This window comes from Primulina eburnea, chromosome 4 (assembly GCF_022965805.1).
Source record: "Primulina eburnea isolate SZY01 chromosome 4, ASM2296580v1, whole genome shotgun sequence".
Taxonomy (NCBI): domain Eukaryota; kingdom Viridiplantae; phylum Streptophyta; class Magnoliopsida; order Lamiales; family Gesneriaceae; genus Primulina; species Primulina eburnea.
In genome coordinates, this window is record NC_133104.1 from 29754803 (window position 1) to 29826891 (window position 72089).

General features: G+C 37.8%; 1 protein-coding gene and 1 non-coding gene across 2 annotated transcripts; one reads left to right on the forward strand and one right to left on the reverse strand.

Annotated features, from left to right (window-relative positions):
* The first annotated feature begins 27932 nt into the window (after positions 1-27932).
* On the forward strand, positions 27933-28038 carry LOC140831250 (small nucleolar RNA R71). Its single transcript, XR_012117826.1, has one exon. It is a non-coding gene; the product is annotated as a small nucleolar RNA R71 (small nucleolar RNA).
* Positions 28039-30952: 2914 nt separating this feature from the next.
* LOC140830943 (ABC transporter G family member 3-like) lies at positions 30953-42463 on the reverse strand. The gene is given in 13 exon segments (XM_073194532.1): positions 30953-31305; positions 31579-31686; positions 31891-32163; positions 32629-32715; positions 33251-33442; positions 33959-34087; positions 34259-34312; positions 34315-34374; positions 39566-39737; positions 40374-40654; positions 41327-41406; positions 41511-42137; positions 42292-42463. Coding segments are annotated over 12 exon segments (2178 nt in total). The 5' UTR covers positions 41995-42137; positions 42292-42463; the 3' UTR covers positions 30953-31047.
* Positions 42464-72089: the final 29626 nt, after the last annotated feature.

Sequence of the window (72089 nt, forward strand, 5' to 3'; positions counted from 1 at the left end):
ATGTGTTCTTCAAATACCAAAATATTGTACACCAAGTGTTTGATAAAATGCTTCAACTGAATATTTTAACTCATTCAACGTGCATATATTTTAAATGGTTTACAAAATATTTATTCGGTTTCTACGAAGGATTATTTTGAGTATTTTCCGCTTGGTTTGAACACCAAACTCGATTTAATTCATCGGTGTTCAATATTTCAAGAACCGAGCTATTGTAGCTCAACGATTACCCCCCCTAATCGATCCTATCATAATCTTTTTTAGTCGGATTCCCAAGACTATGACACTCATCTTGAAATTGTTTCCATAAACGGAGAAGTTCAATATACACATGTCCACTAGAATGTGTCTCAAGAGTCAATAAGATGTTATCTAAAAACTCCTTAATCAGTCCATTCTTAATGAAATCAATTTTATCTTCTCTGTTATCGAAAACACATCCCAAAGATCTGTATCGTTTGTCACAAGTCCATCTTGCACACTTATGACAAACCCCTAACCTTTTGGCCCTTCGTTTTTTCGCATAAGTGCTTTTTCCTAATCCAGGCAAATACCGAATGAGCAATGATTGTGGAACTTCTCCTCCTAATCGGGTCTTAGCTTCTATTACAAGACAAATATCTTCTGGAATTCCTTTTTGCATTAACAATCTCATTCTTTCACACCTACCTGCATAAATTTTTCTTAGAACATTTTCAGAAACAGAAGGAAAATATTTACAAATTTTTAAGAGATTTTCATCCATTTTGAAAAGAAAAGAAATGATTTTTTTTTTATTTTTGTATCAGCAATTGTGGGAAACTGATTTAACCAATTATGAGAGTCACGGAGTACCGTTATCCGCCATTTAGCCGGGAAAATAAAAAGATTAAGGAAATCTGGAATAAAAACAAACAAAATTTAATGCAACATAAAAATTTAAGGATCAGAAAGGGAAATAAACTCTTCTTGAAAGATTTCATTTTCCAAAAATGGTTTAAGCCTTGTCCATTCACTTTAAAAACATCACCATTTTTAGGATTTTCAATATCTACAGCTCCATAAGGATACACATGCTTTACAACATGTGGGCATGTCCATCTTGATCGTAATTTTCATGGGAATATGTGAAGTCGAGAATTATAAAGCAAAACTTTTTTACCAATTTCAAAAGATTTTCTAAGAATTGTTTTATCATGAAATGATTTGATTTTTGCTTTATAAATCGTTGAATTCTCATACGCATCATTTCTGAGTTCATCAAGTTCATTAAGTTGCAATTTGCGCAATTTGTTGCAATCATCCATGCTTGAATTAAAAGTTTTGATCGCCCAATAAGCTTTATGTTCCAATTCCACAGGCAAATGGTAATGTTTTCCGTAAACCAACCTATAGGGAGACATATTCAATGATGTTTTAAAAGTTGTTCGATATGCCCAAAGTGCATCATTAAGTCGCAGAGACCAATCTTTTCTATTTGAGTTAACAGTTTTTTCCAAAATTTTCTTTATCTCCCTATTAGCTAATTCAACTTGTCCCTTTGTTTGAGGATGATAAAGAGTAGTTACTTTGTGAGTAATACCATATTTTTTCATTAATGAAGCAAATGGTTTATTAACAAAGTGAGTTCCCCCATCACTTATCATGGCTCGAGCAATTCCAAATCTACTAAAAATATTTTCTTTCAAAAATTTGATGACGATTTTATGATCATTTTTTCGACATGGAATTGCCTCTATCCATTTGGAAACATAATCAACTGCAACTAAAATATACAAGTATCCAAACAACGGTGAAAAAGGTCCCATAAAATCAATTCTCCAACAGTCAAAGATTTCAATTTCAATGATAGGATTCAAAGGCATCATGTTTCTTTTTGAAATCGCACCCAATTTTTGACAAATTTCACAGATCTTGCAGATTTCATGGGTGTCTTTAAACAAAGTGGGCCAATAAAATCCACACTGCATGATTTTTGCAGCCGTTTTCTTTGAAGAAAAATGTCCTCCGCATGCTTCTGAATGACAAAATTTAATGACACTACTTACCTCATTGTCGGGTATGCAACGTCGAAAAATTTGATCTGGACAATACTTGAACAGATACGGATCATCCCAATAAAAGTTTTTTACCTCATTCAAAAAAATTCTTTTATCTTGGGAACTCCATTGCGGTGGCATTTTTCCTGTTATAAGAAAAACTACTATGTTAGCAAACCAAGGTGTAGTCGTAACTGAAAATAGATGTTTATCAGGAAAATTATCGTTAATTGGTGTCATTTCAAAAGATGATCATGTTACTAATCTCGATAAATGATCGGCTAAGACATTCTCGGTTCCTTTTTTATCTTTGATCACAATGTCAAATTCTTGGAGCAACAAAATCCATCGTATCAGTCGTGGCTTTGCATCCTGTTTGCTCAACAAATATCTAATAGCATAATGAACAGTAAACACAATAGTCGTTGATCCAATCAAATAAGAACGAAATTTATCTAATGAAAATATTACAACAAGTAGTTCTTTTTCAGTTGTGGAGTAATTCATTTGAGCATTGTTTAAAGTTCTACTTGCATAATATATCACGTAAGGCTTACCGTTTCTTCTTTGACCCAGTACTGCACCGACTGCATAATCACTCGCATCGCACATGATTTCAAATGGTAAAGACCAATCAGGAGGTTGCATGATAGGATCTGATGTTAAATGTCGAATGATTTTATCAAAAGATTTTGACATTCTTGAGTCCACTCAAATGCATTGTCTTTTGTTAAGAGGTTACAAATGGATTTAGAGATTGAACTAAAGTCCTTTACAAACCCCCTATAAAATCCAGCATGTCCCAAAAATGAGCGAATTTCTTTAATGGTTTTTGTAGGGGATAAATTGGCAATGACATCAACTTTGGCTTTATCAACTTCAATTCAATGAGATGACAAGACATGTCCCAGAACAATCCCAGAAGTAATCATGTAATGACATTTTCCCAATTTAAAATAAGACCTTTTTCCTCGTATCTTTTTAAAACTTTTTCCAAATTTTCAAGAAAGTTATCAAATGTATTCCCAAAAACAGTTAAATCATCCATGAAAATTTCCAAACAATTTTCAACCATGTCGCTAAAAATGCTTAGCACGCATCTTTGAAATGTTGCTGGAGCATTGCATAATCCAAATGGCATCCTTCTAAATGCAAATGTTCCAAAAGGACATGTGAATGTAGTTTTATCTTGATCTTCGAGTGCAATGGGAATTTGATAATAACCTGAATATTCAGCAAGAAAACAGTAGTATGGATGACCTGCTACTCTTTCTAAAATATTAACCAAAAATGGTAATGGAAAATGATCTTTTCTAGTGGCGTCATTTAATTTTCTATAATCAATACACATCCGTCAACTAGATGAGACTCGACTTGTTAACAATTCACCTTTTTCATTTTTATCATTGTGATGCCAGATTTTTTTGAAACTACTTGTGTTAGGCTTACCCACTTACTATCAGATATATGGTAGATAATCCCAACATCAAGAGTTTGAGAACTTCAATTTTCACAACATCTTTCATGTGTGGATTTAATCACCTTTGTGGTTGTTGAGATGTTTTTGCATTTTCTTCTAAGTGAATTTTGTTAGTGCAAATTAGTGGATTAATGCCCTTGAGATCTTTTAGTGTCCAAACAATTGCATTTTTATGTCTTTTAAGCATATCAATTAATTTACCTTCTTGATCACTTGCTAGTTTGGAAGAAATTACCACCGGATATGTTTCATCTTCTCCAAGAAATTCATACTTTGTGAGGCCCGGGGCCGAAGAGGGCGGGGGGTGATCGCCGGTGCCATCAGTTGCACGGACAATGAGCGGCTCCTGGCAGGCTTCTAGGTGGAGGGAACATGAATGAACCGACCCACATGGGAATGAGAGGGATTCCGAGACTGTTCAATGTAATGGACTGTACAGTTGAAGAGGGCTTACAAGATTTGATTGGTACTACTCATATCATGAAGGTGCATCTTCTTTTCGGTAGCTCATCACATAAGAACTCTAAAGTTAAGCGTGCTTGACTTGGGGCAATTTTGGGATGAGTGACCTCCTGGGAAGTTTCCCAAGGTGCGTGTCAGTGAGGACATAAGCACGCTGGAAAGACCCGTCTTGATACAGTGAGGACAGTCGTCGAATCTGGGGCATTACAAGTGGTATTAGAGCCGACCTCTCTTAGTACGGTGTGGTTCGGGGACGAACCAAGCGGAAGCTGGTGGGCATGTGAGGCCCGGGGCCGAAGAGGGCGGGGGGTGATCGCCGGTGCCATCAGTTGCACGGACAATGAGCGGCTCCTGGCAGGCTTCTAGGTGGAGGAAACATGAATGAACCGACCCACATGGGAATGAGAGGGATTCCGAGACTGTTCAATGTAATGGACTGTACAGTTGAAGAGGGCTTACAAGATTTGATTGGTACTACTCATATCACGAAGGTGCATCTTCTTTTCGGTAGCTCATCACATAAGAACTCTAAAGTTAAGCGTGCTTGACTTGGGGCAATTTTGGGATGAGTGAACTCCTGGGAAGTTTCCCAGGGTGCGTGTGAGTGAGGACATAAGCACGCTGGAAAGACCCGTCTTGATACAGTGAGGACAGTCGTCGAATCTGGGGCATTACATACTTCAATTCTTCTGGCAAGGGTTTTAACTCCAATATGGGTGGTTCGTCTTTGTCATCATAATTTGCATCAAATTCTGTCTCTGATCCTGGTAACAAATGATACCTGATAAAATCATCAAGATCAATTTCAATATTTTCTTTAACAGTTTCAATTGAACAAATATCTAATTGATCATGAGTACTCCTTTCTTGAATGTTTTCTTCCACAAGAGTTTCAATAAGATTTTCATCTTCACTTTCATCTCCTTTGTGATGTGGTTGCTTACAAAGATTAAAAACATTGAGCTCCAAGGTCATGTTACCAAATGACAACTTCATTATTTCATTCCTGCAATTTATAAGAGCATTAGAAGTTGCTAAAAATGGATGACCCAAAATTACAGGAATTGCATTACAAGCTTCGATAGGTTGTGTATCTAAAACTATGAAATCGACAGGATATACAAATTTATCAACTTGGATCAACACATCTTCTACCATACCTCTTGGCACTTTAACAGATCTATCGACAAGTAAAATTGTTACCGAAGTAGATTTTAACTCGCCTAGATTGAGTTCTTGATAAACTGAATATGGAAGTAAATTCACACTAGCTCCAAGATCAAGCAAGGCTTTTTTAATCTTTTGTTCTCCAATAATACATGAAATAGTAGGACAACCAGGGTCTTTGTATTTCAAAGTATTATTATTTTGAATGATTGCACTTACTTGTTCGGCTAAAAATGCTTTCCTTTTCACATTCAATTTTCTTTTCACAGTGCACAAGTCTTTCAAAAATTTGGCATATGATGGTACCTGTTTTATTGCATCTAATAAAGGAATATTAACTTTTACTTGTTTAAAAATATCATATATATCAGAATTCAAATTTGATTTTTTTGTATTTTCAATGCATGAGGGAATGGTGGTGACACTGTCTGTTGAACCTCCTCTTCGCAAGTTATGAGTTCCACATCCTTACCTTTTGGAGTTGATTTATCATCATCTTCACAAGGTTCAGAAATGGATTTTTCCACAACCTTACCACTTCGAAGGGTAATAACAGATTTTACCTGATCCATTGGTTGAGTTCCAGAAGTTCCAGTTTGTGAATGATGATCCTTGGGATTAGGCTGTGGTTGTGAAGGAAATTTACTTTTTTCATGAATATTAAGTGCAGATGCAAATTTAGCAAGATTATGTTTCAAATCTGTCATGGTTTGAGCAGTTTGAGTATTGATAGACTCTTGCTTTACAATGAAAGAATTCAATAAATCTTCCAAATTACTTTTCGGTTGAGGAACACAAGGTGCATAATTTTGAAAATTTTGTTGATTTTGAAAATATGGTTGCGGAAATTGTGCAGCATTATCATTCCTCCAACTAAAATTTGGATGATTTCTCCAACCTGGACTGTAATTTTGAGAAAATTGTTCAAAATATGGCCTTTTGAAATTGTTCAAAACATTGACTTGTTCATGGAGACTTCTTTAAAAGAGGGCAAAGTGGGACAATCTTTTGTAGAATTATCACTTGTATCACAGATGTGACATGCAATTTCATGAATAGCTTTTAATTGACCATTTTTTTTCAATTCAAGTGCCTCAACTTTTCTTGCCAAAGAGGTAAATCTAGCTTGGAGATCATGTTCATCTTTGAGGGTGTAAATACCTCCACCAGATGTAGGAGATTGAATCTTGTTTGATGGTTCGATTGTACCTATAGTGTCCCAATTTGAGCATTTTCAGCTAATGAATCGAGATACTCAATTGCCTCATTTGGATCTTTATCTTCAAATGTTCCATTACACATAAATTCAACCATTTGCCTATCTTTAGGTGTTAAGCCTTCATAAAATTGAGAAACAACTCTCCAAATTTCAAAACCATGATGTGGACAAAGATTAAGAAATTCTTTGTATCCATCCCGACACTGATAAAAAGTTTCTCCTTGTTTTTGAGTGAAAGTGATGATTTTCCTTTTGAAAGAATTTGTTCTATGAGATGGAAAAAACTTTTCCAAAAATTGTTGTTGCAATTCATCCCAAGTTCGAATGGATCCCGATCTAAGATTTTGTAGCCAAGTTTTAGCTTTATCTTTTAAAGAAAAAGGAAAAAACTTAAGTCGAATGGTTTTCATGCTACAATTTAGATTATTATATGTGTTGCACACTTCTTCAAACTCTCGTAAATGCATGTATGGATTTTCAGAATCTAAGCCATGAAAATTGGGTAAAAGTTGGATAATACCAGGCTTAAAATTGAAATGAGATGAATCAGGGGGAAAAACTAGACATGAAGGTGCACTAGTACGTGTAGGATTCATGTGATCTCTAAGTGTTCTTCGTCTATCATGATCATGTTGAGATTGAATTTCATCTTCATTTTCTTGGATGGGTTCTTCCGTCATGTTTTGTAAAAATAAAGGATTATTTCGAATGAGTCGACCACTAAGTGTACGTGACCAAATGCTCATGCAAAGGAATAAAAACACACAAAGCAATAAAAATTCAAATAAACTATAAACGAAATTAAATAGACTTGAAATTAAATTATACTTCCCCGGCAACAGCGCCAAAAACTTGTTGCGACTTTGATTATTGCACTCCCAAGAGCAGGTTGTCCACAAGTATAATTCGGTGAGTCCGAATATCGTATCCACGGGGAAGCTAAGGTAATTACAAGTCCATTACAATGTCTTTTTGTTTTTGTTTTTGTTTTTTTCTTTTAATAGTTTGAATTTTTAATTGGTAATTTTTAATTGTTCAAATTTTAATTTAAGTAAATGAGATTAAAGGATCCACTCTTGGTATTTTAATAAAGTTAACATTAATGAACATTATTGAAATCCACTTAATAAAATGGTTCCAATATATATTAAATAATCATATTTTTATTATGTTATATATTATTATCTTATAAGTATATAATATATACCAAAACTTATAAATGTTGTCGAGTATTTATTGTGCAATATATATATTTGTAAACACTAAATCAAGGTTCCCACTTTAAATGGTTGGTAAAACCAAACAAACATTTAAATGGTACCAAGAAATTAATATTATGATATTTTCATATATAATAAATCAAGGCATCCACTTTAAATGGTTGGTAAAACCAAACAAACGTTTAAATGGTACCAAGAAATTAATATTTGATATATTCATATATAATAAATTAAGGCATCCACTTTAAATGGTTGGTAATACCAAACTAACATTTAAATGGTTCCAAGAAATTAATATTATGATATAATCATATAATAAATCAAGGCATCCACTTTAATGGTTGGTAATACCAAACTAACATTTAAATGGTTCCAAGAATTTAGTGTAACATATAGCAACAATAAATCAAAACTCCCACTTATAAGTAGGGTATAATAATACTTAAAGAAATAAATATAACATATACAATAATTAATGATTAAATAATATAAAACATAGATTCTTACCTTTTATTTTCCTTATTATCATGTCAAGTGTTTCACATTTTCTTCTCAACTTTGGAAAGTTAGCTACTCATTATTCAAAGTGTAAAACTTTGAATATGAATTTAACATGCTAATTATATTTAAATGAAGAAATAAAGGAAAAACAAAGAGAGAAATATTATGAACTCAAAGGTTTGTTCATAAAATGATGGATATCTCAATACATTACAATGCACCCCTATTTATAGCCAAATTTGGGGAGACAACCACAAATAAAAATTATTTTTTACACATAAGTCTTCATTGGTGTTCCAAGTAATTAATATTTTAATACACATCACTTTTGAAAATCTTCCCATCTGAATTTTCTTCTCCACATAAAAACAAACATGTAGATATCTGATTTGTTTGAATTGTGGTATTTTTTTTTAACCATTTGACCAAGTAATTTGAGAGATATGGTCAAAATACTAGAGCATGGTAAAACTGCCACTTTTTTGGTAACTTTTATTGTTGCTTAATTTGATCCACTTGTGAGAACATTTTTATGTCATGCTTGCCACCAATATTGTAGATAAGAATCATCTTAATCTCATTTGCAACGCCAAGTTTATTCTTGTTTTATCGAACCTGTAAAAAATAGTAAAAACTTATAATTACACAACAACTTATATTTTATACAATTTATTATAAAACATATAATATTTAAACATTTAATAAAACAAAAACTATATATTTATATTATAAAACATTTAATTAATATACAATTTTTTATCTTTATCAACAGGGCTGGATCGAAAGTTTTACATGCATAAATACATATACATCAATAATATAACGTGAATGATGCGAGAAAGATGTTACAAAGCGTGCCTGAATGATGTTTGATGAACAAAAACGAGACGAGGGAGACCTGGATGAATTCCTTTCGCAAGAACAAGAGCAAACCGAAGCTTCCTCAGCTGGAGAATGCTGAAGCCGAGAGGAAAAGGAGCTGAAGGGAGGTGTCGGCTATGTGAAAATGATTAGGTTTAGGTTAAAGGATAAATATATACTAATTAAATGGTTAACAATTAACTTAATGGGCCTTAATTTTATTAATTAAAATCTTAAAATAGTTTTAGGCCCATAAGATTAAAATTAGGCCTATTAAATCCAAACACACTCTCGAAAAATATTTCGTGTTGGGAAGTTTTTGAAAATATTAGCCGAATCTTCAAAAACCAATTCGATAAAATTTGTGTATCGTTAAAAATAAAATCATGCGGTAAAAATACCCAGTAAAATCCCCTTTTTGAAAAATGCACTTAAAAACACCTTACATTAATTAATAAAAATTAATCATGTAATTAAAATTATTTTCCTGAAAATTCTCCGGTCTCCGTTCCTAGTTCGAGCGTGAAATGCAACTAGAAACCCTAATGCACGAACTTTTAAAATTTCGTGAATTAAATCCTATCATGCATGAATTATGCATAAATGCATAAAAATAATTAAACACATAATTAAAAATAAAAATCTTATATTGCATGCATTCAGGTTACGTGAAATAAATTCATGGACCTTACATTGCTGCTAGGAGACTTCGTGTGTTTTGTGAGGGAAGCCTAGGCCCATTAGCATGGTACAATAGGCCCGTTAAACCCATTAGTGCATATTTAAAATATTTTGTTTAGGAAAATTCGTGAAAATATTAGCCGAGTTCTTGAAAAATTCATATTTTGTCGAAAATCGAATATCGTTAAAAGTTATTCTTGGCTTATAAAATCACCTCAAAACTCCTTATTCTTAAAAATATCATAAAGCATCAACCTTATTTTAAATAATTAAAAACAATTATTTAATAAAAATATTTTCCATTTTTCATCCATTGATCTCCGTTCCTCAATCACATCTTGAATAACCTTTAGAAATATAGTTTTGTGCATTCTAGTAATAAAATCCTATTTTTAACATGGAATCATGTATGTCACAATTAATTCATGTCATTAAAGTCATTTAATTGGTCATTTTCCTAGATTCCCATGCAGTTGGATTACGTTTTTTTTATTTTTAGACCTTATAGCATTCCTCTACTACGAACTATCAAGGACCCAGACCATGTCCAATATGCCATTAAAAACATACTGGAGAGTTCCGAAGAGCTAGCGGCAATGCTTCGGATTTGGGAATCCGGGGCACCAAATTGTGGAGTGTTTAAATGCTAACAACAAAGCAATTGGACCCAACAAGGGAACTGGGCCAAATGTGGGAGCAAGCAGAAGGAAAACAAACTGAATGTCAGGATCTTTGCTATGACTCAAGAGGAGGCAGATGACGCCAACGATTTTATGCCAGGTACAATCCTAATTCAAAAGTGAATGGTGCTACACATTCTTTTATGTCTAAGAGTTTTGCTAATTAATTAGGATGTAAACCCGAGAAACTAATCGAGCCTTTTCTGATAGCCACACCTACAAGAAGAACCATTGAAACTTGTGAAATTTACAGTGACAGTAGAATCAGTATAAGTAATCTGACTTTCATGCTAACCCGATACATCCAGTTATGGTCGATTTCGACATCATTCTAGGGATGGATTGATTGGCAAGAAACAACGCAATGGTCAACTGTAAGGGAAAGAGCATTAGACTCCGAACCCCAACTCAGGAAGAGGTCGTGTATCAAGGTAAATCCAAGGAACGGACATCACTCCTTTCTGCTTCCGAAGCATGGAAAGCCATGAAATATGGAGAGGATATCTACCTGGCAATGGTTAGCAAAACGAAGGAGGAAGTCGAACTCAAACTAGAATACATCCCATTAGTATGAGAGTTCCTGAATGTTTTTCCAGAAGAACTCTCTCGAGCAGTCCCGGACCACGAGGTTGAGTTCGAAATCAATTTGGTCACCGGTGCTGCACCAATTTCTAAGGCACCAGTTGAACTTAAGGAGCTAAAAGAACAACTCCAATAATTGTTAGACAAAAAGAAAATTTGACTGAGTGTGTCCCATCGGGAGCTCCAATACTCTTTGTAAAGAAAAAGGACTAGAGTATGAGATTGTGCATTAATTATAGAGAATTAAACAAGATCACAATCAAGAACAATTACCCTCTACCGAGGATAGACAACCTGTTTGATCAGCTTAAGGGAGTCGCGGTATTTTCGAAACTGGATCTAAGGACATGATATTTGACGAATCGTGTCTTAAAATTCTAGTACTTTAATATTTGCCAAAAAATTTAAAATATTCTTATTAAATAATTTTTTTTAAATATAGCTCGTAAAATAAATCACGGTCACCAGTCGTACTAAAAATAAAATATAAAATCTCCATCATTTTAAATTCCACAACCATAAATCCCAAGTTAAGACATCCACCATGATTTGAAAAATCCAACATAATATAAAAGGTTCAGCATACTAGTCACCAAAACTAGTGCAATAAAAACAGATTAAATAGTTTTAAAATGTGCATAGTAAAAACTCGTGAACTACAAAGCCCTCGAGTTTGCACTGCCTCTGGCCTGAGCCTACTCACTAGTCACCGCCTCTCGTCTCCTCAACTACATCATCTGCATCGATCAAGTTTAGTGAGCCTAATAATTCAACATACATAAACCGTGAATAACAAGTAATACGTAATAAAAATTCATGCAATTTTAAACACAGATAGTACATAGCATAATAAAAACATAAAACTCATTATTGTTTAAGATTATTTTTAAATATTGAGGGGGAGAAATTTTTTTGCTTAAAATGTTTTGAAAATATGACTTTTTGATTCACACATAAAAGGGGAGTAATATGTTAGATGGATCGATTTTTTATCCAAGTTTTGTGATCATCAAAAAAGATGAGATTGTTGGAATATTTCATGTTCGCAATCTTGATTTTGATATTAACAAAACTCTTTATTGTATTCCTAACATATTTACTCACGTATGAAGTTGCAAACACAAGAAGGAAACTGAAATTAGCCAAACTGAATTTATGGCTAGCTTCGGTGGTTTGATGATATCTCTTTGGAACTGTCTAGCAAGGCGAATTTGACCGTTGCATTTTCAGAAACAATACAGAAACTTTCCAAACGGTCATACTCTTGTGTCTAATGTATATATCAGTGTTGTGGCCTATAAATACAACATTTTGAAGATCAAACAAGAGCTTTTGAATAGGATTAAAAGCATGGCCAGTTAGCATGAAAAAATCTGCTATTTGAGAGCACAAGCCCTTATGAGAGGTTACATTTAAGATGTACAATATAAAGGATAAATTCCTCACACACAAGTACTCACACATATACAAGAAAGTTGAACTTCAAATGTTAAGTTGAAATGGATTCGTACAAAGAGTTGTATAAATCGAAGTCTTCTAGTTAATCCTTCCCAAGGAGAAAAAGGAGTGAGTAGGAGCATTTGAAGTCTCCGAACATCCATAAAAAAATCGTGACTATTTAGTTCTTGTATTTACTTATCATTTCCATTGTTTTAAAGATGCATTTTTGAAGCATTTTATGTGTTCTTCAAATAGCAAAATATTGCATACCAAATGTTTGATAAAATGCTTCAACCAAAATATTTTTACTCACTCAACTTGCATATATTTTAAATTCTTTACAAAATATTTAATCGGTTTTTACGAAGTTATTTTGAGTGTCTTCCACTTGGTTTGAAAACCAAACTTGATTTAATTCATTGGTGTTCAATATAACAAAAATCGAGCTATTGTAGCTCAACGATTTTCTCTCAAACAGATCCTATCAATTAGTATTAGAGCCAAGATCACGGGTTCGATTCTTGTTGATTGCAATAGTGCAATTATTGGGATGAAGATTGTTGTATGCAATAATTGTCCCTGTTTGGTAGAGCGATCGAACCGTATTGCTTGAGCTGTTGTGCGGTTCAAAATATTTGAGTTGCACAATTACAAACAGATATAGCTTCTGGTAAAGCGACAAGCGCTCGGTCCTACATATGTATAACGTGACTTTCTTTCATAAACATTTTAATAAAATCGTATTTTCATACTCGTCATAATAATCGTAATCGTAAATCATTTTGCGTAGAGTTATGCTCAATACAAGTGGCCCATAACATAAATCGTTTGATCAAACTAAACCTGTAGTGACCCGTTCCAGAATCACCTACTAGTTGAGAACTAAACATGCAATTAACTTAATTAATAATAATCAGAGATAACAGCGGAAAATACCAACAAATGATAGTTATACAACCCAATCGAAATCAGAACAACTCAAAATATATTCGGTACAACCATAACGAAATAGAATAGTACTGAAAACTAAACCAACCAGATACTCACTGTCCTCCTCCTGCTCTACCCGAGCTGTCCAACCTGAGGCCTGCCCCGAGGGAATGGGGTGTCCAAGATAAACAAAAACCGAGGACGTGAGCGATAAGAACGCCCAGTACAAAAGCATGAGTATACAAACCTATATGAAATGCACATGCTATGATATGATACCAGGGTAGTCAAGAAACAGGAGTCACAAAAGATCTCAAAATGCTCAGTCTAGAGGCGCCAAGTGGATAGTGCCGCGCGGTCCAACCTCTGGGTCACTGCATCCACTGCAAGAACAGACGTGGACCTAAAATGTCCCGGATCACCGAAGCCCTCCCGACCCGTCGGCCACTGTGTACTCTCGGTGTCCATGCGTCCACAAGACAAGACAGGGCTGAGCGGCCCCACAAGATATAGCTTATCTCGAAAGAGATACAGCTCAACAGTAAAGGCTATCTCGAAGAAGATACGGCTCAACATGAAATGCAACGTGCAGTAATAAACGTGACATAATAGCATACATCATATGACATATATCAATGCACCACAAAATCATGCAACACATATAAGAATGTATACTCAACCAGGATATCTCGGATAGTACTTTCGTACCTCTATCACAGCAAGCCTAGCCTTACGCAACACCGCTAATCAGGTCTAGAACAAGCCTATGCATCAAAAGCACCCAATGAACAATACTACCATGCTCAACTAGCAAAACCAGTACTCCCTAGTACTACCAAAGGTTTAGGGTTTACCTTCGTCCGTCGACAGTCCTTTGATGTCGATTGCCTCGTAACTCAGGCGTCGCTACACTACCAATCCTGGCAGCTCTTGGCTATCGCTCGACCGGCAACTAACCCTAGAAACCTTCCAAATCTCTCAAATATGAGACACAACTCAAGGATTGTCAATACAAAAATGAGGAAATCCGAGCACTATTTATAGGCTATGTTCGGATCCACTGAACCTACTTCGGAACGTCCGAACTCTTACGTGTCCATCAGCTCTTGACACCTCACGATCGGATCCACCGAACCTACACTTCGGAACGTCCGAACTCCCACGTGTCCATCAGCTCTTGACACCTCACGATCGGATCCACCGAACCTACACTTCGGAACGTCCGAACTCCCACGTGTCGATCGGCTCTTGACACCTCATGATCGGATCCACTGAACCCACTTCGGATCGTCCGAACTCTTCGGTGCTACCGAACCATCTTCGGTCCGTCCGATCATGACCACGGTCAAAATTACACATTAAACTTTCTTAATCACCATTAATCCGTTAATTACCCAATTTGGAATTCGGGCTACTACATTTTCCCCCCCTTAAAACGATTTCGTCCTCGAAATCAAGCTTAGAGGATGAACAAAACGAAATAACAACATCGTTACCCTCAAAATCTAAGGGACAACCCATCACTAGACGCTTGGCTAAAACCGAATGACCCATCGGAGTAGAAACGGAAAGAATGACATCAAGAGAAACATACAGTAACTTATGACGCTTAACAAATCGTGCAGAAATGAATGAATGCGATGCTCCGGTAACGCCTACGATCGTCCTGATTACCCCAACGACCTACACTCCCCTGACTACTCTCATCACCAAAGTGGTCAGCCATCGCTACAAGATAGAATAGGGAAAACTAGTAAATTGGTCAACGGAAATCCTAAAACAGAAATCTATATCCCAAAATCGTAAGCATGCTCTGATACCATAAATGTAGTGACCCGTTCCAGAATCACCTACTAGTTGAGAACTAAACATGCAATTAACTTAATTAATAATAATCAGAGATAACAGCGGAAAATACCAACAAATGATAGTTATACAACCCAATCGAAATCAGAACAACTCAAAATATATTCGGTACAACCATAACGAAATAGAATAGTACTGAAAACTAAACCAACCAGATACTCACTGTCCTCCTCCTGCTCTACCCGAGCTGTCCAACCTGAGGCCTGCCCCGAGGGAATGGGGTGTCCAAGATAAACAAAAACCGAGGACGTGAGCGATAAGAACGCCCAGTACAAAAGCATGAGTATACAAACCTATATGAAATGCACATGCTATGATATGATACCAGGGTAGTCAAGAAACAGGAGTCACAAAAGATCTCAAAATGCTCAGTCTAGAGGCGCCAAGTGGATAGTGCCGCGCGGTCCAACCTCTGGGTCACTGCATCCACTGCAAGAACAGACGTGGACCTAAAATGTCCCGGATCACCGAAGCCCTCCCGACCCGTCGGCCACTGTGTACTCTCGGTGTCCATGCGTCCACAAGACAAGACAGGGCTGAGCGGCCCCACAAGATATAGCTTATCTCGAAAGAGATACAGCTCAACAGTAAAGGTTATCTCGAAGAAGATACGGCTCAACATGAAATGCAACGTGCAGTAATAAACGTGACATAATAGCATACATCATATGACATATATCAATGCACCACAAAATCATGCAACACATATAAGAATGTATACTCAACCAGGATATCTCGGATAGTACTTTCGTACCTCTATCACAGCAAGCCTAGCCTTACGCAACACCGCTAATCAGGTCTAGAACAAGCCTATGCATCAAAAGCACCCAATGAACAATACTACCATGCTCAACTAGCAAAACCAGTACTCCCTAGTACTACCAAAGGTTTAGGGTTTACCTTCGTCCGTCGACAGTCCTTTGATGTCGATTGCCTCGTAACTCAGGCGTCGCTACACTACCAATCCTGGCAGCTCTTGGCTATCGCTCGACCGGCAACTAACCCTAGAAACCTTCCAAATCTCTCAAATATGAGACACAACTCAAGGATTGTCAATACAAAAATGAGGAAATCCGAGCACTATTTATAGGCTATGTTCGGATCCACTGAACCTACTTCGGAACGTCCGAACTCTTACGTGTCCATCAGCTCTTGACACCTCACGATCGGATCCACCGAACCTACACTTCGGAACGTCCGAACTCCCACGTGTCCATCAGCTCTTGACACCTCACGATCGGATCCACCGAACCTACACTTCGGAACGTCCGAACTCCCACGTGTCGATCGGCTCTTGACACCTCATGATCGGATCCACCGAACCCACTTCGGATCGTCCGAACTCTTCGGTGCTACCGAACCATCTTCGGTCCGTCCGATCATGACCACGGTCAAAATTACACATTAAACTTTCTTAATCACCATTAATCCGTTAATTACCCAATTTGGAATTCGGGCTACTACAAAACCGCAGCACTGGGTCGGTAGAGATTACCACATCCCTTGGACTAGATGTCTGCTCCATAACATAACTCCTCCGAAGAGGTTGGAGAGGTACCCGAACACGTTCTGCGGCTTCCAAACTCGTAACATAATTTGGCCACAATACAAATCTCATACCTCAAAACAATTATTTCTCGTGTCATACATACTTATGAACATCGTGAATCTCGTTGGATCGTCCTTGAACTTGCTGTCCTAACATACTAAAATTTATACCCAAAATAGCCCCTAAGGTGCATTCGAACACGTACGACTTCCCAAATTAAATAGAACCACTTAGGACATACCAATCGAGTCGGGACTCAATCCATACATATAATACATCCTAACCTACCGCCCAAGCCCTAAACCAGCCCCGAACTATGTACGAACCATGTATCATGCACAACGAACAATCTAGACACAAGCTGCCCAAAAAATGATGTTATAGAACTTATGTGTTCCATACGAATTCCTATCGATTTTAACTCAAACCAAGCCCTAGACTCGACCTTTAGACATAATTTACGACCCTAGTCCAGCCCATACACACGCACAAGCCCTTAAACAAACGAAAACAGCAGCCCTAAGTCGCGAACAACACCCATACGTGCAAGCTTGTAACTTACGGCTCCAATAACTATTTCTACCCAACCTAACCCTAACCAGCCATTACCAGACCTACCTAGGGATCCTAAGATCCCCTCCTAGACCCTAGCCTCACACCCTAGTCCAGCCTACAAGCCACAACCCCACGGCCGCACGCGATCCCCCTCCTTGGTGTGACCACGCGCTTATCTCGCCTTCTGTTGTACCAGCAGCCCTTTGCCCCTTCATGGACCACCTAATGACATCTAAACACAACCCTTAACATGATCATACATATTAGCAAGCCATATGATCAATCCAGCGAAGACGGCAATTAAACACTCAATAAAATGAATAAGTTCAAGCATGTACCAAAACGAGTTTTAATCAAGTTCTAGCATACTTATAATTAAACCAATGATTTTTCTTGCATATTTTATATCAAAATACAGTATATAATATGATCAATACATAAAAGAAAGGTTTAGACATGCCTTTGTGTTAAAACACACGAAATATCGATAAACGAACGCGTGGGAGAACGGAGATGGTTTGCTACATTTTATGGCTCAAAAAGTGGATAAATTTATCAATTATGGTGGTGGGAGTATTCGGCTGAAGCTTCTGATGGAAGAAGATCAAAAAAACTTGACCCTTGCGTGAAAGATTTTGGGCCGAGAGTTGAGTTGCTTGTGTGTGTTGGTGTGTGTTTTGTTGTGTGTGTGCGTGAGTTGTGAGGTAGAGTTAGGTAGGATTCTTCCTCATCTATATAATAGAATATTAGCTAGGTGTTTAGGTTATTTAATCAATATTTAAATTAATAATTAAATCCTCAAATTATAAATTACTAATTAAGACTTCCAATTTTAAATTAAGAGCCCTACAATTTTAAAATTCCACCTATAATTAAATACTACCTAATTTAATTAATTAAGTCATAAAAATAATTATTAAAATATTTTATTTCTAGTGCACGTTGATGATAAGATATTTTATATCCCCATACAGCTTTTTGAACAAGGTATAGACATTTTGAATTTACGTTGATGCCTTTTGGCTTGATGAATACGCCGGCGACATTCATGGACCTAATGAATAGAGTGTTCAAATCATTCCTGGATCAATTCATAGTATTATTCATCGATGACATCCTTTTCTATTCTCCCAGCGAGAGAGATCACGAAGAGCACCTCCACCTTGCTCTGCAAATCTTAAGAGAAAATGGGATCTATGCTAACTTCAACAATGTGAATTCTAGTTAAAGAGTATCATTTTTAGGACATGTGATTTCTGAAGCAGGAGTATCGGTGGATCCAAAGAAAGCAGAGGCAATTACAAATTGACCGAGACCTAAGAACGTCACCGACATCAAAAACTTTCTTAGATTGGCAGGTTATTACAAGAAGTTTGTTGATGGGTTCTCCTCGATAGCCGTACGTACCACTGACAAAACTCACATAGAAGAATTTCAAGTTCATTTGGAGTGAAAGCCGTGAGAAAATTTTCAGACATTGAAACAAAAGCTCGCATCCACGCTAGTATTAATCTTGTTCACTGATCGAGCAAAACTTGCACTATGAATTCCCCAAGAAAATATGATTTTGTATGCTCAAAATGTAATCGCAAGTGCACGATGTCAAGTAATAGTATAGTGAATATGAATACGAGTATCGTTCCACTGGAGACTGTCTTTAACAATTATTATTTTGGTTATTAAAACTTTAGCGACGAAATTTGATTGTTTGTTTTATGACTAATAAAATTCAAGAAAATTTAAATAAACAAGCTCAAAGATTAAATGATGAAATATGAATGCTAAATCAATGGATTAAATTTCAAATGATAAAAGAATTTGTTGGGAATTCTGGTTCACCTACCCCTTATTAATTAATTAATTCGTTCGATTGTGTTCTACCTTCCGACAGGATTTCCTATTCAATTGAACACACTCTCTCGAGCTATGCCAAACTAATTCACTCAATGAAGTAATTAAATGTCTTTAATTATTTATCAAGAATGAACCGCATTTCGATTGATGAAATCCCCTAGTTTTCGACCCTAAGGACTATGACTATCGGCACGTATCCAATTTCATATTTCTATGCAAATTGTAGATCCGCAGATTATACTACTCGATCCTATCACTAGTTATTCTCTCGAACTCACTCGTGATATAAAATTGTCGTAAAAGTTAGCTACGCTCAAACGACACAATAAAAATCGTAGTACAATCAAGAATAAAGCACAACTCAAAATATGAATTAATCAACTAAAAGTTTGGAGTAGGATCCCCTTTAATCCAAACAAATATTAAAATTAGCTACTAGAATTCATAATGAAAATAAGCAAAACAATATTTAAACAACGGAAAATAAACTAGAAATACGAGACGTGACGAAATCTGCGAAGAACGATGCCCAGAAGCCGTCGAATCTTCAATCCAAGTGCAAAGGCTCTCCAAAAACTCCTTGTGCTCCTGCAAATCCGTCTGAATAATCCCCCAAAAACGTGCAATAGCCTTACCATATCAACCACACCTCCAAAATAAGGTAGAGAATCGCGCACGATAATTTCCAAAAATAGGCGGCGCTCGGGCGGTAGAAAAGTACCGCTCGAGCGCCACACTTTCTGTAATTCTCCTTGGCAAATGCAGCATTCGCGCTCGGGCGGTAGAAAACTACCGCTCGAGCGCCGACCTTTCTGTCTTCGGATGCACCTTCTCGCGCCCGGGCGGTAGAAATGTACCGCCTGAGCGCCAAACTTTCTGTCTTCTTCTCTTTGCTAGTCAAATGTGGCGCCCGGGCGGTAGAAATCTACCGCTCGAGCGCCGAACTTTCTGTCCAAAGTTCCTTGTCTTCAACACTTTACACTTTGCTTCATTCTTGGTTTTTCGACCATTTTTCCTGCAATTTCATCACATACAAGTGAGACATGATAAAATGCAAATGATTACTCGAAAATGAACAAAAAGTAAAAGAAATGCATGCATGCACAGTGCAAACACAACTAAACCAATGCAATAAAACACGTAAAAACGACACATATCAACCCCCTCATACTAACCTTTTGCTCGCCCTCGAGCAAAATAGGTTAAAGCACGAGATTTTAAACAAACACAACGAACACAACACACTCAAACAAGAAATAACCAACACAAGTAAATGTCAATGGTGAGTTAACAACTTTTATGTCATGCCTCAGTGAACTTTCCCACATATAGATCATAATCAAGTCAAATCGCAAACGCATACTCATTCTCATCTACACATAACTCTTGACACTCATTTGAACGTGTGTGTGTGTCATGATGGGTCTAGTCATTCGTATTTCAAATAGATCAATTATCAAATCATGCGAGTCACTCAATTAACACTTCAATACAAGTCTCACTAGCATGCACCCCCGTGTCCATTTATCACTAGCCATAAATTGAACTTTATTCAACTTTTAAGTGCAGATAAGGGTGTCAAAAAGAAGGAAAATAAGCTCAAGTGGCTAAAAGTTGAGAGTACACCGATCATTTTCATTGTGCAATCGTCAAGACTTTTCGTCTGACTTTCCTCGTCTCCTTACATCTCCAACTTTTAGCCTAGGAATAGAATTTCATTCCTTTTATTTCGGCTCCCCCTCACCTTACATCTCCTTCTTTCTTCTCTTTTTCTCTTTTTTTTTTAAATGCACAATTTTCACACATGTACTCCCTAGGCTAAGAATATATACTTTGGTTTACAGCTGGTTAGGAGTATGACATTTTAATTCAGTGCATTGGAAAGGAGGTAAATGTAAAGTTCAAGGCAAATCAAATTTTCTCATTCAAGGTCCCAATTAGCGACTTATTTTCACGGGTTTACATGCTAAATCAACTCATAAATGATGCCTTTCAAGTTAACCACACAAAACTTTCAAATTTCACCATTATTCCTACAAAATTCTAGTCCCCACACATATGTGCTCAAAAAGTTCAAACTTTGTACCAAAATTCATGTGTCAACAATCAAGAGTATCATTCATGAAGTGACCCAATCAATATTTTTGTATATTATCAATTCAACATCATCATTGGCTCATAAACTATGTCTCCTCACCATAAACGATACCAAACATGAACTAAACAAACATAACGATCTACCCGCTCATACTAGAGTTGTGCAATGCCCTCATTGCACAAAACGAAACAAACACTAACAACAAAACAACTCATGAATGTAAATGCAAACACAGAAATGCAAACACAAATGCAGACTACATAATCTAATAAACATGCTAGACGGAAACAATGATAAGAAAGAAAAATCAAAAATCGGTAAAGGAAAAAAATGCGAAGTAGGGGAAACAGTAAACTCCCCTGATCAAGTGTCATCCTCATCCTGCTCCGGCGGTGGCACTCCTGCGGCCTCCCCATGTTGAGAGTAATCATACTGGAACCGGAATGGGGGAGGGGGTAGCGGAGACGGTGGGATGGTCGATGGGTCAACGCCCCCTTGAACAAACAGTGAGCGCATCATGGAGTCAATGTGAGACAGATGGTCGGTGACATACGAGTTGAATTGACCCTGATGCGTTTGGAAGGCGAGATTCTCAGCCATCATATCGGTGTGAGTTCTCCGTCGGGGTGGTGGTGGGAGGTGGCGTGGGATGTTGGTGCTAGATCCACCGGCGTTCTCCTCCCGAGAGGGAAATTCACTGATTCGCTTAGCTCGTTTCCGCTGGAGGTCTTCGACACAAATAGGCTTCATGGGTTGCAACCACTCCTCATCATCGCGAAACACGACTCCCGCTCTAGCGCACAACTCGGAGATAATGGTGGGGAAGAACAGGCCCACATGACTGTTGTGGGCACTCAGTGTGATTTGTGAATTGATGAGTGTGCCCACGTTGATGGCGTATCCCTCGGTCAACGCATAAAGCAGCACCGCCCGCTCTTTCTGGACCTCGCTCTTATGCGAGACCGGCATCATTCTCCGAGCCACAAATAAATACCATAGGGCAACTTCGGTTTTAAAATACTTCTCGTCAAAACAACTCGGCGAGCCGCCCAATGGTTTCCATATTGCGCCCGGATGGCACAATGTGGCGAGAATCGTATCATAATTCGGGTTAGCAACCAATGTCTGGAAGTGGGAGTCGTCAACCTCCGCCGTCCCTAACAGTGCGTTGATCGTCACCGAGTCATATGGTACATGCTTACCTCTCACAAACACCAAACCATTTCGCCCCTCCGCTGCGTTGGCGTAAAATTCGCGAACCACAGACACTACCGCTGCCTTAGGTTGCTCACCGTATTGTTCCCAACCACGTCTTTGCAAATCAACAATAATATCCAAGTATCTGTCCTCTAACTGTCGCCGGACTCCCCTCTCGGCTATTGGGTTGCGATGAATTTTCGCATGCTCGTATCGAGCCCTAGCCTCTATACTACCAAACCGTGCCCTATCAAACGATGATGAAGAGGAGGAACCGGGGTTACCTTTTTGCTTTTTGGGAGCCATTGTGTTGGACAAGTTGAATCTTTGAGTTGGAGAATGGTGTTCTTACTTCCCAAGGGAGTTTGTGCCTTGTTGCCGGAGACTAGAGTGGATATTGAACGCCTGCACCACAAAATTGAAAGAACAAAATGAGAGTAGTGTGGGATTTTTGAGAGGGGAATTTGGGGATTAGGGATTTTGAGAGAGAAAATTTCGTGCAGAATGAAGAAAGGGGAAGGGGATCTGCTTTAAAAGGCTTCGCGCTCGAGCGGTAAAATATTACCGCTCGAGCGCCGAGTCCTCGGGGAAAAGTTAGTAGAGGCAAATGCTCGCGCTCGAGCGGTAAAATATTACCGCCCGAGCGCCAAGCTCTCTGGACTTCTGTATTAGCTTCGCGCTCGAGCGGTAATAAATTACCGCCCGAGCGCCGAGTTCTCGGGAAAAATTCACATTCCACCTTTTTTTTTTATATATATATAAAACAACAGTAAAACAAAATATGCTGACACGAAAGAAAAAGAAAATTAAATTAAATGCAAGAGAAGGGAAAAGAAGTAAGTTCTCAATTTATCGTCGAGAGCTTGACTGTCGGTCTGTCTCAGTTCGGCGTGTCTTGGAACCGAGTGATTCCAAGTTGCGGCTCAATTGTGCCACCCATGTAGTGCTTCAGTCGCTGGGCATTGACCGTAAATGCCCCATCCTTCCCATCTTTCAATTCTACAGCTCCCGATGGATAAACTTTCGAGATCACGAATGGACCGGACCATCGTGACTTCAATTTCCCGGGAAATAGTCGCAACCGGGAGTTGTAGAGTAGGACACTTTCGCCTTCTTTGAATTCTCTCTCGATGATCCTCTTATCATGAGCCTTCTTTGTTTTCTCTTTGTATGACAATGCAAGATCATAGGCCAGATTTCGGAACTCCTCCAATTGATCTAGTTGAAGCAACCGTCGTTCACCTGCATCAGTAAAGTTAAAGTTTAGTGCTTTGGTTGCCCAATATTCGCGATGCTCTAACTCTACAGGTAATGTGACATGCTTTACCAAACAATAATCTGTACGGTGTCGTGCCTATTGGTGTTTTGAAAGCAGTCCTATATGCCCAAAGAGCATCATCTAATCTCACCGACCAATCCTTCCTACTGACACCTACCACCTTCTCCAAAATTCGCTTTATCTCTCGGTTAGACACCTCAACTTGCCCACTCGTCTGGGGGTGATAAGGGGTAGAGATCTTATGTGTGACACCATATTTGCTTAAAAGTTTTTCAAAGAGTTTGTTGCAAAAATGAGTGCCACCATCACTAATGATTGCTCGTGGTGTTCCAAAGCGGTTAAAAATGTTTTTCTTCAAAAATTTTAGAACCACTTGAGCATCATTAGTGGCGTATGCTTCCGTCCTCTACCCACTTAGACACATAATCCACCGCCACCAAAATGTATTTTTTCGTGAAAGAACTGGGAAACGGTCCCATGAAATCTATTCCCCACACATCAAAAACCTCACACTCAATGATATTATTTAAAGGCATTTCGTGACGGTTAGAGATGTTACCTGTCCGTTGGCATTTATCACATGCTAGCACATAAGAACGAGCATCTTTAAAGAGGGTTGGCCAATAAAAGCCACATTCGAGTACCTTAGATGCCGTCCTCGTTGGTCCAAAGTGACCACCTACCTCACGGTCATGGCAATGAGTAAGAATCGATCCCATCTCTTCCTCCGCCACACATCTCCGAATCATAGAATCTGCACAAATCTTAAACAAGAAAGGTTCTTCCCAAAAATAATATTTCACGTCCGAAAAGAATTTCTTTCTTTGGTGAAATGTAAGATTTGGGGGAGGTGAGTCCTGTAACAAGAAAATTCGCAAGATTTGCATACCATGGACAATTTTTTACCTCAAACAACTGCTCATCCGGAAACCAATCATTAATCGCATCAGTCACACAATCATTACTGATAAATTCTAATCTAGACAAATGATCTGCAACCACATTCTCAACACCCTTCTTATCTTTTATTTCCACATCAAATTCTTGCAATAATAAAATCCACCGAAGTAAGCGTGGCTTTGCATCTTTCTTTGCAAGTAAATATTTAAGGGCAGAGTGATCAGTAAACACAATTACTTTCGACAAAACAAGATAAGCATGAAACTTGTCAAGTGCAAACACTACTGCAAGTAACTCTTTTTCGGTGGTGGCATAATTCAATTGTGCTTCATCTAGAGTCCTACTTGCATAGTATATGGTGTTAAATACCTTGTTTTGTCTTTGTCCGAGGACAGCACCTACCGCAGTATCGCTGGCGTCGCACATGATCTCGAAGGGTAGATCCCAATCCGGTGCCACCAAGATAGGAGCCGTCACTAAGCGCTCTTTCAACTTCTCGTATGCCTGCAAGCAAGCAGAATTGAAATCAAAAGGCACATCTTTCATGAGTAAAGAAGATAAAGGTTTTGCAATTTTAGAAAAATCTTTGATGAAACGTCGGTAAAAACCGGCGTGGCCTAGAAAACTTCTAACTCCCTTTATGGACGCCGGCGGTGGTAAGTTCTTGATAACTTCAACTTTCGCCTTATCCACCTCTATTCCGTGCCCCGAAACCTTGTGCCCTAGGACAATTCCCTCTTGTACCATAAAGTGGCATTTTTCCCAATTAAGCACCAAGTTTGTCTCCTCACATCTCCTCAACACTACCTGCAAGTTCTGCAAACAATCATTAAAAGACGAGCCAAAAATCGAGAAGTCATCCATAAATATCTCAAGAAAAGTTCCAATCATATCATGGAATATAGCAGTCATGCATCGCTGAAAAGTGGCAGGGGCATTACACAAACCAAATGACATCTGTCTAAAAGCAAAAGTGCCATAAGGACAAGTGAAGGTGGTTTTCTCTTGGTCCTCGGGCGCAATCATGATTTGGTTATACCCAAAATACCCATCTAAAAAACAATAGAACTCATGACCCGCTAACTTCTCAAGCATTTGATCAATAAAGGGAAGGGGAAAGTGGTCTTTACGGGTAGCATCATTCAATTTCCTATAATCAATGCACACACGCCATCCCGTAACAGTCCTAGTGGGTATTAATTCATTATTTTCATTTGTGATAACAGTAATCCCACCTTTCTTTGGCACACACTGAACAGGACTTACCCATGCACTATCAGATATAGGATAGATAATACCTGCGTCGAGAAGCTTAATTGTTTCAGCCTTTACTACCTCTTGCATCTTTGGATTTAATCGTCTTTGAGGTTGCACAAGAGGTGAGTACTTCTCTTCCATCAAGATCTTGTGCATGCAGACGGATGGATTTATTCCTTTGATATCTGCCACCTTCCACGCAAATGCGCCCTTGTGCGCTTTCAAAACTTCCAACAGCTTGTCCTCCATCACATCTGTCAAAGCAGCAGAGATAATGACAGGTAAAGTGTTATTCTCACCTAAGTATACGTACTTGAGGTGTGGAGGCAATGGCTTTAGCTCAAGCGTTGGTGGATCCTCGATGCTTGACCTTTGAGGGGTCAAATCTCTTCGTTCTCCTAGATCCTCCAGTCGCATCCTCATTGGCCTTCTCCATGGTTGGTTGGCATTAAAGTGTGCCACAATTTCAGCCCTTTCTTCGTCTAACTCCTCTTCTCCCAATTCAGTATTGATAAGGCCTCCAAAGGGTCCCTAAGAGCATCCTGCACATAGTTGGATACAAGAGAGTCAAAAGCATCAATTTGAAAACAACTATCAGAATGCAGTGTGTGCTTAAGTGCATTAAAAACATCAAATGTAATCTCTTCTTCGCCCACTCTCAATCTCAACTTTCCCTCTTGCACATCAATAAGTGCCTTGCCAGTTGCAAGGAATGGTCTCCCCAAAATCAGAGGCATCTCTGTATCCTCTTCCATGTCGAGCACCACGAAGTCTGCAGGAAAAATGAATTTGTCCACTTTTACTAGCACATCCTCAATCACTCCGCGAGGGTACTTGACAGACCTGTCAGCCAGTTGCAAGGACATCCTCGTCGGCTTAGGCTCTCCTAATCCGAGTTTCCTGAAAACAGATAGAGGCATAATATTAATACTTGCACCAAGGTCACACAATGCTTTACGAAAAACTACATCACCAATCATGCAAGGGATAGAAAAACTCCCTGGGTCTTTTAGTTTCGGTGGGATTTTGTTTTGCACCAAAGCAGAGCAACTTTCGGTCAAATTTACCGTCATGTGATCCTCCAATTTTCTCTTGTTGGCTAAGATGTCCTTCAAAAATTTAGCATAACTAGGCATTTGCATCAAAGCATCGGCAAAAGGAATATTAATATGCAATTTTTTAAACACCTCTAAAAACTTACCGAATTGTGCATCTAGTTTTGCCTTTTTTAATGCTGCAGGAAAAGGTGGAGGGATAACAATCTTAGGTTGTGCAGTGAGTGCTGGTGTAGAGTTAGATGACTTACCTTGAGACGTCGCAGCATGTTCATCCGGTACTTGGCTTTTCTCTTTTTCTCTAGGCTCCAAAACTTTTCCGCTCTTCAACTCAATGGCCTTCACTTGCTCTTTTGGATTAGTCTCGGTATTACTTGGCAAGGTGCCCGGCTCTCTACTTGCTATCATTTTGGCCAACTGTCCAATTTGATTCTCGAGCCCCTTTATTGATGCATCTTGGTTTTGGAGTCGAGTTTCAGTGGATGAGATAAACTTAGACATCATTTGTTCCAAGTTGGACTTTTCTTCTCTAGGAGGATCGGATCTGTACATCGGTTGTTTCCCATATTGTTGTCCTCCTTGCGGCCTATTATGACTGTTTTGACCGCCCCATGAGAAGTTGGGATGTTGCCTCCACCCAGGATTATATGTGTTCGAGTAAGGGTCATTCCTTGGGCGGTTTTGGACTCCCACTTGATTCACCGGTGCCTCATCTTGCACATAGAAGGGATTTCCATCTTGACAGTCTTTCACATAGTGTTCCCCTCCACACTTCTCACAGAATATCTCTTGAAGACGCATAGCCGTGCCACCCACGTTCAAGCCGTCTATTTTCCTGTTTAAAGCGTCAAGTTGTGCAGTAATAACAGAAAAATCAGTTACCTGGTGAACTCCGGCACTTCTCCGCTGGTTGTTCCTGTCAGATTGAGGATGATAGCTGCTAGCAGCCATCTCCTCCAACAACTCATATCCTTCTTCCGCAGTCTTCCTCAAAAGGTTCCCACACGCAGCAGCATCTATCATAGTACGGTTAGGAGTAAGCAAACCGTAATAAAAGGTTTGAACGACTAACCCAAGTGGCAACTCGTGATGTGGGCATCTTCGTAATAGATCTTTGAAACGCTCCCACGCCTCATATAGTGACTCTTGATCGAACTGAGCGAATGTTGTGATGTCTGCCCGCAGCTTCATGGTCTTCGATGGAGGAAAGTATTTGATGAGAAACGCCTTCGCCATGTCCTCCCATGTAGCTATCGAACCTACAGGTAAACAATTCAACCAAGCTTTAGCTTTATCACGCAAAGAGAAAGGAAATAAACGCAGTCTAACAGCATCATCAGAAACTCCATTAAATTTAAAGTATCGCAAATCTCAAGAAAATCCGCGATGTGTGTGTTTGGATCGTCCACAGCAGTTCCTCCAAATTGGACGGTGTTCTGAATCATCTGGATAATGGCTGGTTTGATTTCGAAGTGATTTGCCCGCACGATAGGTCTCACAATGCTAGGGCGTGCACCCTCCAAAGAAGGTTGGGCATACTCCAGCATTGGTATGCGGCGTGGCATCTCGATATGTCTCTCCTCACGCTGTTCCTCCTCGCGTTCTGGCTCGTGTCTCTCCATAAGTTCTTTAAGCCTCTGCTGTTGTCTCCTTCTGCGGAAGGTTCTTTCAATTTCAGGATCGAATTCAAGCTCCACGTCAAGTGACTTTGGCATGCACTGGAAGGGATATCTGTAAGAAAATGTGAAGTGTTATCTCAAGAGAAATGAAATAATGCTAAAGGAAATAACTAAAAATAAAATTGTAGATTAACAGTCCCCGGCAACGGCGCCAAAAACTTGATCGAGCAAAACTTGCACTATGAATTCCCCAAGAAAATATGATTTTGTATGCTCAAAATGTAATCGCAAGTGCACGATGTCAAGTAATAGTATAGTGTATATGAATACGAGTATCGTTCCACTGGAGACTGTCTTTAACAATTATTATTTTAGTTATTAAAACTTTAGCGACGAAATTTGATTGTTTGTTTTATGACTAATAAAATTCAAGAAAATTTAAATAAACAAGCTCAAAGATTAAATGATGAAATATGAATGCTAAATCAATGGATTAAATTTCAAATGATAAAAGAATTTGTTGGGAATTCTGGTTCACCTACCCCTTATTAATTAATTAATTCGTTCGATTGTGTTCTACGCTTCCGACAGGATTTCCTATTCAATTGAACACACTCTCTCGAGCTATGCCAAACTAATTCACTCAATGAAGTAATTAAATGTCTTTAATTATTTATCAAGAATGAACCGAATTTCGATTGATGAAATCCCCTAGTTTTCGACCCTAAGGACTATGACTATCGGCACGTATCCAATTTCATATGTCTATGCAAATTGTAGATCCGCAGATTATACTACTCGATCCTATCACTAGTTATTCTCTCGAACTCACTCGTGATATAAAATTGTCGTAAAAGTTAGCTACGCTCAAACGACACAATAAAAATCGTAGTAAAATCAAGAATAAAGCACAACTCAAAATATAAATTAATCAACTAAAAGTTTGGGGTAGGATCCCCTTTAATCCTAACAAATATTAAAATTAGCTACTAGAATTCATAATGAAAATAATAAAACAATATTTAAACAACGGAAAATAAACTAGAAATACGAGACGTGACGAAATCTGCGAAGAACAATGCCCGGAAGCCGTCGAATCTTCAATCCAAGTGCAAAGGCTCTCCAAAAACTCCTTGTGCTCCTGCAAATCCGTCTGAATAATCCCCCAAAAACGTGCAATAGCCTTACCATATCAACCACACCTCCAAAATAAGATAGAGAATCGCGCACGATAATTTCCAAAAATAGGCGGCGCTCGGGCGGTAGAAAAGTACCGCTCGAGCGCCACACTTTCTGTAATTCTCCTTGGCACATGCAGCATTCGCGCTCGGGCGGTAGAAAACTACCGCTCGAGCCCCGACCTTTCTGTCTTCGGATGCACCTTCTCGCGCCCGGGCGGTAGAAATGTACTGCCCGAGCGCCAAACTTTCTGTCTTCTTCTCTTTGCTAGTCAAATGTGGCGCCCGGGCGGTAGAAATCTACCGCTCGAGCGCCGAACTTTCTGTCCAAAGTTCCTTGTCTTCAACACTTTACACTTTGCTTCATTCTTGGTTTTTCCGACCATTTTTCCTGCAATTTCATCACATACAAGTGAGACATGCTAAAATGCAAATGATTACTCGAAAATGAACAAAAAGTAAAAGAAATACATGCATGCACAGTGCAAACACAACTAAACCAATGCAATAAAACACGTAAAAACGACACATATCATTCACTGAGGAATCTTAGTGCCTAGGTCAAAATATGTTGATGATATGAATCATATTATGCATGCCATGTTTTTTCAAAATCTCAATTATATTTGTTATGTATGCGCTCGAACGACACATCACTCATATTCTTACTCTTACGCTCCCCAAATAAAACCGAAGAACAAATCAAAGACGAAAAGTCGGACAAGTTTTGGAGCTGGTGAGGGACCCACACAGACATTTAATTCGATTTTACGTTTTAGTAAAGTTGTAAAACGCTTCTGCACTATTTCTATCGTTTCAAGTTATTCGCTTGTAAAAACAATACTATGTCTATGAAATTTATGATGTAAACTGGTTTTGATTTATACTATACTATGAGACTTGTTTCAATCATGCGATTGTAAAACAAACATGAGACATGGCACAAATGAATTCATTTCTGCATAAATATCTATGTTATTTTAATTATTTGTGTTATATTATCCCAATGCATGTCACATGATGTTAAAATATCCTAGACAACACTTATAAGATATACACAATAATTACTTTCAACACCAATTGTATTAAACAAATTTCTCTTTTTACCCTTATTTAATGAATGCTTATATAAATGATTTGTTATATTACAGAGAGAAAATGACGGAATGAAATATTTGTTATTTCGGTTTCAAAACCATTAGCAGAAAAGTCGTTTTGGTTTTTGAAAAAAGATTCTCGTTTTGAACACATACAAATGCATGCACATCCATACACAGAAATCTCCAGCCAACTCCTCGGAAAGATGCACCTTCAACTCAAGAAACATCTTATCATATCCTCAATTTTATACCCTCGGCATAACTCGAAATCATACGAAAACACACAGATGTTCTCTCACTTATCTTGGATTGTTTCTCCTTCGATCACACCGGAACAAACACCGTAGAGACGGTTTCTTTATAACACAAATTTTCAACAAAACAAAGAGAATAACACGATAAGCGGCAGCCATTAGAAACAGTACTAACAGATTTCCCCACTTGGCGTTGCTGTTAGAAGATATATCGTATATGTTTCGAAGAGTCTGGTAGCCTGATAGAGTCCTCACCTGCCCAACAGCATACGAAGTCCCAAGATACTCGTTTTCCAACATCCCCTGAAGCAAAAGTGGACATACGCAAATGTCTCAATAAGCAAAGGTGGAATTCTCCTAAACACGTACTAAGGTGCAAATAAAGATATCTAAAACTGAAGAAACTCTATTTTTTTTAACTATTTTGAACTATGCCATAAAAAATATAAAGCTATTTCCGCTTGGATATCAAAAATTATTTTAAAAAGCCATGTTAAATAATGTTTTTAAGCTAATTGTAAACAAACTTCAGAAAAGGTAGATGCAACCAACCGTTGAAACATTAAATGGACTTGCCTGGATGGAGTAAGTGTGGAAAGTAACGTAAGATACTGGATACAGCCAAAGTGGTTTCGGTAAAGCACCACGAATTCTAAAATACCCGGCAGACAACATCATTACCACCTGAAAGAAAAGAAAATTATTCATTGAATTTATCACAGGTACACATGGAGAAAAAATTTAGAGAAGGGCAATAAACAAGATAACTGCTGACAGAACTGGAACATCCGTAAAATCATTGCAGGCATTCCACTGATAAATGTGGAAAACCATTTTATTCAAGGTGTAAAGATAATGTCAATTCACTGAGCAGAGGATGGAACTTACATGCATCGGTACAAGTATTAGAATACTCGAGAATACATTTTGACAGAGGCAAGTAACGAGAAGCACAAGTCCTTCATTTACTAAAAGACACGTGAAGAAATTAAAAATGAAGTACATCAACAAGTTGAACTCGTCTCGCAGTCCGACTAGGAAATAGAAGATCAGACTCGATGAGATGGATATGAGAAACAAGAACGGGATACTAGAGAAAAATTGCCCAATTAAAAAGCATAATGTCCCTGAATGCTGGTTTGCTTCTTCACTGGCGTATACCTGCACACGAAAAAGTGTTTGACTGGGCTGTTACAAAATTACACGGAGAAGCAAGGGTGTGTCAGAAGTTTATAACAAAAATTCTATCATTGCTTTACCATCATTTCTCAATTATAATTTTCCATGTGACCTCTATTGAAAACCAATTATTAGCACCCATAGTTGTATATGGGGCCTCTCCGTAGCCTTGATTGCATTATTAAAACAAAATCAACTATATAATAATATATGGCTCCGTACAGTTCTTATATGTCTTATAAATATTTCAGGTGTATACAACTAGGGTGTTACAAGTTTATCTATTTCCTATCACCAAGACACACCACTCATCAAATTCAGCCATAATTTCACTCTGTTTCCATGGACACCGGTAATTGTGCGCAGTCGTCTCCGAGAAAGAACATTGCAAAATTATAAAAGCCTGCAACCAAAAGTTTACAGGAGCAAAATGCACAATCTCATTACCTCGATTTCTTTTATATGCGCAGGAACACCAGCTATACTTAGAAGTGAAGCAAAAGATACCAATGCAAATACTGCACCAACTCTTGTCTGCAGTATAAGAGAAGCAAAGAAAAAGGTTATATGTGTAATCAGTTATTAAATGGGAAATTTATTAGGTATACAGAAAAGGAGATAAATTGACTTATATGAAAAGGAGAGCAGCGAAAAAATTAACAAAAAGTTTAATTATTTTAAAAAGTTAATTTACATATTTTTCACTCTATTTACAGGTGATGTATAATATTATAGTGAAATTTAATACTGATATTTGAATTTATTAATGACAGCTTTTGATTCTTGGGCATGAAGGATGAGTAGTTTCAGCGATTTGTCCTTCTTGAACCATATGTCCATAATCTCCTCGGTTATTCCAGGCATTTGACAGAAACTTTAAATTTTACACAAACACTGTTATTACAAGCAGAAAGAAGGCTCTGAGAATTGGTCGTGTGAAAGCTATTGTGAATCCTGTTCCGAATTTCGAAGTAGAAGCTTCTCGGATATTCCACTTTAGAAGGTTTAAAAAGTCAGGTGGTAATTTATCTCATTGTACAGCACTCAATTAAAAAAGAAAGAAACTCACCGCAATTGATGATAAAGAATGTCCCAGCCCAGAAAATAAAGTACCAATACATAACACCAGGAACATGCAAAGAATAAGCCGAAGCCAATAATATTTCCATTCCCTCAACATAATCAATAGAGAACGCCAAGTCAAAACTGCAATTTTTGTGACAATACCAGCCTTGACTTTGCTTTTGAGAGTTGGGCCTTCCTGTTAATCAAAAAAACATGTTAAAAGATTCAACAATTGATGATAAGATCATTTTGCTCCTAAGTGACCATTAAATTAGATGGTGCCAGACGTGGTAGCATAAAAATGAAACCTGCCAGTGTTTAGCAAACTTGAATATATTAAATACAAGTCATCTACATCACAGATAGTGAAAGATCTGGTCATACTTTATGTTTTCTAATTGTCCCATTCATCGACTGTGAGATAGAAATTTAAATTAGACAAATTTTATAGAAGGGGGAACATAAAACAGAAAACTGATGGTTGTGTTACTGCTAAAAGTTTCACATGTTCCTCATTCAGATTTTCTGTAGATGGCAGCGAGGGAAATATCAAACGCGATTATGTATTATGAATACATAATCGCTTCCCTTTGCTGGTTAAGTGACAGCAATACAACTAAAAAGGTACAGAAATACATCATAACAAAAAAAAAGCATGAAGCACAACACAGAATGTCAAAGGTAAAATTTAAGCAGACTAGAGTCACTAGACCTTCTCAGTAAGCTTCGAAATCATAGTTTCGACAGCAGCAGCATCAGCGGATGATTTGTACGTTGATTCAAGAGTGCGTATTGCTACGGCAGTGTCCATATTAACTGCTGAAAGTTCCCCATGGTCATCCTGTAAATATTACAATGAGTATGAGCCTTAGAATACACTGGATTTTACTATTATGCAGAAAGTTACAGAAGTTGGACATTTCATAACCTTAGCCTTGACTACAAATATTCATACAGTTTCATGAGAGTTTATCAAGCTATATGTTAAAATTGTTCAGTTTTTGGAGCAGACCTGCCAGTTTCTGCACATTGCAATAATTCTGTCAAAATCTGTGTTTATTGCTCTCTCAGAAAATGATCAGAAGGACTTTGCATGATCGGACAAGGAAAACCAGCATTTGAGAAATGCTACAAAAATAAAGTAAAAACAAGTTAATTTCAAAAATGTAAACTAAAAACAGATGAAATCACTCGAGAACTAGCTTAGTGTTGAGTGTCCTTTTTATCGGCTTTTTTGATATTTTTTGGACTGCATATTTAGTTTGACATGATGGTTTGATTAGTTTTTAATTTATGATATTGTTGGTTTCAGCTTTTGAAGTTATCTTTTGGTTGGTTTTTGACGATGTGATATGTCTCACTTTATGTATCCTTCGTCCATATCTTCTTAATTAACAAGAGTTATCATGATGTATATCTATACGGATTGGTTAAGGGATTTAAATTGGAAAGGTGTCTAAGTTCGTAAGGTAATCTTTCAATTTTTGATTAAATAATGATGATAATATGCAATCAAGATGTTTAAATTTTCTGATGAGATTTCGTGCAGATAGAGACTTGCTAGTGTCTATATTATGATGTAAAAGTATGAATTGAAGTACACGACTTTTGGAGAAGAAAAGCTAAATTGTTCATTCTGTATCTCGACAACTGTTACAATCAAGGTGATAACAACTCCAGATATATCATTCTGATTTTGAGGATTTTAATTGCTAGTGGTGCAAACACATTCAAAGCGTCGTGATTCATTCATCGGGAGAGGAAGGTGACGTTCTCGAGAGGGAACATTCGCAGTATCGAAGGTAGCTCGACTAAGGCAGATCGTGAATATGAGTGATGCTAGCAAAATGAAATCTACTAAATGTGTTCGTCATAGAGGCGTCGTTGGAAAAGAGGGAGACTTTTAATTCGGATGTCATAACATTTTATATTTAATGGATTCACTTGATATCTGAGCGTGGCTCCGTAGATGGGCATTTTGACCGAACTACGTTAAAATCCTAATATTCTTGTGTTCTTTATTTTATTATTTATTATCTTAATAAGTAACGGTAAAAAATAACATATACTGCAAGATGACACAACTTCAATTGGCATCAGAGAGGTTCACTACTTTGTTTTGAAGTGAGATTCTTATTTTGTGTGTTAATAACTCTATTATTTTTTTACAAACATGGATTTTGGACGAGAATGTGGTTTATCACCAAGCCCTCACTTCTGGACAGCACTACCTACCGGTACTGGAAGACTAAGATGAGATCATTCATTAAATCAATTGACGAAAAGGCCTGGCAATCAATTGTGACAGGGTGGACACCTCCAATGGATAAAGATTAAGGATGGAAAAGAAACTTCTCCTAAAACTGAAGATAAATAGAGCAATGAGGAAGAACGTTAGGCAAATGCGAATGCAAAAACGATAAATGCCACATTCACAGGAGTGGATGTAAGTAAACCATTTCAAGGTCATATCTACATGTGAACATAGTTACCAAAAGCTAGAGGTGTAAAAAAGCGATAAATTGTGAAGAGCGTACGCTTCACGGAACAAAAGCGCAAAAAACAAACTCAAGAAAATAAAAATAAGATCAAAAGTCTTTGAAAATGTTATAGATGAAATATTAAATATAAAAATCATTGCCATCTTCATTCTCCAAATTTCAGTCATCAACTCCATCGCTTGATTTGTATTAATCGGTATCTTCTTCCGAGCCTTTTTAATGTAAAAGTGGCAACCATCAAAAAAAAAAAAGTACATAGCCTCACAACGGAACCACTAAAGAGTCGAGAAAAACTGATCGCATAAGAAGATGTTGCATAGCCTGTCGCAACAAATAGTGAGACAAACACTTCACAGAATGTAAATGAACCTGAAGAAACGGATCATAATCACACTACCGCCTCTGAAAAAAGATCGCCACCAGAATCACCAAGAATCATCCATCCACAGCAATAATTGGAGATTTATATGAAGATATAACTGGAGATTTATATGAAGATATATACACTAAGGACTTCTCGAGACAAAGGTATGACAACATGGCCAGGTATATATGTTCTATATCTCATATTGAACCTAAGAACATCAAAGAAGCCTTATTGGATAAAGCATGGATGTATGCAATGCATGAAGAGTTGGAACAAAATGTGAGTAACAATGTTTTGATTCTAGTGCCAAGGCCCAAAGAAACATATGTGGTTGGAACTAAATGAATATTTAAGAATACATCTGATGAATTGGAACTGTTGTTAGGAACAAGACACGACTTGTTGCTCAAGGTTATTCTCGGATTGAGAGAGTGGACTTCGAAGAAATATTTTCCCATGTTGCCAGACTTGAATCAATTAGATTGCTTTTGGTCATTGCATGTTCACTAAATTTCAAATTGTTTCAAATGAATGTAAAAAATGCATATTCTTAAATGGAATCTTGAATGAAGAAGCATATGTTGAGCAACCAAAACGTTTTGAAGATCTTCATTATCCTAACTATGAGTTCAAACTCAAGAAAGATCCTCACTACCCTAACTATGAGTTCAAACTCAAGAAAGCACAGTATGATCTGAAACAAGCATCAAAAGCTTTGTATGAAAAAATGACTCATTTTCTGACTGAAAAAGGCTACAAACGAGGGGAAGCATACAAAACTTTGTTAATTAAATGCCTCAAGTCTGATCACATCGTGTTTGGTTCTACCTTGCAGGATAAAGTTGATGAATTTGTAAGTCAAATGAAGGAGTTTGAAATGAGCATTGTTGATGAGTTAATTATTTTCTAGGATTGCACGCGAAACAAGGCAAGGATAGGATTTTCTATGAAAATAACTTAGTAAAGAGGTTTGGTCTTGAAAGTGCAAAGCACATGAGAACTCCAATGGGGTATGTAGACCCGAGCGCTTGCTGCTTGCTAGTGATAATTATGCAACTCAAATATTTTAAACAGTACAGCAACCCAAGCGCCATGTTTCGATTGATCTAACAAACAGGGACAATTATTGCACCCTAACAATCTTCATCCCAATAATTGCACTTCTTGCAATCAATGAGAATTAAAAACATGACCTTGGTTGTGATACCAATTGTAGGACCGAGCGTTTGCTGCTTTACCCCAAGTTATAGCTAGTGGTAATGGTACAACTCAAATCTTTTAAACCATACAACAGTTCATGCACCACGTTTCGCTCGTCTTAACAAGCATGGACAATTATTGCAGCCCAACAAGATCAAATGAGAAGTTAACCACAGATGAGGATAGGGTTTTGGTTGATTCTAAATTGTTTAGAAGCATGATTGAGAGTTTACTCTATCTCACTGCTAGTAGGCCTAGCATATGTTTTTATGTAGGTATTTGAGGTATCGAGCAAACCCGAAGGAGACTCATCTGAAAGCTGTGAAATGAATCATTCGTTACATAAATGGAACGGAAAATTATGGGATATGCTTTTCTAATAATACTAATTGTCAAGTTGTTGCAAAAAGTGAATGACGGAGACTGTTGCTAAATCAAAGCTCTTTGTGGTAGCTGTTGTTTATTAGTTCTATGCAAACTTGTCACCAAAGATTTCTGTTCAAGGGTCTCCACAGTTTCATAAAGTGTATCTTAGGGGACATGCTTTTAATTTCAATGCTGATCTGATCAATGATTATTTTTGGGATCAAATTCGATGATTCTGACGATACTCTCGACTCCCCACCTTCTGATGATGAACTCACATAGATGAGGCAGCAACAAAGCTGACTAGTCGTGCTACTGTTTGGCCACTTGGCATGCGCATATCCTGCTCACATTTGACTTCAAAATATATCATGTTAACTCGAGTTGGCTTGTGGAATTGGTTTCCAACAAAGCATACGTCCAAAATTGATTATGACATTGTGTTTTCTCTATCGCTTCAGATTGTGCAGCACAGATTTCTCAAAGGCAATCGAGTGGTTGATATTCAGGGCAAGATTCCGGATCTGAATGCTAAGGCTCCTGTTAATGAAGAGGTTCATGCCACTGCTTCCTCAATGATGCTCACTCTGATTTGGTGACTGAAATTCGGCTTTTAAAAGCTTCGACCGTTCACATTATTGGCATGCTTGAGAAGATTTTGTATCAACAAGATGCTATTGTCAAGCAACAAGCAGAACTTCGTGATACTCTCAATGCTTTTGTTCGCTCCGACACTGCTAGTTGATGGTTGTTTCTTTGTCTGTTTCAACGCAAAGGGGGAGTAAGTATTCTTGGTGGTACTTGTGTTCAATACAAGCCAAAAAGGTGAGTGACCATTTTTATTGTCTTGTTATGATATTTTTTGGGCTCTGTATATTTAGTTTAACGTGATAGCTTGATTGGTTTTAAATTTTTTATATTGTTGGTTTAAGCTTTTGATATTTCGGTTGGTTTTTTATGATGTGATATGCCTCACCTTGATATATCTTTTGAATTTATAAGGCTTATAACGATGTATATCTCTACTAATTGGTGAGGAATTTATATTGGAATGGTATCTAGGTTCATATTGGTAATCTTTCAAACTATTGACTAAACAATGATAAGATGCAATCAAGATTTGTTTAAATTTTCTGATGATATTTCGTGTAGATAGAGGATTGCTAATTCTTATATATGATGTGAAGTGCACGACTTTTGAAGAAGAAAAGCTAAATTCTTCATTCCTTGTTGCGACAACTATTCATGAAGGTGATGACATCCCTACTTGTATCATTCTAATTTCGAAGGTTTCGATTGCTAGTGATGCACACATTCAAAACGTCGTGATTTATTCCTCGGGAAATGAAAAGTGATGTTCTTGAGAAAGAACAATTTGTAGTATCGAAAGGAGTTCGATTGAGGCGAATCGTGAAGACGAGTGATACTCGTCAAATGAAGTCTACTGAATGTGTTCGTTATAGAGGCGTCATTAGAAAAGAGTCTTTTAGTTTGAATAAGTCGTATGATCATAACATTTTATGTTTAGTGGATTCATTTGATATTTGGGCGTTGGCCTGTAGACATAGGTCTTCTGACCGAACTGCATTAAAATCCTGGTGTTCTTGGGTTCTTTGTTTTATTATTTATTCTCTTAATATGCAATGATAAAGAACAAGTAACCTATATTGCAAGATAACAAAATTTCAAAGAGATTTTTAAAAAAAAAATTAAAGAGATGTTAACTTCACTACAATCTCTCAAAAAAGTGATGCACAATCAATGCATCCCTTCGTGCTAACAACATTCTTTACAAGGACATGGGAAAATTTTGAATGAATATGGCAATCAAATACTGATTTCTTAGATTCATGTTAAGACTAATCGTATTTCTCAAATGCATCACCTGCAAACATGCCAATGTTTCTCCAAAGAATAACGTGTTTCCATTTGAAAGAAGACAAATTCGATCGAAAAGGCCAAATACTTCTGTGCTGCTCTGGTTAATGGTGAAAATTATAGTGCACCCTGTGCTTGCAAGCTTCTTCAGGTTCACCATCATCAGTAGTGCAGATACACTGCTATGACAACGACTTTGTCAGTATTGAAAAGAAGTGAATATATTTTGAGATGAAAGAAATGAAGGAAAACCAGTGGCTGGAAAATTTTGTGAGGAATTTGAACCTAGAAGAAGTTACTGCACCCCCGATCCTATGAATGAATAGTTTGTTTAACTTGTGAAAGGGAATTAATTCAGATTGATTAACTGATAAAAGAACCCTCTTTTAGAGACAATTTTCCAAACTACATGCAAAATTGCAAGGATACCTAAAGCGTCAATCAGATGGATCACACCAACGAATCTTAATATCAACATATACCTCCAGAATGTTTGACAGGCAGCGATGTCTAAAAATCAGTTTTTAAAAACCATGGTTTTGGCCTCTTTCTCACAAGATAGGTGTAGCTTATCCACTTGAAACTTCATTGAGAGATACTAAAAGAGGAAGGTGACACATGGACAATGGTCTAATTCATCTAATGATAAATACCGACATCGCTAGATGAATAATCAAAGAAAAGTGTGGTACTTATTTCTCCTCCACTTTATCAGGCCATGCATTTTAGCACAAGATTATATGCTTATGCAGCAAGTTCACAGAAACATAAATAACTTCTGAAGTAAAATTTAACCCAAAAAAAAAAAAAGAAACCTGTCAAGATGATAAAGAGGCTCGTCAACAAATAAGATATGTGGCCTCATCAAGAGTTCCCTGGCAATGCTGATGCGTCTTCTCTCACCACTACAAAGACCCTTCGTGTAACAGTGGCCACCGATAAGTTTGTTTGCATAATCCCCTAGTGACATGGCCAGGATAGTATCTTCCACCAATCCCCTTTTCTGGAACCCTGAAAGCTGCAGTAATGCCGAATAGTAAAGGTACTCACGTACGGTCAAAGATCCAATGAGTATGGTTTCTCTTTCGACAAACCCCTGCATAATGGTAGCACATGCTCAAATCTCTGGAGTTTTAAAAAAAAATTAAAAGATTATGTTGTATCCAGTCGCATAGAAGCTATGGCTCACGCTAAATGCCATCAGCTTCGTTATCATGATTATTTTCCATCGATTAGTCATCATTGCCCATAAAACTTTAAATTCAAATGGCAAAACTTTCTTAACATCTTTTGGCACCAGTTAATTCTAGCTCGAATTAGATACAATAGCATGTGTTCATAGTATTAATGCATTTCGTGACTACCATGTCAAATTCATGAATCGAAGAATTACATTAACGCAATGTATCATGACATCGAATATGATAAGGCCTATCCAGTGAACTATTAAATCATCTCTTCGATCTCTAACTAAAATGATCGTGCCAATTTTCATCTAATATAAGCAATCATGAAGTTTTCATTTAGCTTCTAATTCTAGTAATCCGATTATCCGGGTAAACATTGTTTGAGAACTATATGCAGAAGATGCTTCATGGACAACCAATCATAATTTTTGTGAGAATATTTAGAAATGCTAAGAGCTTCTGAAGAAAAATTATGGTCGCTTTTCAAACCAAATTCACAATTAATACTGCTGAATGCTGATATACAAACGCAGAGCATTATTCATGAAGTTTAAGAAAGTGGTACAAAAAATGAAACTTACACAAGCTCCATACTGCAATCGTGATTTTACACCATTCACAAACACCTCACCATATGTTCTGGCCATGTCTGGCAACCTCCCTAAAGCACAAGAAGAAAAATAAAAAATATTCATAAGAGACAAGCACATATGTTCTTCTAATAAGTCTACTCGTGTCAGAATGGGCACAAAATAAAAGAAAAACCTGCAAGAGCTCTAAGCAGCGTTGATTTCCCCGACTTGGCAGGACCCATAATCACAGTCATTGTGCCTGGCAATGCATAGCCATTGGAACTCTTAACAACCTTGTCTGAGTAATTTCTTTTACCCTTTACAGTGACAGTCAAATCCTTCCACACAACAGAGGCCCCTCCAACTTTTCTTGTAATAACTGCACCTTCAGGCAATGGGGGAGAAGGCAATGAACCACTATTGAGCTTTGAGAGAGATGGGGATCCCGGAGTCGTGGCAGCATTTATGGAGTCAGCTCCTCCTTCCTCCACCTTAACTTCGATATTCGTATCGTCCCAGTCCGGAGAGTCCTCGAACGAAATAGGCTGCCTGACTGTACCCGTTTTTCTTAAATAGAAAAAATTGCTTGACGGCACCCTGCTCGCGGGACTACTGGCAGAAGAAGATGAAGACCTATAATGATCTGATTGAGACTGTATTTCTTCCATCTTGGACATGTGAATTCTTTGTTATGCTCCTTGGCTATTTACTACCCAAATCAAGTGAAAGTAGGCATTCAGTTCCCTGGAGTGTCAACTCTATCCCAATAACATTTCCACAACTTATCATATGACGTGGAACCAAGGCTGGCCAGTTTAATCTGCAGAAAGAACCACCAGACAAAGAAAATCCATAGAATGGACACAGTTACCAAGAAACAAAATCTTGTTTATCACTAATTCGCTCGAAAATAAGATAAACCCACAAATAAAAACCAAAAACATTAGAAATTAGCATCAGCTAAGCAAGAATACCTCAAATCCTTTTTATCAACAATAAACCTCGAAAAGGATAATAAAGTTACAGAGAAGAACTGGCAGAGATGAAAGATGATGGGAAAAAAGATGAGAATAACAAAAGCTGGATCTGGCGCTGGGGTTTTTGCAGAGGAGTGAGACTACGACTCCCTGAGAGGTTTAGACCATCTCCAACTCTTGCTCTTGCTCCATGGTGGAACAAAGTTTTTCACTCAGCACCAAAAATGGAAAAGGACAGCCTTCTATTACACGCTAATTAATCTAAGCGGTATTTTATTTTTTGACTTTGATTAACTATTTTTTTTTTAGAAAATATACTTGAAGGTCAATTTTTTAAAAAATGAGTTGACCGAAGTTATTTAAGTCAATTATTTAAGCCAATTACCCCCTTAATCAAATCAACAATAGTTATTATTATATTTAGGATTAATAGAAACTTTTTATTTATTTAGAATAATAAAAGTGGGCCAACTTCAATTTGTTAAATGGACAACTTAGCAATCAATCCTTATCGCCGCTTAATTTTCTATTTACTCTTCGTCTCCTCAAATCTTTATTTTAACTTTTCAATTTTTCAAAAATATATTTATGATACATGACATTGTTATACTTATTAAGTCATTTCTTAAAAGTATATAGTCTCAAGACATGCAGGTACGCAAGGTTTTCCAGCCTATATATAATTTTCATATGATCGATTTTTTTACTATAAATGGCCTATCATGCTTCCGTATAATAAATTAAACAGTTTACCTCTTTGACCGGAGTGTCGTAGGATTATATCCATCGAGTTTTACAGACTGTTCCTCACATCCTAATCACGCAGTCACAACAGATAGTTCCTGACGCAGATTCTTTCAACAACACCTAACACAACTTTTTTTTGTTTCCTAACTCAGAGTGTATAGCAAAAAGATCAACTTGAAACTAATACATGAAAGGGCAAAAGCCTTGTTCTTTTTATTCAAACATAACAAATTATTATTACAAAGTAACCTCCTGTAGAAGAGGAGAAACTTGTTTAGTTACTTATTGCAACGTCCGAAAAACCAAATATACGTAAACCACATGCATGCAAATTACTTTAATTCTTAATTTCAATTAATTGATTTTAAATGCTAGCATGATATTTATTATATGATTAAACGTATGATTGCATGATTAAATGATAATATGACATGATTACATGAAATTTAAAGATTTGACCCGAATATTCGATAATAGGCAGGGGAAAAGAGACCGAGACGACCAATACAATAATATTTATTTTTCATTAAATAATTGCAAGGCTTCCTAATATGATTAAAAATGAATTAATTTTCATAAAAATGTTGGAGTTTGAATTATTTAACGAGTCGAGCTCGATTTTTCCGGGAAGCCGGTTTTGGGCAAACAAGGAGTTTTAAAAGATCAAAAATATTATTTTTGGAAAACGAATTTTATAATCTTTTATGTTTTAATTAAATAAGTGTTATTGAGCTCAATTTAATTATTTAATGTAGGTCCAATTGCCCTTAAGTTTGCAAGCCCAAAACCAAAGCCCATTAACATATTGTTTAAATCTATAAATAAGCTACCTAGGTCTTTTAAACACCATATTTTTTACCTAGTAACAGCCGAAACACACCACACACACACTTTATAATTTCAAGATTTTGGAGGAAAGAAAAGGCTTGTGTTCTTCGTCGTACGGTCGTCCAACATCGGACGCTGGCAACAATCGTATATTTGAGCGCTATAAACGTAAAGACACGTTTTCTAAACTATTTTAAATATCATAAAAAATCATAATATGTGTGTGCTAATTGATTATGCATGAAAAATATTGGTGTTCGATAATTTTACGGTAGGATACGTATTTTTCAAAGTTTTAACGATTTTACGTTTATTTGAAAAATGTTATGAACCCAATAGGACACGCTGCCAATACATGATAAATTAAGAATGAATTGTGATCAAAAAATGATAAATTTAAAGGAAATAGCAAGCTGGAAACCGTGGGTAAGAGAGAAGAGAGAGTTGTGGGTTTGTGTTGGCTGGTACAAGATGCTAAGGGGCGGATATGGTGCATGGCACTTGGGGCTCGACCAGGTCTAGATGTTGGGTCCTAAGGGTCGTGGTTAGGTCCTAGGAAGAGTCCTAGGAGGACTAGGGCTCGATTCATGGGCTTGGAAAGAGTCCACGTGAAGTGGGACTCTCCCCCTCGCGTGTGATGGTGCGGCAGCAGCCATGGGGGCTCATCGCTAGCGCTTGGGCAGGCCAGGTGGGTCCTATAGGGTCTAAGGAAGTTGGGCAACGGCTGGGCCAGGGGCTGGAGTGGTCGGGTTGGCTGCTGGCTCGAGAAAACGTAAGAGAGCTTGGAGGCGCGCGCAGGTTGCTGCTTGGGTTTGGGGGCTGTTCGCGTGGCTTTCTGTTCGGGGTTGCGGCTCGGTGGTGGTCCAAGCTAGGCCTGGGACTGGTCTAGGGTCAGTAAGGGTCGTGGTGATCAGGGGTTAGAGGGCTGGAGGAGTCCTAAGCTAACTAGGAGTCTGGGGGAGGATAGGTTCACGAACAGAATTGTTGGGGCTGGTTCCAGGAGAGTTTGAGCAAGCTAGGGACTGGTCTTATGGTCTGGGCTTACTCAAGAGCGTGCCTAGGTAGGTTGGCTAGGGTTTGGCTCGAGGTGCCTCAGGCGTGGCTCGAGTAAATTGGAAGATGTCTCGGGTTGTTCAGTTAAGGGTCATATTTCGAGTTTAACAAGGAAAAAAATTGGAACCATGGGTTCACGAGTGTGGTTCATGACTCACAAGGGTAGAATAAGTAATAAAATGTTATGTTTAAAATTTGGGAAGAAAATAATGAGTTTGAATTTATCCGGGATTTAATCGCCTCATGAAACGTTAATTAAAGAATTAATTGAAACGCCTTGATTTAAGCTGAATAAAATTATGAAAAATTATATTTAAACTTTAATAATTATTTGGAATAATCCCAGGTCATTAAACGTAAGAAAACGATAAAATCGAGAATTTTTTACGTCTAGGGGCAAAACGGTAATTTTACACTTGAAAAATACGTGAAATCTTAGCAGCGTCCCGAAGGATCATAATGCATGTTAAATGATATTTTATGGTTTAAAATGATGATTTTGATGAAAATGTGATATTTTATGATTTATGGATATTTTATGATTTATGGTAAAAGCTGTGCAATTTTCACTGTCTAAAATGTTATTTTTGGAAAGTTATGATGATTTATCTTTTTAAAAGAAAATGAAAAATATTTTGAGGGATGTGAATTGATTGTGACAAATGATATATGATTTTGTGGAGATGGCGTGAGGGCCAAGGTTCTAGAGGGAGCCCATATTCAGGCCAAGGCCCAAGAGGGACCCCGTTTACGGGCCAAAGTCCCAAAGGGACCTCGTCTATGGGAAAAAGCCCCAGAGTACCCCGAAGATCGTATTTTCATGGTGGAGCCTAGTGCTCATCCCATGGACCATGTGGAGCTAAGACTGCATTCGACCGAAGGATAAAAGTTAGTCACTTTCAGAGGGACCTTTATGATTCCGCACTAGTTTGTTAGATATAAGATTTAAAGATTATTATTAATGATTTTATTAGAGATATTTTTATGCTTTAATTTTATGATAATTGATCTTTTAAAGGTCGATGTATGATTTTTTGTTGGTTGAAGATTTAGAGATTTATTTTATGCACTTGAGATTTTAAATGTTATTTTATTATGGTTATGGAAATGTTAATTATTTTAAATCAGTATTTTTTAGTTGAGTTATGTTTTTTTTTTTAAAAAAAGTCGAGGTCGTTTCACCTATAATAGCTGAAGTTACAAAACATATAAACTAGAAAAAGAAAATATTACAATTTATTTTGAAAGAAAATGAAGAGGTTGAATGATGCCTTCTGTATTGGTATTTATAGAAGTCCTTTGCGGATTTGAATTCCAAACGTCAAAAAACTTTCCTTCTCTTTTCTTTAGTGTCTTCCAGTTGTGTTTTGACACTATCTCTTGAGTGGGTAGTTGAATGATCCTTCCACTTTTCCTGAGTTGTCCTTTTCTAGATCATTAATCTAGAAACATCTTGTTCTTCCATTTTTATCTCCTGGTATAACCAGTAGATATGTGTTTGGATCATATCAGCTGAGATCTCATTCCCTGCTTCTTTTAATTGTTTGTATAAATCTTTGAAAATCACCAGCTTTTTTTCTTATCACCTTAATCTGTCTTTTGGAAACTTTAAAATATGTAGAATACATTTTCTTTGGTTCCAAACTTCGCTTTAATTCTTGTGTAGTTTTCTTGTTCTTATTTTGTAACGTCCAAAAGTCAATTCACGTAAACCACATGCATGTAAATGGATTAAATTGCTTAATTTCTTTATTTAATTGATTTTAAATACTTTCATGATACATATTATATGGTCAATGGTCTGATTGCATGATTTTATGAAAACTGTAGATTGTACCCGAATATTCGATAATAAGTTGGGGAATGGAGACCGGGGACGACCAAGAAAACATAAATATTTTTCAATAAATATTTTCAAGGCTTATTAATATGATTAAATATGATAAAAAAAATTCTAAAATGGTAGGATTCAAATTATTTTACGAGACAAGCTCAATTTTATTCGGGAAGCTGGTTTTGGGCAAATAAGAGACTTTATAAGATCAAAAGTATTATTTTTAAAAACTAATTTTATAAAATTTTATTTTTCAATTAAATAGGTGTTATTGGGCATAAATTACCTAAGATTAGTTGGTCCAATTGCTCCTAAAATAAAAGGCCCAAAATCTAAGCCCATTAGCATGCAAATTAAAATCTATAAAAGAAATCCTAGGTCTTTTTCAGAGCCATACAGCCGTCCACTTCACACACCATATTTCGATAACTTGAGGAGGAGAAAGCAAGGATTCGTTGTCGCCCGTTCGTCCTTCTCCGTGCCCCTTGCCAAATATCGTATATTCGAGCATTCTAAAACACAAAAACACGTTTCTAAACCTTATTTTTGCACCATTCAAATCATATTATGTGTGTTTAATCATGTTTGCATGAAAATATGAAACCCTCCTTTTATTTTTGTTTTTATGGATTGTACATCTTAAAACTTTGATTTTCATACATTGAAACTCATGCTTATGATGTCCATAGATGCATGTTTAAGGGTTGGACAATAGGGATGCAAGAGCTGAACGAAAATTGGGTTTTTAGGAACTAGGGTTTACGTTTTTGGTCCTAGGAAGAAGCAGGCTGTTAGCTGTCATAGGGACATGTTCATGGGTCCTAATAGTGTCTAGTCATGGTCCTAGATGGCTTGTGCAAGGGCTAGAAAGGGAGGATAAAGTTTGCACGTCGCTTTGGGTCACTTAAGGCTTGTAGGAGTGCGGGTTTAAGGTTGCAAGTGCTAGGGCTGTATAGTCTGGTCCAGTGGAGTTGTAAGGGTTAACTTTAGGTCCTAGGATGGGTGCATAGGGTCTGGACATGATGGTTAAGGGCTACACTCGAACAAGAAGGGGCCGTGCATGGTGAGGGGTAGAGTCTTAGGGTTCTCATGGAATTTTGGCATGTAAGTGTTCGACTAGGGGAAGGAGGGCGTGCGGCTCAACCTAGGCTTGGGCAGGGGTCATGCTGGACGTGGCTTGATGTTAGTAAGATTCCTAGCATGCCTAGGACTCATTGACAGGAGCTGAGAAAGACTCCAATAGGGTTAGGACTCCTCCCATGTGAGCGCATGGCTGGCTTCGCGCAGCTGCAGGCAGTTCGACTCTGGCTTAGGCTGGAGAGAAGGGGTTGGAACATGTTCCAAGGATGGCTTGGGTGCAAGAGGCTTGGTGGTTTAATAGATGGAAGAGTCATAGTCTAGATAGGATCCTAATTAAGTGAGGAGGCGGCCACGGATCTTGTTCATGTGCACAAAGGGTTGTTGCATAGGCCAAGGGCTGATCAGGTAGGCTAGGCTAGGCGTGGTCAATAGGGTCCTTAGGGTGTCTGGTTAGAGGCTGGGCCAAGGTGACTCGGCCATGGCTCGAGGAAATCGGGGGTTGGCTTGGTGCAAACGAGAAAGTGGCTCGAACTTATGGTTTAGGTGAAACATCTCCTATTTTTTAACTTTAAAATCCTACTAATTTTTTATATATATACACATACGTTCGAATTAATCATTTAAAATAACTTAACCTTTCCATAAATAAAAATAATTTAACATTTAAAATCTCAAGTGCATAAAAATCTCTAAATCGCCAATTAATAACATTCAACTTCAACCTTTAGCATGATCAAAACTAACCTCAAAATAAATCATAAAAATCTCTAATTAACTCATTAACAAAATCCTTTACAACTTTGACTATCAAGCTAACGTGGAAAATAAAGTCCCTCGGGAATGTACTGCCGGAGTCGATCCACTCAAGCGTCAACTCCTCCCTCGATATCATCATCACCCTGCAACATTCAAACCTAGTGAGTCTAATGATTCAGCATATTCTAAACATGAGTAGCAAATAATACATATAGAAGCATATGCATTAAAATCATACTTTTATTTAAAATAAACTTGTAAGCATAAATATATCATAAATCTTCAAATCATTAAGCTTTCAATCATTTATCATTTTTAGTGAATTTTGATCCTAAAATTTTGTAAGACCCGAGATTATATCATTTTAATCCGAGATTATTTAATTTACGAATTTTGGAATGATGAATTAAATTCCACGATTTTTGTAATTAATTAGGATTGAAATGGAGTTAAAAAGAGTTGCGAGGACCAAATTGCAAATAGTGAATATTTCAGGGGCTAAAGTGCAATTAGCACTTGAGTGGACACTTGTCACATCATGCATGCCTAATATATATAGATATTCACTTTCCTTCAGCAAAGAACCGAGCCAATTCTCCGAGAAATCCCTTCAACTTTAGTTTGTTGTGATTTTTGATTTCGTGTGATCCGTATATCAGAAATTAAATCCGGATACAGTACCGTACTCCTCTCGTTGACAGCTACAACTGGACGTAAGTTTTATTGATTTCTGGTATCATTTGAAAATGTGATGTTGTAGAAATTTGATGTAATTCATATATGATGTTCTGGACATGTTAGACATCATAGAAGCGAAGTCAGATTTAGAAACAGACTGATTATGGAATTGTTATGAATTTTTAGGGTATATTGATTTATACCAGACAGATTTGAATTGTGATTGGATTACAGATTATACTGGATATGGGTTATGGATTGTAACTATTATCTGGTGATGTTGTATTGACGGGGATACTGAAATGGTACCATTATACCGTTGATTTTGAATTAAATCCAGATTGATCAGATTGTTATTGATTTGAACGGTATCTTGACATGAGATTGTTGGTATTGCCAGTATCAGACAGGCTGTGAGTTGAGGACTTCGACTGAGCCAGACACCGACGAAAGAAAGGTATAAGTCAATGTGGTATTGGGAGATGGACTTGAGTCGGTATGGACTTGGGTTTCCCTAAATCACATACTTTACTTTAGTGCATTGATATTTGCATTGATTTGATTAATATACTTGTTCTCTTGATATCTAGACAACAGGTATTGGTCGAACTGTCTTGTGACACACCGTGCCGGATAGTGGTGGTATCGCCACAGCACATTGCACGATGTCACAAGATAGGATGCTAGCGATAGAGCTACAGTCCTTGACGGTTAGGTCAGGACACTGGATGTTTGGTTATATCGAGTAATGGAATATATTACGGAATTCGATATAGGAACACCATATTTGGTTATATCGAGTAAAGGGTATTGGAATTCTTCTATTACGGAATTCGATATAGGAATACCAGGGCACTGGTTATATCGAGTAATAGAGATTATGGTTCCATCCTTTACGGAATTCGATATAGGAATACCACATCTGGAAACCGGGATCCCTAGACTAGGATTGAGTCTAGTCTGAATTGTAGATCTACGAGTATTGTCGACAGCATGATATTGATTATGTTTCAGATTTGTTACATATTCTGTTACCTGATTACATGCTTTATATTTGTTTATATGATTGCATGTTTCGTTGATTTATACTGGGATTTATTCTCACCGGAGTTATCCGGCTGTTGTCTTGTCTGTATGTGTACTTGAAAACAGGTGGGACAGGATCAGGGTCCAGGAGATGAGGAGAGATCGTGATTAGAGTGGAGGCTCCGGACTTGGATTGTAGATAGGGTTGGACACTTGACATTAGTTGTTTAAACCTTAGTTGAATGTATGTTTGTAGTACAGGACTTGTACTTTTATATACTGAGTTGTATATTAGTTTGATTTCACTACGTTCCGCATAAAAAAAAATTAGACCCTGTTTATAATTGATTAATTAGTCCCAATGATGATTAAGAACTTGATTAGCGTCCGGGTCCCCACAACAGGTGGTATCAGAGCGATAGATCCGTGAGATTGAGATAGGAGCCAGTGAGCGGGGTAGAATGAGATTTTCTTTCCTTGCTTTTGATTGCTAGCATGTTTACTGCTTTAATACATGTTACCTGACTTATCTGCTATTCATATGGTATTGTGTATTATTGGAATGGATCAGCTGTAAGATGATCCAGGGAGGCTTGAAACAGGATTATTGTTGGAACTGCTAACCCTTTTGGTTATCAGATATGCCTCCAAGTAGAATGCTAGAACAGGGGAGTACCTCGAATCCTCCCATGGATGTGACAACTACAACAATGGAGAAATTGCTGAAAAGGTTTCAGTCATTTCATCCACCGACTTTGAAAGGAACGGAGAACTCCGTGGAATGTGAAAGTTGGTTGGACGACATTGAATCACTGTTTGACTCTTTGGAGTATACTGAGGAAAAGAGGGTGAAACTGATAATACACCAGTTGCATGATGTTGCTAAACACCGGTGGATTACGACTAGAAGGGCATTGGAACAGAGAGGTACGGCCATTACCTGGAATGTGTTTAAGACTGAATTCTATCTACGGTTCTTTCCAGTTTCTTATAGGAAGGACAAGGGAGCCGAGTTTGCAAACCTGAAACAAGGCCAGTTGAACATTGAGGATTATGTGGCTAAGTTTTCGACATTGCTCCGATTTGCTCCCCACGTAGCTGAACATGATGAGGCCGTAGCAGACCAGTTCATAAATGGTCTAAATCCTGAAATTTTTACTCTGGTGAATACTGGGAGGCCCAACAACTTCACCGATGCCCTAAACAGAGCCAAGGGAGCCGAGGCAGGCCTGATGAGGCAGAAAGAGGCTTCGTTTGTGGTTCCAGTATCGGGACAACAACCACCTCCTCGATTTGAAGGTGGCAGCAGCAGCAGTACCGGAAAGAAGGATTTCTTGAAGGCTAGAGGGAAGCAATTCAAGAAATCAGGGACTACCTCGTCCAGTTCGAGTGGCTCGAGACAGATCGGTCAGAGCCAAAGTTATACTGGACCATATTGTGGTACTTGTGGAGGAAGACATTCCACAGATCAGTGCCGAGGAATAGTTGGCAGCTGTCGTTTCTGTAAACAGCAGGGACACTTTGCCCGAGTGTGTCCCCAGAGGAGTGCCCAGGGATCACAGGCAGCTTAGTCATCGGAATCCGTGGCTCAGGCAGGGAGACGATATTCTGCCGTTCATTCCTTTCAGCCAGCACCGTCTACTCTGTCACAGCAGAGGCCAGGAGGGGGCCAGATCGTGAGCCAGCCTCCGAGACAGCAGGCCAGAGTTTTTGCTTTGACCGAGGAGCAGGCACAGGATGCACCCGATGATGTAGTTGCAGGTAACTGTTTTATTTCTGGTTATCCTGCTTACGTACTGATTGATACTGGTGCATCACATACTTTTATGTCTGAACGATTTGCTTTAATGCATTCATTGCCTGTTGAGTCCTTAGCTACGGTAGTATCTGTCACGTCTCCGTTAGGAACAGGTTTGATATCGGTGAAATCTGTGAAATCGTGTATACTGCAGTACGACGGGCATACGATTGATTTAGACTGTATTGTTCTTGGTTTATCTGATTTTGATTGTATTGTCGGCATCGACATGTTGACCAAGTACCGAGCTACAGTCGATTGTTTTCACAAGATAGTTCGATTCAGACCTGAGATGGCTGAAGAGTGGAAATTTTATGGTAAGGGTTCTCGAGCTAGAATTCCTTTGTAAATGTAAGGCCCGAGATAATAAAGATGATATTATTTTAATCCGAGAGTATATAATTGGAAACTTTTGGAGTGTTGAATTATATTACAAGATGTTTGCAATTATTTAGGATTGAAATTGAATTAAAAAGAGTTTTGAGGACCAATTTGCAAATAGTGAAAAGTTGAGGGACTAAAGTGCAATAAATGGGATTTGAGTGGACACTTGTCTTGCCATGCTTGAGTGATATATATAAGTTTCAATTTCTTTCAATTGTCCAGAGAAGAATCGAGAAAGCTTAAAGGAATTTGTCAAGTTTTCTTTCAAGCTTTAAATTGGGATTTTGAATGATCCGTTTATGAGAATTTAAATCCAGACACAGTACCGTACTCCTCTCGACGAGAGCTACAACTGGACGTAAGTTTTATTGAGTTCGGTTATCATTTGAAAAGATGATATTGTAGGAATTTGATATAATTCATATATGATGTTCTTGACATGTTAGACATCGTAGAACCGAAGTCAGATCAGGAAACAGATTGATTCTGGAATTGTTATGATTTTTCAGATTATATTAATTGAAATTGAATAGATTTGGATTATAGACTGATTACAGATCGTATCGAAATGGGTTATGATTTGTAATTAATATCTGGTGATATGGTATTGATGGGAATACTGAGATTGTGCCGTTATGCCGCTGATTTGAGTTAATTCAGATTAATCAGATTCAGAGTTGAATTGAGAATGGAATATTGATATTATGATTCTCGATATATCGTTTCAGATTTAAAGAGACAGTCTTGAGTTCAGAACTGATATTGATATTGTGCCTGTTTTATATTGTCATTTCCAGATTGAGAATGGACCGAGATAGAGTCGGGACTTCTTCTTCTTCTGAGCGAGAAGATAAAGGTATAAGTCAATGTGGTATTGGGAGATGGACTTGAGTCGGTTTAGACTTGGGTTTCCCTAAATCACATACTTTATTTTATTGCATGGATATTTGCATTACATTGATTAATGTACTTGTTCTCTTGTATTTAGATGACAGGTATTAGACAAGTTATCTTGTGACAGAAGTGCCGGATAGTGGTGGTATCGCCACGGCACATTGCACTATGTCTCAAGATAGGATGCTAGCGATAGAGCTACAGTCCTTGACGGTTAGGTTAGGACACTGGATGTTTGGTTATATCGAGTAATGGAATATATTACGGAATTCGATATAGGAACACCATATTTGGTTATATCGAGTAAAGGGTATTGGAATTCTTCTATTACGGAATTCGATATAGGAATACCAGGGCACTGGTTATATCGAGTAATAGAGATTATGGTTCCATCCTTTACGGAATTCGATATAGGAATACCACATCTGGAAACCGGGATCCCTAGACTAGGATTGAGTCTAGTCTAAAACGTAGAGTCACGAGCTTGAGTGACAGTTATATTGATTGATATTGATTGATGTTGATTATGTTCCTGAATATGGTTCATGTCCTGTTATGTTCCTGATATTGGTACATGTTTAGAATAGGAATTATTCTTGATATTGATTTATGTTCCTGATATTGGTACATGCTTAGAATAGGATTTATTCTAGAGATTGAATTATGTTCCTGATTAGGGTACATGTTTAGAATATGATTTATGCTTGTTATTGAATTATATCATGATATTGATATAGGATATGATTTTTGTTATATGCTCTTATATGATTTATATGATTGCATGTATACATGATTTATACTGAGAATGTAATTCTCACCGGAGTTATCCGGCTGTTGTCTTGTCTGTATGTGTGCATGGCAACAGGTGGGATAGGAGCGGGGTCAAGACGAGAACGAGGCTGGATTAGATAGCGTGGAGATCCGGGCTTCAGAAGCAACTTAGGATTCAGCACCGACATGTAGTTGAACCTAGTTGGATTATTGTAGATGACATCAGATTTGTATGTTCATGTTTAACATGTAATTTGATTTTAATTACATTACGTTTCCGCTTTGCATTTTAAAAGAAAAATTTTTAGACCCTGTTTATTATGAATGATTAAATATTCCTAAAGACGATTAAGGAATGGATTAGCGTCCGGGTCCCCACAAATATGACTCGATTATTGCAGAAGGGAGCGGATGGATTCCTGGTATATTCAGTTGATTTACTGAAAACGAGCCCAGCATTGGCGGATTTTCCAGTGGTGTGTGAGTTTGCTGATGTCTTTCCAGACGAGATTCCTGGATTGCCTCCTATTCGAGAGATAGACTTCAGCATTGAGTTAATGCCAGGAACAGTCCCGATTTCGAGAGCTCCATACCGGATGGCACCAATCGAATTGAAAGAATTGAAGGAACAGTTGGAGGATTTACTGGCCAAGGGATATATTAGACCGAGTGTATCTCCTTGGGGTGCTCCAGTACTGTTCGTGAGAAAGAAAGATGGGTCGATGAGACTTTGTGTCGACTACCGGCAACTGAACAAGGCAACGGTAAAGAATAAATATCCATTGCCTCGTATTGATGATCTGTTTGATCAGTTGCAAGGTTCATCTGTGTATTCCAAGATCGACTTGAGATCTGGATACCATCAACTTAGAGTCAGGGATTCTGATATCTCAAAGACAGCATTCAGAACCAGGTATGGACACTATGAATTTATTGTCATGCCATTTGGTTTGACGAATGCACCAGCGGTATTTATGGGATTGATGAACCGCGTATTTCAGAAATAATTGGATGATTTTGTTATCATATTCATTGATGATATATTGATTTATTCGAATAATATGATTGAGCATGCTAATCATCTGAGGACTGTGTTGAGAATTTTGAGGGCTGAGAAGCTGTATGCTAAATTGTCGAAATGCGAGTTCTGGTTGAAACAGGTGATATTTCTGGGTCATATTATATCCGGAGACGGTATATCAGTTGATCCCAGTAAGGTTGAGGCAGTGATTTCTTGGCCAAGACCGACATCTGTACCCGAGATTCGCAGTTTTATGGGTTTGGCAGGATATTATCGTCGATTTATCCAAGATTTTTCGAGTATTGCCAAACCGATTACGCAGTTGACCCAGAAGAATGCTCCGTTTGTTTGGTCAGAAGACTGTGAATCCAGTTTTCTTGAGTTGAAAAAGAGACTGACCAGTGCGCCTGTGTTGACGATTCCTTCAGGCACTGGTGGATTTGTCGTTTATTGTGATGCATCTCACCGAGGATTGGGTTGTGTTTTAATGCAGCGAGGGCATGTGATTGCTTATGCCTCGAGACAGCTGAAACCCCATGAAACTCGTTACCCAATTCATGATCTTGAATTGGCAGCCATAGTCTTTGTATTGAAGATATGGCGACACTACCTGTACGGTGAGAAATTCGAAATATATTCTGATCATAAAAGCTTGAAATATCTGTTTTCACAATCTGAATTGAATATGAGACAGAGAAGATGGCTGGATTTATTGAAAGACTTCGATTGTGAAATCAAGTATTATCCAGGGAAGTCCAATGCAGCAGCTGATGCACTGAGTCGAAAGGTATGTGCACTATCCTTATCGACGATTGGTGTATCGAATTTGATTGAAGACTGCTGTTTGTCTGGATTAATATTTGAGACAGATCGTCAGCCTCTGAGATTGTGTGCTGTTCGAGCTGAACCAGAGCTGCTTTTGAAAATTAAAACAGCTCAGAAAATTGATCAGAATGTACAGAATTCGATTGCGATGGTCAGAACTGGACATCAATCGGAATATCAGGTTCGTGACAATGTCTTGTATGTGAATAATCGTATTGTTGTGCCAAATGTTTCAGAATTGAGACAGCGAATACTGACAGAAGCGCACAACAGTCGTTTTAGCATTCATCCTGGTGGCAGGAAAATGTATAATGATTTAAAGACACATTATTGGTGGAAACAAATGAAATCTGATGTGACTGAATGTGTAGCCAAGTGTCTGAATTGCCAACAGGTGAAGGCTGAAAGAAAGAAACCAGGAGGATTATTACAGAGTTTGTCCATTCCTGAATGGAAATGGGATCACATTTCCATGGATTTTGTGACACAGTTACTGAGATCCTCCCGAGGTTGTGATGCGATTTGGGTCGTGATTGATCGATTGACCAAATCTGCATGTTTTATTCCATACAAGATGACATATAGATATGATCAGATGGCGGATATCTATGTCCGAGAAGTGATTAGATTGCATGGAGTGCCGAAGTCGATTGTTTCAGACCGTGATCCTCAGTTCACTTCGCACTTCTGGCAGAGTCTGCAGCAAGCTCTTGGTACGAAATTACATTTAAGTACCGCATATCATCCACAGACTGACGGACAGTCAGAACGTACGATCCAGACATTGGAAGATATGCTGAGAGCAATAGTGCTGGATTTTAGCACTAATTGGCAAGAAGCATTGCCACTTTGTGAATTTTCGTACAACAATAGCTATCAGACTAGTATTGAGATGGCTCTATTCGAAGCATTGTACGGAAAGAAATGCAGATCCCCATTATATTGGGATGATATCTCTGAAGTTCCTGAGACTGGACCTGACATGATCAGAGATATGACCGAGAAAGTTAAATTGATTCAAAAGAAAATGAAGGCAGCTCAAGACCGACAAGCCAAATATGCCAACCTCAGACGACGACCGTTGGTATTTGAGGTAGGAGACCGAGTATTCCTGAAAATTTCACCTTTCATAGGAGTGGTCAGATTTGGCAAGAAAGGGAAACTGTCTCCACGATATGTCGGTCCATATGAGATTCTTGAAAAGATAGGGGATCGTGCCTATCGACTCGCCTTGCCGCCTTCATTATCTGGAATACATGATGTCTTTCATGTATCTATGCTGCGGAAATATCTCCCTGATGATTCTCACGTGATTCAGCCAGACGAGACCGAGCTGGATGAGACATTGAGTTATGTCGAGAAACCGATCCGGATTATCGATCGTAAAGAAAAACAGCTCAGAACAAAGACGATTCCTCTTGTGAAAGTTCAATGGACTCGTCATAGCATGGAAGAAACTACTTGGGAGACTGAATCAGATATGAGATAGGAATTCCCAGAATTATTCTACTGATTAGAGTTTACTATTTCAGTTTCTGTTATTTCTGAGTTGATTGCCTGGGATATGATTGCTTGAGATTTCGAGGACGAAATCATGTCTCAGAGGGGGAGAGTTGTAAGACCCGAGATTATATCATTTTAATCCGAGATTATTTAATTTACGAATTTTGGAATGATGAATTAAATTCCACGATTTTTGTAATTAATTAGGATTGAAATGGAGTTAAAAAGAGTTGTGAGGACCAAATTGCAAATAGTGAATATTTCAGGGGCTAAAGTGCAATTAGCACTTGAGTGGACACTTGTCACATCATGCATGCCTAATATATATAGATATTCACTTTCCTTCAGCAAAGAACCGAGCCAATTCTCCGAGAAATCCCTTCAACTTTAGTTTGTTGTGATTTTTGATTTCGTGTGATCCGTATATCAGAAATTAAATCCGGATACAGTACCGTACTCCTCTCGTTGACAGCTACAACTGGACGTAAGTTTTATTGATTTCTGGTATCATTTGAAAATGTGATGTTGTAGAAATTTGATGTAATTCATATATGATGTTCTGGACATGTTAGACATCATAGAAGCGAAGTCAGATTTAGAAACAGACTGATTATGGAATTGTTATGAATTTTTAGGGTATATTGATTTATACCAGACAGATTTGAATTGTGATTGGATTACAGATTATACTGGATATGGGTTATGGATTGTAACTATTATCTGGTGATGTTGTATTGACGGGGATACTGAAATGGTACCATTATACCGTTGATTTTGAATTAAATCCAGATTGATCAGATTGTTATTGATTTGAACGGTATCTTGACATGAGATTGTTGGTATTGCCAGTATCAGACAGGCTGTGAGTTGAGGACTTCGACTGAGCCAGACACCGACGAAAGAAAGGTATAAGTCAATGTGGTATTGGGAGATGGACTTGAGTCGGTATGGACTTGGGTTTCCCTAAATCACATACTTTACTTTAGTGCATTGATATTTGCATTGATTTGATTAATATACTTGTTCTCTTGATATCTAGACAACAGGTATTGGTCGAACTGTCTTGTGACACACCGTGCCGGATAGTGGTGGTATCGCCACAGCACATTGCACGATGTCACAAGATAGGATGCTAGCGATAGAGCTACAGTCCTTGACGGTTAGGTCAGGACACTGGATGTTTGGTTATATCGAGTAATGGAATATATTACGGAATTCGATATAGGAACACCATATTTGGTTATATCGAGTAAAGGGTATTGGAATTCTTCTATTACGGAATTCGATATAGGAATACCAGGGCACTGGTTATATCGAGTAATAGAGATTATGGTTCCATCCTTTACGGAATTCGATATAGGAATACCACATCTGGAAACCGGGATCCCTAGACTAGGATTGAGTCTAGTCTGAATTGTAGATCTACGAGTATTGTCGACAGCATGATATTGATTATGTTTCAGATTTGTTACATATTCTGTTACCTGATTACATGCTTTATATTTGTTTATATGATTGCATGTTTCGTTGATTTATACTGGGATTTATTCTCACCGGAGTTATCCGGCTGTTGTCTTGTCTGTATGTGTACTTGAAAACAGGTGGGACAGGATCAGGGTCCAGGAGATGAGGAGAGATCGTGATTAGAGTGGAGGCTCCGGACTTGGATTGTAGATAGGGTTGGACACTTGACATTAGTTGTTTAAACCTTAGTTGAATGTATGTTTGTAGTACAGGACTTGTACTTTTATATACTGAGTTGTATATTAGTTTGATTTCACTACGTTCCGCATAAAAAAAAAAAATTAGACCCTGTTTATAATTGATTAATTAGTCCCAATGATGATTAAGAACTTGATTAGCGTCCGGGTCCCCACAAATTTACTAGCTTTTATCCTTTGGTTGACTGATCAGTTTTAGATCATCATTGCGCATGGGGACGAGCACTAGACACCGACGTAAATGAAAATACGATTGTTGGGCTCCCTCTAGGGCCTTCTCCTGTAAACGGGCTCCCTTTGGGGCCTTCTCCCTCATGATATTCTCAATAATAATATATTATTATTTTTTCCACCGTCAATTCACATCTTTCAAAATATATATTTTTTCTTTTTATTTATAAAATATCGCGTCCTTTCCACATTTGTAAAATAACATTTTTAACAGTAAAAATTGCACAACTTCACCATAAATCATAAAATCTCATATTTTCATCATAAATATTTTATAATATCATTTAGCACGCGTTATGATTCTTCGAGACACTGCCGGACCTTTTGTACTACCCGATATGCAAAATGACCATTTTACCTTCAGAAAAAAATTCCCGATTTTGACTTTTTCTTAATTTTATTGACTCGAGCCTATCCCAAATCACCGCATAAGCTTAAATTTGTCCTCTAATATTTTTCTTAGACATAAACCCTAGCCTTTCGATTTAATAACTTAATGACTAAACCATGAAGCGTTTTTAATCCGAATAAATTCAAAACTTTAATATTTTCTTCCCAAACTTAAACATAAATTTTTTATACCTAAACTACCATCGTGAATCATGAATCGACCCCCGTGTACCATGGTTCGAACTTTTTCTCCTAAACCATAAGTTCGAACCCTTGCTCGTTTGCATCGAGCCAACGCCCAATTTCCTCGAGCCATGGTCGAGCCCTAAGGACCCTAATGATCATTCCTAGCCTAGCTGACCAGCCCCTGGCCCATGCAACAGCCCTTTGTGCACATGAACAAGAGTCGTTGCCGACTCCTTGCTTAACTAGGATCCTATCTAGACTAGGACTCTTCTATCTACTAAACCACCGACCCTCTTGCACCCAAGCCATCCTTGGAAAATGTTCCAACCCCTACTCTCCAGCCTAAGCCAGAGTCGAATTCCCTGCAAGTGCGTGAAGCCAGCCCTGCGCACACATGGGAGGAGTCCTAGCCCTATTGGACTCTTTCTCAGCTGTTGTCAATGAGTCCTAGTCATGCTAGGACTCTTCCTAACATCAAGCCACGTCTAGCATGACCCTTGCCCAAGCCCAGGTCGAGCCGCACGCCCTCCTTCCCCTAGCCGAAACCTTACATGCCAAAATTCCATGAAAACCCTAGGACTTTACCCCTCACCATGCACATCCCCTTATTTTTCGAGTGTAACCCTCATGTTGTCCCTTAAACGACACTTTTCCCTAGCCCTTTAACATCTTATATTGGCACATCACCCTTGAGAATTATGACACGTCTTATACATGTATAAAAGCATCAAAACTCTGAAAATATTCATCAATATGTTAAGAGAAATTTACTCAATTATTTTTCATGATAAAATAAACAAAAAAAAGCATAATTTGGTTTGAATGTTGCATCAAAGGAATTTAGAACGTGTCTTTTCATTTTAGAATGCTCGATTATACAATAGTTGGGTGGGGTGCGGAGAAGGACAAACGGGCGAAGACGAATCCTTGCTTTCTCCTCCTCAAGTTTTCAAAATATGGTGTGTGAAGTGTGTGAATTGGACGGTTGAATGGCTCTCAAAAAGACCTAGGATTTCTTTTATAGATTTTAATTTGCATGTTAATGGGCTTAGGTTTTGGGTCTTTGAGTTTAGTAGCAATTGAGCCTACTAATCTTAGGTAATTTAGGCGCAATAACACCTATTTAATTGAAAAATAAAAATTTATAAAAATTAGTTTTAAAAAATAATACTTTTGATCTTTCAAAGTCTCTCGTTTGCCCAAAACTGGTTTCCCGGATAAAATCGAGCTCGTCTCGTAAAATAATTTGAACCCTACCTTTTTAGAAAATGTAATAATATTTAATCATATTAATAAGCCTTGAAAATATTTATTGAAAAATATTTATTTTATCTTGGTCGTCCCCAATCTCCATTTCCCAGCCTATTATCGAATATTCGGGTAAATCTACAGTTTTCATAAAATCATACAATTAGACCCTTAACCATTTTGATTTATGGAAATGTTAAGTTATTTTAAATTGTGAATTCGAAAATATGTATAAAAAAATTGGTATTATTTTAAAGTTAAAATGTAGAAGACGTTTCAGTTGGTATCAGAGCGAAGGATCTCCAAAGGGTTGTGTTACTGCCACTCCGAAAAGCTCAAGAAGTCACGCCTCAAATATGTGAGTTTTTACTGCTTTAGATTTTATATCCTGAACTTTAAGTGCTTATATGATATATGATATAGAGGTTAGATGCATGTTTCGATTAATATATTAAATGCATGTTGGTTATGTGGTATGAACGATTTGTACAGAGATGCCTCCTATTCGTAGTAATATTGAGGATAGGCGAGAGGAGGAGATTATACAAGCCTCCACCTAATCAGGATGCTAGTACCCGTGTACTAGTCAGTATGGCTCGTTTACTAGAGCAGCATGTGGGAAATGGTGTGAAGGTCTGACCGGAAGCTATCTCTGAGCGATTTAGGAGGATGGATCCCCGCGAATTTTTCTGTCACCACTAATCCATTCGTGGCTGAGGGTTGGATTAGATATTTAGCGGTGATATTCCGATATATGGATATGGCAGATGCTGACCGAGTTCGTTGTACCATCTATCTGCTGAAGGACAACGCTTCCTTATGGTGGGAGGGAGTGGATTGATGAGTGAATTTAGCGACAATGTCATGGGAGGGTTTCAAGAGGGTGTACTACGATAAATATTTCACTACCGATGTTCGTTCAAGGTTGAAGAGAGAGTTTATGAGTCTCCACCAGGGGGACTTGTCTGTTGCTGAGTTTGTGTAGAAGTTTGATAGGGGCTTTCATTTTGTGTCCTTGATTGCTAATGATGCGGCGGAGAAGTTACGACACTTCTTGGATGGATTGAGGTCGACGATTCGTCGTGATGTGATGCTCACTGACCCTATTGACTATAATATTTTCGTTGCTAAAGCTTTTTCAAGCCGAGCAATCACTTAAGGATATTGATTGGGAGATGCAGCGTAAGAGGAATCGTGCCAAGCAAGCTAGTCAGCATAATATGAAACCATTCACGAGACCACCTACGCGACCGGGACAACCGAAGCCACAAGGACAACCAGCTAAAGAAAACTTCCTGAAAACTTCTGAGAAGGAACTTTGCAAGGATTGTAATCACCATCACTATGGCAAGTGCATGTTGGCCACCTACAAGTGCTTCAAGTGCCGAGGAATGGTGCATAAGGCTGGTCATTGCCCAAAGCTCAAGCAACCCACGACTGGAAAGGCTTACGTGATGCACGCTGAGCAAACAGAGCTAGACACTATGCTTATTATAGGTATTCCGACTATTTAAGCGTTTTATATTACTCTATTGCTTAAGATAAAATCTTGGATGCTATAATTAAATCGAGATGCATTGAACTTTACAAATTAAATTTGCATGCTACAAACTCTAGGGTTTAAGAAATTGAATTCTTGCAAACACTAGTTATTTGGATAAAATTATAAAAGATTAAAATTTTGAGGGGTTAAATTGAAATCTACGAAAATTAAATAATGAGAACCTAGTGCAATTCAAAAAATTAAGGGACTAGATAGCAATTTTTGAAAAATGTTGAGGAAAAATTTAGGCACATTTGAAATTCCTAGGACTTAATTGAAAATTTCGGAAATTTTAAGGGGTTGAAATGCTAATATGGGAAACTAGCAGGGCCTAGATGATAGGGAATTCCTAAATGTTATGGCCTTTATCGAGTATAATGCAAATGTAATCAGGACAGATTTTGTTAGCAGGCGTGCTTTGCTAGATTCTGGAGCTACACATTCTTTCATATCTGAATCCTTCGTGAAACAAGTAGGAATCTTACCACTGGATGTGAGTCGGGATTCAGAGTTACAATACTCTCTGGTGAACAAATGGTCTCTAGTAGCATGATCAAAGATGTGGAACTTAAATTGCAAAAAAATATTATACGAGCAGAACTTATAGTATTATAAATGCCCGAGTTCGACATTATTTTGGGGATCAATTAGCTCACACTGAATGGGGCTACTATTGATTTTCGGCCGAGGTCGGTGTCTATTAGACTGCGCAATGGGAAAGCATTTATCTTCGATGCGGCGCAAAACAATCAAATGCCGCATATTATTTTTCATGCATGCGTGCGAAGAAGCTTATTCAAAAGGTTTGTCAAGGTTTTCTTGCTAGTATTATATATATACCCACTACTGAAAGTCGATCGATCGAGGATGTGGAGGTTGTCAAGGACTTTCCGGACGTGTTCCCTGACGATGTTTTTGGTATCCCACCCGAGCGAGAGGTGGAATTTGCTATTGCCTAGCACCTGCTGAAATGAAAGAATTAGAAGATCAAATTCAAGATCAAATAGACAAGGGATTTATTCGCCCTAGTTTTTCTCCATGGGGCGCACCAGTGCTATTTGTGAAGCAAAAAGAGGGAGCATGATACTATTCATCGATTACAAAGAGCTGAATAGGGAGTAAAGAATAAGTATCCATTACTCTGAATCGAAGATTTGTTTGATCAATTGCAAGGAGCTTCAGTATTTTCAAAGATAGATTTATGGTCTGGATATCACCAATTGATGGTGAAAGAGGCGGATGTGCGCAAGACATCTTTTAGAAAGCGTTGTGGGCATTATGAGTTTTTAGTGATTCCTTTTCAATTGATTAATGCTCCGGCGATCTTCATGGATCTCATGAATCGCGTATTTCAGCCATATCTCGATCAGTTCATTATTGTTTTTATCGATGATATCTTGATCTATTCCAAGAGCTGTGAGAAGCATGATCAGCATTTGATGCCGACCTTGCAAGTTTTAAGAGATCGGAAATTATATGCATTGTTTAACAAGTGTGAGTTTTGGCTAGAGAGGATGGCATTCTTAGGCCACATCGTGTCAAAAGAGGGAGTAGAGGTTGACCCTTCTAAGGTCGAGTCAGTTAAGCAGTGGTCTGTGCCTAAAAGCGTGATGGAAAAATACAGTTTCTTGGGTTTAGCTGGCTACTATTGTAAGTTTATCAAGGGTTTTTCATCCATTGCAGTACCCTTGACGTCATTGACGAAGAAGAATGCGAAATTTGTATGGGGACCATAGTGTCAAAATAGCTTCGATCAGTTGAAGCAAGCACTCACTACAGCGCCAATTTTAGTTATGTAGATAGAGCAAGAGGAATATGTGGTATTTACTGATGCTTCAAAACTTGGATTGGACCCCGTTCTCATGAAAAATGTCTGAGTCATAGCGTATGCATCTAGACAACAGAAAGTACATGAAAAGAATTAACCGACGCATGATCTTGAGCTTGTAGTAGTCGTATTTGCGTTGAAAATTTGGAGGCACTACTTCTATGGTAAGAAATGCAAGATCTTTACGGATCATAAAAGTTTTAAATATTTCTTCACCCAAAAGGATTTGAATACGAGACAAAGACGGTGGCTAGAGCTCGTTAAGGACTATGACTATGACATTAGCTACGATTGTAGAACCGAGAACTTGTCTCATTACCAAAAGCTATAGCTGGTGGTAATAGTGCAACTCAAATCTTTTAAACTGCACATCAGCTCAAGCATCATGGTTCAATCGCTCTACCAAGCAGGGACAATTATTGCACCCAAAAACCATCCTAGCAAGGCTAATATAGTTGCAGATGCTTTGAGTAGAAAGGGGACAGTCTTGGCACATTTATCAGTACAGAGACCTCTACAAGTGGAAAATTTAGCACTTTGATCTCGAAGTTTATGATATTGGAGAGGTTTCTAATCTCGATACATTGACAGTGCATTCCACTTTGTGAGATAGAATTTGAGCCGGACTGTCAAATGATGAGCAATTGCACAAATGGAGACAACGAGATGAATCAAAGGGCAACATGTTATATTCAGTCTAGGATGGAATTGTTAAGTATCGAGGTTGATTATGGGTTCCTAGTGGTGATTCACTTAGAGTTGACATTATGACGGAAGCTCACAGTACCCCTTATTCTGTTCATCTCGGGAGTACCAAGCTGTACAATGACTTGCAAATTTTATATTGGTGGTCGGGAATGAAAGGAGACATTATGCTTTGTATCAGAATTCTTGACATGTCAACAAGTGAAGGAAGAGCATCAAAGGCTGGTGGGAATGCTTCGATCACTCCCCATTCTCGAGTGGAAGTGGGAGAACATTACTATGTATTTTGTGGTAGGATTGCCAAAGACAGTGAAAGGACTCAATGCCATTTGGGTAATAGTGGGCCATATTACTAAATCAACACATTTCCTACCAGTTAAGATGACTTTTTCCCTGACTCAGTATGCAGAGCTATATATTCGAGAGATAGTTAGACTGCATGAGATTTCAGTGTCTATAGTGTCGGACAGAGACACGCGTTTCACTTCATCGTTTGGAAGAGTCTACATGCAGCATTGAGGACTAAGCTACTATTCAGTACCACATTTCATACTCAGACAGACGATCAATCTGAGAGAGTCATACAAGATTTAGATGATCTACTCCGAACCAAAGTTATCTCTAGTGGAGTTCACCTACAATAATAGTTATCAGTCATCTATAAGAATGGCTCCATATGAGGCACTCTACGGAAGGAAATGTAGATCGCCTATCCATTGAAATGAGGTAGGAGAAAGGGCTACGATGGACCCGAGATAGTTCAGCACACTGCAGAAATGGTCGGCAAGATTCGAGATAGAATAAAAACTGCTCAAAGTCGACAGAAGATCTACGCGGACAAAAGAAGACGAGATCTAGTTTTTGTAGTAGGTGATCACGTGTTTATAAAGATAACACTTATGAAGGGTGTTATGAGATTTGGCGAGAAAGACAAACTTAGTCCAAGATTCATTGGACCATTTGAGATAATCGAGAGAGTGGAAGTATTAGCATATCGAGTGGCGTTGCTTCCTAATCTCGAAGGAGTCCACAATGTCTTCCACATATCGATGCTTCACAAGTACATGTCAAACCCATCACATGTACTGAACTTTGAGCCATTGCAACTTACGCCAAACCCGTCTTATGAGGAGAGGCTTACTCAAATCTTGGGTAGACAAGAGAGAAGGCTGCGGACCAAGGTGATAAAGATGGTCAAGGTAAAATGGATAAATCTCTTGGAGGAAGAAGCCATTTGGGAGACTGAGTCAGAGATGAGGAGTTGTTATCCCGAACTATTCGGTAAGTCTTATTTTTTAGGACAAAATTTTATTAAAGAGAGGGAGGATTTGTAACGTCCAAAAGTCATCCCACGTAAATCACATGAATGCAAATGGATTAAATTTATTAATTGTTTTAGTTAATTAATTTTAAATGCTTACATGACACATATTATATGGTTAAGGGTCTAATTGCATGATTTTATGAAAACTGTATATTTTACCCAAAAATTCGATATTAATTTGGGGAATGGAGAACCGGGACGACCAAGATAAAATAAATATTTTCAAGGCTTATTATTATGATTAATTTTTTTAAAAAGTATGGTTCAAATTATTTTACGAGACGAGCTCGATTTTATCCAGGAAGCAGGTTTGGGCAAACGAGGGACTTTAAAGATCAAAAGTATTATTTTTGAAAACTAATTTTTATAAACTTTTATTTAAATATGTGTTGTTGGGCCTAAATTACCTAATATTAGTAGGCCCAACTGCTACTAAGCTCAAAGGCCTAAAACCTAAACCCATTAACATGTAAATTAAAATCAATAAAAGAAATCCTAGGTCTTTTTGAGAGCCATTTAAGCCGTCCACTTCACACACCATATTTCGAAAACTTGAGGAGGAGAAAGCAAGGATTCGTCATCGCCCATTCATCCTTTTCCGCATCCCACGCCAACTATCGTATATTCGAGTATTTTCCCCATCCATCATTCAAACCATATTATGCTAGTTTTGTTTATTTTAACATGCAAAATAATTGAGTAAAAGTCTCTTAACTTATTGACGAATATTTTCAAAGTTTTGATGCTTTTATATGTGTATAAGTCGTGTTATGATTCTCAAGGGTGATGCTGCCAATATAAGATGTTAAAGGGCTAGGGAAACGTGTCGTTTAAGGGAAAACATGAGTGCTACACTTCCGATGGACTTTATTTTCCGCATTAGCCTGATAGTCAAAGTTTTAAAGGATCTTGTTAATGAGTTAATTAGAGATTTTTATGTTTTATTTTGAAGTTAGTTTTGATCATGTTAAAAGTTGAAGTTGAATGTTTGTAATTGAAGATTTAGGGATTTTTATACACTTGAGATTTAAATGTTATTTTATTTTGATTTGTGGAAATTTAAGTAATTTTAAATGGTGAATTCGAAAGTATGTATAAAAAAAATTAGTAGGATTTAAAGTTAAAAAGTAGGAGAAGTTTCACATTCGAAAGTATGTATAAAAAAAATTAGTAGGATTTAAAGTTAAAAAGTAGGAGAAGTTTCACATTTACTCTATTTTTATACGTGTATTTGGGTTCAAGTTTTTTTTTTGTGGGCAAATTACATGTCTACTTGCTTTTGTCGAGGAATCTTTATATTTTGTTATTCCCAAGGAAAAATGATTGTGGTCACATGTCCACTTATTTTTGTCGGGGAATGTTAAACTTTTGGTGTCCCTGAGGAAAATGTGATTGTGGTCCCTCACCACTTGACCCTGTTTCTGCAAGACGCTTCTTGTCACACCGAGGTCTGAATCCCTTGCCAAATTCTTGCTCCTTGTGATTTTGGTGCTCTGGGCAGATCTGTTCTAACCATCTTCCCACATAACCATGTTGCAGAATTTTCGACGAGTTTCTTTAATCCCCGGCAGCTTGCTATTCAACAAAAAATTTCTTTTCTTTTCCAATAAATCTTCTGCAATATTTGTTATTTTTTCTCTCATAGTATTTAACAAGAATGATTCGTTTATTGAATTATGATAAAACTTAAATGAAAACTTGACTTTGTCAATCTCAGTTAGACAGACCCATAGACTCCATGCTCTTTTGGTGGAAATTTCATCTTCAGTTATCGAAGCAACAAGGGGTGTTTCTTATGTCGGAGGATCCTTGATAAATTTTTGGATATTTATATCTGGCCTCCTTAACTTGATAAAATGAAAGGCTTTGTGAGAGCCTTTACCCGCTGGTTCTGGTACTGCACTAAAAACATATAGCTCCACAATGTCTCATCTTGACAAATAGTCGTTATTTACCCATGTTTCATGAACCACTTCCTGAATCCATTTAGGTATTCTGAAATTTCTGGGAAGTAGGGTGATGTAGTATAAACCGAGGCAAGAGCCCTGAATTCATACCAGGCTTTTACTTCCTTTGGATATGAATTTGGTTTCATACACAGCCTAGGATATTTTCCTGAACTTCAACCATGATTGTGGCGGGGTTAATGGCTACTCTTTTTTTTTATTATTTCTACAAATTTTTTTGATAAACCTGAAAATGAAATGGAGAAATTGTAGCTTCATTATTATCAACTTTAGATTTACCCTTGTCTATATTAGGTCTAAAGTTGATCTTTCCCTCTTCAATCTCTGAGGTGAAGGGTTGACTTAAAGATTCAAGATATGAATCCGGAAATTCAATTTTTGTGTCTGCCGACTCATCTGGAGATGATCCCGACTTAACACTTGTGCTAGATGATAGACCTTTGCATTACAGACCATAACTAAGTATAAGCCTGTAAAAATCATATAATTCGATCAAACAAAATTCTCTTATCGGCTTGTTGTAGCCTACCTGTAACTTCTGAATTTAGGGCAAGCTTGTTAAACTCATTTTGAGACATGTCAAAGTGTTCCCTCAAATGCCTCTGCATTTTTATGATGACATCGATATCACCACTATCCATCTCTTGTTAAAATATCTACAAGAATTTTTTCATGAGATTTCATAACCACAATAACAAAAATATAATTTTGATATAGAGCTTTCCATCTTAGTAATCTAGTTTTCTTAGGTTTAGATTATATTCTATTTCTTCAGAAAGGTCTTACTTGTGTATTTTCAACTTTCAAAGTAAATTTATTTGCTGGTAAAAATAATGGCAAATTTTCAAAATCTCTTTTTACTGCATAAAATTCATTTTAGTTGATATGTCATCTTATGGTTTCTGCATCTGAAAAAAGTCCACTGCAATATCTGTATGGCTGTTCTCTTTCTGATGTGAGCTTAGTTGATACTGCCGCTCACCAATGATCACTTGCATTTGTATATAATATCAGATCATCTTCATAATGAGAAATAGCCATTTTTGGAAGATTTTTACAAATCTCCTTGAGTTGACTAAGTCTATGTGTCTGTCGTCCATATAAATTTCGCATATTTTTTCAGTAATGAACTGAATACTTTCTTGTGTTTTGCTATGTTTTTAATAAACATCCCATAAAAAATTAACAACTCCTAGAAAACTTCGAAGTTGTTTCATTTCTTTTAGCTCGTTTGGAAAATTTTGCACTTTTTCTACTACATAATCCTGCAAAATTATTCCAGAAGATCAGGAGAAGACCACTTTCACGTGTCCTTATGGCACGTTTGCTTTTAGAAGGATGCCTTTTGGGCTATGCAATGCACCTGCTACTTTTCAGAGATGTATGATTGCCATATTTGCAGACATGGTGGAAGACATCATGGAAGTCTTCATGGATGATCTCTCGGTATTTGGCTCTTCATTTGATCACTGTTTACATAACCTTTCCCTCGTTTTGCAGAGATGTCAAGAAAGAACTTAGTTCTTAATTGGGAGAAGTGTTATTTTATGGTCCAAGAAGATATTTTCTTGGACATAAAGTGTCTTCAAAGGGATTAGAGGTAGACAGAGCTAAAGTAGTTGCAAACGAAAAACTTCCACCACCGAAGAACATCAAAGGGATAAGGAGTTTCTTAGGACACGCTGGGTTTTATCGTAGATTCATCAAAGATTTTTCTAAGATTTCTAAACCTTTGTGTAATTTGCTGGAAAAAGAATCAACTTTATTTTTGATGATGATTGTCTGCAGGGCATTTGAGAATATCAAGAAGGCATTGGTGACAGCTCCAATCATGATAGTACCAGATTGGAAAGTAGCCCTTCGAATTGATGTGTGATGCTAGTGATTATGCAGTAGGTGTAGTGTTGGGCAAAAGGCGTGATAAATTTTTTAGATCAATCTACTATGCAAGTCGAACCATGGATGCTACACAACAAAATTACACAACTACTGAAAAGGAGATGCTAGCAGTAGTATTTGCATTTGGCAAGTTTAGACCTTACTTGGTTGGTACAAAGGTAATTGTTTTCACTGACCATGCAGCTATTCGATACCTTTTTGCCAAGAAGGATGCAAAACCACGCTTGATAAGGTGGATTTTATTGCTCCAAGAGTTTGATTTTGAAGTGAAGGATAGGAAGGGGTGTGAAAATCAAGTAGCCGACCACTTGTCACGGCTCGAACTTGAAGAGAAAAAAGAGGAAGGAATCATCAAAGAAGCATTTCCAGATGAGCAGTTGTTTGAGGTAAATTCTATACTTCCTTGGTTTGCTGATATAGCTAATTTCTTGTCTTGTGGTGCCCTTCCTCCAGATTTGACTTACCATCAAAAGAAGAAATTCTTTCACGATGCAAAGTTTAACCTATGGAATGATCCATATGTCTTCAAGAGATGTGCTGATCAGATGATTAGAAGATGCGTAGCGGAGGAAGAAGCGAAAGTTATTCTTGAACAATGCCACTCTTCGCCATATGGTGTACACTTTGGAGCATCAAGAACAACAGCAAAGGTATTACAGTCTAGGTTTTTATTGGCCTACTTTGTTCAAAGATAGTTATACCTTAGCCAAGTCATGTGATAGATGCCAAAGGGTTGGAAATATTTCTAGACGTCATGAGTTCCCATTGACCAATATTTTGAAGTGGAACTTTTTGATGTTTGGGGTATTGACTTCATGGGACCATTCCCATCCTATTTTGGTCAATCTTATATTTTGCGTGCTGTGGATTACGTGTCAAAATGGGTGGAAGCAATTGCCACCAATACTAATGATGCTCGAGTGGTTGTTAAGTTTGTTCACAGAAACATCTTCACAAGATTTGGGACACCAAGAGCCATAATTAGTGATGAAGGTACACATATTTGTAATCAAATCTTTAACTCACTTTTGGCTAAATATGATGTGAAGCATAAGATGACCCTGGCATATCACCCACAAGCAAATGGACAAGCCGAAGTATCCAACCGGGAGATTAAGCAGATATTGGAGAAAACGGTGAAGACAAATCGGAAGTATTGGGCACTGAAGTTGGATGATGCTTTATGGGCGTACAGAACTGCATACAAGACACCTATTGGAATGTCACCCTATAGGTTGGTCTTTGGTAAGGCTTGTCACTTACCACTGGAATTGGAACACAGAGCTTTTTGGGCCGTGAAAAAGCTTAACTTTGATATGGAAGCATCTGGTGAGCAGAGGTTATTGTAATTGAATGAGATGGAGGAGTTCAGAAATGAGTCTTATGAGAATGCAAAGATCTACAAGGAGAAGACCAAGAAGTGGCACGACAACCATATCTTGCACAGAAATTTCGAGCCTAGACAACAAGTACTGTTGTTCAATTCACGCCTCAAACTATTTCTTGGTAAGCAAAAATCAAGATGGTCGGGGCCATTTACAATAGAATAAATCCA